The following is a 72089-nucleotide window of genomic DNA, read 5'->3' on the forward strand; positions in this document are numbered from 1 at the left end:
CTCCTGAACCGAATCTCAAAAGGAACACAAATCATCCTCCTGAGCTAATTATAGTTGATCCTTCAGAACCAGTTCGAACTAGGCGACAAATCCTGGAGGAATATTTTAATTCCGCTTTTATATCCCAGATTGAGCCGAAAAGAGTGGATGAAGCATTGTCAGATCCAGATTGGATCTTAGGAATGCAAGAAGAGTTAAACCAGTTTGAGAGTAATAAGGTCTGGTACCTAGTCCCTAGACCGAAAGATCAACCAGTCATAGGAACAAGATGAGTATTTAGAAATAAACTCAATGAAGACGGTTTGGTCACGAGGAACAAAGCAAAATTAGTGGCACAAGGATACAAACAGGAAGAAGGCATTGATTTTAAAGAATCATTTGCCCCTGTAGCTAGGATTGAAGCCATTAGGATTTTTCTAGCCTTTATTGCCTTCAAAAATTTTAAAGTTTTTCAAATGGATGTTAAAAGTGCATTTTTGAATGGTGACCTACGTGAGGAAGTATATGTTGAATAGCCACCCGGTTTAAAAAATGCTGATCTGCCCAACCATGTATACCGCTTAAACAAAGCTTTATACGGTTTAAAGCAAGCTCATAGAGCCTGGTATGATACACTAACCGCATTTCTGTTAAAACATGATTTCACCATAGATTCGGTGGACAAAACACTATTTAAATTTGAGAAAAAGGAACACATTCTACTTGTTCAAATATATGTAGATGATATCATCTTCGGTTCAACCGATCCTAAGCTATGTGATAAATTCTCAACCCAAGTATACTAGGAACTTCTAAAGAAATTTGGGATGGATACATGCTCCTCGGCCGCTACTCCAATGAGCTCATCGGTCAAATTGGACAAGGATGATGACAGCCAAGCAGTAGACCTGACTGCTTACCGAGGAATCATCAGTTCTCTTCTATACCTAACAGCAAGTAGACCAGATATATTATTTGTAGTCGGTGAGATTTGATCCCTGATCACCTGTGTGATAGACATGGGTGTTTACCACTACGCTACATCACCTTTTTGTTATATTTAAACCAATTAATATACTTGATATGACTTAACGACTTATTTTCTAACAATTTCTCCCTTTTTGATTATTTAGAATAAATATTCAAAACTTGTAATCGTTGGCCGGTTTAAAATTAACTTACTTAATTTTTCTAACAATTTCTTCCTTTTTGATTATTTAGAATAAATATTCAAAACTTGTAATCGTTGGTCGGTTTAAAATTAACTTACTTAATTTTTCTAACACTACAAACTCCCACTGAAGTTAGTGATTATTGATCTCTACAACACTCATACGAGCAATATTCTTATGAAAGACACTGAACGATAATCCTTTATCAAGAGGTTCATAACCATAGAGTTTGTACATAAATATTTTATAGAAATTTATCCACTTTGTATCATTTCTTTCATAACAATAAACTTGATGTCAATATCCCCTTATTTGATGTCTAGTAACATGTCGTAAATTCCGCTGTAATAGTGGATGACGTCATAAGTGTGTGTTTGACACTTCTTCAAAAACGACAAAACCAGCTAGCAAAAAATATAACCCGAATTGGATTTCATACTATTTTGGCATTCCGTAAGATCGAAGTTAGAATACTCAATGATCTCAAGACTTTCCGACTTTCTATATGTGAGCATTTAATTCTTAGTTCTTTTCAAATATCTCGTAAGTATTGGCTACTTAATGTCAAGCAAAATTTGTGACAAACAAAATGTCACCCATATATAAAACCATACATAGACGTTTACTCCCATTAAACTTGTGATACACAAATAATCAATTAAATTCACCTCAAAACTAAAAGAGAGAATTGTTATTTTGTGAAATTTATGGTATCACTAACGAGATGCTTCTTTAAGTCTATAGATGAATTTCTTTAATCTGCAAACCATATTAATTTGGTCTCTTTACACAAAGTTTTCTCATTGCACCAAATTGTTTTCAATGTCTCTATTGAAAAACCCCTTAACATCTATTATGGTGAAGCTCTATATCAAAATATGCAACGAGTGCCATAAATTGTCCTTAAAGAGTAATTCAATTAAACTAGATTGTCATAAAGACACTTGATTTTGAGGTTGTTGAGTTTGTACTTAATGAATTTGATCAATATTATCTTGTTACTCTGGATTTTTTAACATTATCATAATATCAAAAAAATCCTTATCAATGTCAAAAACACTTGAGATATAAATCAAATATTCCACAATAGGAATTATTGACCTAAATCATTTTTAAAGACAAAATTATTTCTCCCTCAAACTCAATATCCTCGAAAACAATATTGCAGTCTCGTCTAAAAAAACTATCTTTAACTTGACATAATAAAAAATTATAGCCCTTAATCGCTTAGAATATTTAATAAAATAATTGCTCACATTTATAAACTTAAGTAACAATTAAATTCAAATAATGATTTATCCCATCTCAAAATATTTAATGCAACATTAATATCAAGTCTTTGGACAGTAATATTAATTGCTAATAGTATTTTGGTGTAGTGATCAAACATTAATAATAAGACATGTCAAATAATCAATCTATCTTTGGATGGATTAATTATTCACATGAATCAGACTTTATAATTATTACTATTTATCATCATAAGTATTAATGCAATTCTGTCAATTAATTATCAGTTTTTGGGCCAAATAATATAATCACATGAATTACACAATACTACCATTCAAAATTGTCTTGAATTAATTTCAATAAACATTGTCACTTTGGTGATTATTTGTATCAATCAATACATTCCAAATAATGAACAATAATATCATTATTTTAAATTTAAATGTCATATTATTGTATATAACCCAAATCAATAGTATATAATTTTCCAAAAAACATGTAATTTATTTTACTATAAAAAATAAAATTATACCGTAGGCCAAATCTTACTTGATTTTTAAATTTATAATGTCTCATATTAATCAAATTAAATAATAAATCTTCAAGATTTATTGGACTAAATTTCAAATATTCCTTATGACCTAAAATTCAATATTTATTAATAATCATTAACCTTAATCTTTTAATCTTAAAACTAAAAGAAAGGATATAATTAAAATTTATATATATACTTAACTTTAAATATTATTCCTTAATTTTCTTTGATTTATAATATATATTATATATTATTTAATACCTTAACAACAAATATACTAAATGATATTTAATTAACCGTCAATTTATAAACAGAGAATTCCTTTTTAACGAGAAAATTTAAACGAGAACCTAACCATCCATAAATCTAGTAAACATTATTAAATAATATTGTAAATATTTATATTATTTACTTAATTATTCCATATTATCAAAAATAAATATATTCATATATTCCGATTAAATATTTCATGATAGATTCAAATTTCATGATAGATTCAAATATTCCTTAAACTATCGTCAATCTTTCAACTTCATAAAACTTAATTTTAATTCAGAATATATGAATCTTGAAAGATAAATATATATATCTTTCCGATTAAAATTTTCAAATCTAATATATATATATATATATATATATAATTTTCATGATTGACAAAACCAATATATATTTCTAATATTATGGTTTTTGAAATTATCAAAAACAATATATATAATCCGATCATTTGAAAAGAATTTTATGACATAATTCAAATATCTCTTCGCATTAATGTTCATATCATTTGAAAAGAATCTAAATATCCCTAGATCTAGGAACTTAAAGAAACTAGAGAATCTAAATATTCATAAATTATGATAAATCTTTATATCTGTATGCCAAATTTATTTGAAATTATAACAAATTAATATATATATTCCAAATAACATGCTTTTAATATGAATTGCATGCATATAAATTGCATGCATATATATCTACACCGATATAATTAAATTAGGATGGCTCTGATACCAATTGTTAAAATTATCTTAATTAGATCCTAATTTAATGTGTGAGAAATTAAAATCTGAATGCATGGGAAGCGTACCTTAATTAATTGCATGAATCTTCTCTTTCCTTGTAATAAAAAAAGTTTTTAATCTCTCTTTCTTTAGACTTTCTTTATGTGGAATGGTTCTTCTTCCATTTGATGAGTAAGTCAATAGTTTTCTCTCTCTGTTGACGGGAACGCAAAGAAGAATTGACATTACATCAAATGGGGACCATTACCGTTATATATAACCAATAATAAGTTAGTTATTATGGTTTGACAATTTCTAATTTAGTCCCTTCATAAAATTAGAAATGCCACTTAGGTATTCTCACTTTATATTCATGACAAATACACCCATAAGCCATAAACTTAATTTCACATTAGATCACATTATTGTGGCTTATATTAAATACACATGCACAATTATTTATTATACAAGTGACCCTAAAAATTCCAACAACTATACCATAAAAAAACAAAATGTAAGTTAAAAAATGAATGAAAGACAATAATTAGTCAAAACACTACTTGTTATTTGTGAGCAATTATCACTTCTAGAAACAACCTCCTTATAATCAGATAAATCAAATTTATATCTCGATATATTAAGAATCTCCGAAACCGACTTCATAATTGTCCCGTAGCCAAACAAAATTTTAAAAGGGTTTGTTACAGGTTTGTACTGGGCTTTTGACTTGACAACTCAGAAATTTTGAAATATGTACACGTTACCCTCCTTTAATAAGTTCCAATGTCTTAGAACAAATTGGCGATCTATGCTCACGTGAATAACCGCACCCTACAAATTGCATGTTAGTTTGTAATAATAAGATACACATTATAATAACATATATTAATATATAACAAAATACTAAACACACTTACATCCTTGTCTACTAATAGAAAATCAATATTTAATAATTCATAATTTTTTTTAATATTTATTGCATCCCACATATACATAACTGCAAGTTTGTAATCTAGAATTGTAATAAATGTTTATGTGTCCATATAATTATATGATAACTTAAAATAAAGTAACTTTAAAAATATTTATATTTAAATATAGAAGGAATAATAATAAAAAAATATTAATATAATATAAATATATTAAACATGATAATAAAGAAAAATATTATATAATAATGTGAATAATAAATAAATTAATTAATTAAACGTTATAATAATATTAATTAAAAAATTACTTAATTAATTAAAAATTGGTGAACGAGGTGCTAAAGAAATTAATTTTCTTTGAATGTGTTGTATTGTTATGATTTAAAGGAGGATTCAAGTTTATTGTGAATTATTAAAAAAATCTTAACTTGTGTATCATTTAGAAGTATTTAAAATATCATGTATTAGAGTCATCATCTTCCATCCACCCTAAAAAAGAATTGATTTGAATACGGACAATACAGAGACCATCTCCCCTCAACTAATAAAATCATATGCATTTAAAAAAATTAAATACATTTAACTTATCCATGAAAATATTTGGAGAATAGAAAAAAAAATGTATACTCAAAATATAGAGATCATCTCCTTTCGATTATTAAAATTATATGCATTTAAAAATAATTAAATACATTTAACGAAAATTATTTTTATTTTATTAAATCATAAAATATAGTCATTACTTCTTCTTTGATCTCTAAAGAATTAAAAAAAAAAAAAGTGGATGAAATACACATAAAAAATATTATTATATACGATAACTTCAAATAAAATAACTTTAAAAATATTTATATCTAAATATGAATATAGATAGAATAATAATAATAAAAATTATTAATATAATATGAATATATTAAATATGAGAATCAAGACAAAGATGATAAAATAATGTGAATAATAAATTAATTAATTAAACGTTGTAAGATATAATAATATTTTAAAATAAAATTAGAGAATAGAAAAGAAAATCTTATACTCATAATATAGAGATCATCTTCTTCTAACTAAAAAAATCATATGCATTTGAAAAAAAAAATTAACTTAGAAGATTTTTTCTATTTTTTTTAAGTCATAAAATTTAATCATTACTCCTACTTCAATCATAATCAGATTCAAAAGAAAATCGATAAAATGCGTAAAATATTGTTGCAGCTGTCTGAACGATCAAATTCCTGAGAAGAAAAGAAAAACAGTAAACAATAACATAATTCAAATTCAATTATTGAAAGCATGATATTGATATAGAAATTGAGAAAATTACAATCGAGATCGAGAGTTAATACAGAGATAGCACGCTTAGAGCTAGAAGCCGCAAAAGGAGACCGAGACCGATCAATTTTGGGTTGTAGCAACTGGGCGGTGACTCGTGTAAAATGCTCTGGAAATGCATAATATCACACTCTTATTTTTTCAATTGGACCTTGTTGATCTAAGATTATTTATAGAAAAAATATTAGGGTAGAGAAGAAGATAAAAAATTGGTTTAATTGCAGCTATATGATAAGTTGATGTTCATGTTTTCATAATTAATATTTAATGCTAAATTCAATTCATGTAGATAATTTTTTAGATATGATTCATTAAGTTTATTTTATTTGAAGTGATGTTCTTGTTTTCATAAATAACCTTTAATGTTAAACACATAGATAATTTTTTAGATGAGAATATGAACTCTTGATGTTTTTTTGATAAATTTAATTAATATAGATAAGTTTTTAGAAGAGAATTAATTAGATTTATTTTATTTATGTTAATTTTATAATTAATATTTAATGAATACCTCAAAATTATAGATAAATTTTTAATATGAGTTTTATTGAAATAATAATTAATAAAGTTTGTTTTATTTGAAGGGTTAAAATATTTAATAAAAAAATATTAATATAAATATTAAATATGTGATTTTTAAGAAATTTTTTTAATATTTAATGTACTCAATTAATATAAATAATTTTTTTAGTTTAGAATTGATAATATATATATATATATATATATATATATATATATATATAAGAATGAGAGGAGGAGAGAGGGGAGCCCAAGGGTCACAGGCGGGGAAGGTAGTTGAAAAGTCACTGTCTATTATGCAGTGGAGTCGGGTGGATGAACGCTTCTCTGGAGGATCAAATGATGATGGGGAAGGCTGGTTCCTCGTTGGTAGAGGAGGTCGAGTGGTTCGGCTGGTCGATGGTCGCCCGCATGTGTCGGTGGGAGTCTATTCAACGCTGGATGATGGCAGGCAGGTGGGGGAAGACAACGGGTTTCGCCGACGATCAGTCTTCAAGAGGATCCCCATGTATCCGCTAAGGTTGAATCGTGATGCCAAGCTCGGGAAATCACATTTAACAGGCGTAAATGCTGTCGAAAGCAAGCAGCGAGTGGAAATCAGTATGCATTCAGTTTCTCTGTCCAAGGGCAGTGGCAGAAGTGGTCCGTTGGTAAGTGGTTCGCCGGTCGGGGGGGGGAGTGACAAATGTAGGTCGTCGATGGGGGATGCACCAGTCATAGGGGGGAAATCAGCCAATCAGGAGGCTAGTTCTCCTTCTTATGCAGACAAGGTGAAAAACGTAAGACGTGCGTGTTGGTCGGATTGGTCCAAGATGGTGATTATAGGTACAAAATCTTTCGAGTTTGTTACGTTGATGGATAAATTGAATGTGCTGGCAATCTTTGAGATCAAGAATTCTAAACAGATGAGGATCGAGGTGGGATTGGGTATCTTAAAGATTTTAAGGCATTATTTGTCATCATCGTAATGGACGAGGAAGTGCCTCGAATCCGGCCCATTAGGAGGAAAATTTTGGTCCGGGTTTAACTCACGGGGAAGGTATATTACTTTATGGATTGATTGTCGAACGCTGTTTATTATGCCTCATGCTAAGAATTTAATTCCATTAGTTGAAGAAGGAATTCGAAGACTTGAAAATGATATTAATAATGACAGTATTAAAAACACTACGTTTAATAATTTAGCTGATCAATAACCTAAAGCTGAGCATGAGTGGAATCACTCAGAAAGGCTAACCATGCAAAATGAAAAATCAAATGACACTTGGATTCGGTTATTTGGGTTACCCTCGGTCTGTTGGAGCTCTGAGTGTCTGAGAAATGCTGGTGAAGCGCTAGGTGGTTATAGGGAGATAGATGAAAATACTAGACTGAAATGCGAGGTCGGATGGGCAAGGATTTGTGTTAGTCCAACGGAACGAATGCCGAGTTCTATTACCCTTAAACATGGTATGGTGGTGTATAAGGTTGTGGTGTGGCCCGAATGGCCTCTTATTACGTCAACAATGTCGACTTCCAACTTATGCACGGACCATGTGGAGAAAGAAGTGTCTTCCCTTAATCCTCCTTATAGGGACTTTGAAGAGAACAATAGTTTGGGCTCACCGGTACAACCAATTAGTGTGGATAAGTGTTTGGATGAAGTGAACAATATTGGTGAGGTTATAGTAGATGTGGTTGATATTAACCAAGAAAATGAATCTATATAGTCAACAAGTATAGTTGATCCTCTCGAGATGACGTTTTTTGTTGAACCGAGTAACGTATTGGAGAAGGACGAACGTGATTGCGAGAACGAGGTTCGGTCACCGAGTTTGACTGTTGAGTTGATACCCGAAACATCACCTCCATCTTATAATTCGGAATCTAAGTTATGTGTGACATCTGAAGAGTCTCCCCTAATCAATATTCCGATTAATATGCCTCATGTAGCTATGTACGAAACTTCAAGGGAATTTCTCACCCATCCTATCCTAGGGTGTGGGGCTAATCGTGAGCCAAGTGATGCGGAAAATGGTGAGTTAAGGTCACACATGGAAAGCGTGGCTCAAATAAACCCCATCAGATTTGTGTATCCTAGTTATGCGAGTGATTCACCTATCAAGGTGCATGAGTTATCGGAGGAAGAGACTGTTGAGTCAGATGTTGAATATGACGCTAATGAGGAGTTATGTGTGAATTTTTCCACTCATAACATGACGTTGAACAAAAACAAATCTCCTGATAGAGAGATTTTAACTAAAGAGTCTAAAGTGTGGCCCGATATTCGCGAAATCCCCACAATGACACTTATTAAGAAGTGTCAGCTGAAAAAGATTAGTGATTTACCCCTGGATTTCTATCTTCAAGAAAACGTATCTCGAAGCTGAATCAGATATACTCCGGGTAAGTATGTTTTGATGATTGGTAAAATTTTAGCTTGGAATGTTTGTGGGATTAATGATAGAGAGAAGCGTTGTATTCTGAAATCGTTTGTGGGTTCTACTAGAAGTGGTATTTATTGTTTTTGTGAGACAAAGATTCGACAGATGAATCAATGGATTGTTAGAGAGCTGTGTAATTGGCGATTGTGTGGATGGGTGGCACTTGACTCTATTGGGGCGTCAGGTGGGATTCTAATTGCTTGGAATGATGATGAATTCGAGAAGATGGATGTTGATATTGGAAGATTCTCAATTAGTGTGCAGTTTAGAAATTAGTGAGATAAGTTTCGTTGGGTGTTGTCTGCAGTTTACAGTTTATAGGCCAGTGAGCCAAGATCTAAAAGCGGAGTTTTTTAACGAGTTGTCAAAAGTGTCTAGTTTATGGGATTTGCCGATCATATTTGTTGGAGATATGAATCAGGTGAGGGATCCTTCTGAAAGAAAGGGTGCTAGAAGATTGACTAGCCAAATGTCAAAGTTTTCTAATATATCGAGGACCTGGAGCTTGTAGATCTGCCCCTTGAAGGAGGTCGATTTACATTCAGAAGAGGCAATGGTAGTGGTGGGTTGTCTTAGTCTCGCATCGACAGGTTTTTGGTTAGTGAGTCGATCTTTTGAGGGGTGGCTAATATTTTTCAAAAGGTTCTTCCGTGGAGTTGTTCGGACCATCGACCTATTCTATTAGAGCGTAAGGTTGTGCAGTTGTCTTGCCGCCATTTCAGGTTCGAGAATAAGTGGTTGAGTAGAGTCGAATTTTTGCATCGAGTGCAAGAATGGTGGAGGACTCAAACTCCTTTGGGTTCTGCTTCATCGAAACTGTTTATGAATTTGAAGAATTTATGCAAGCAAATAAAAAGTTGGTATATGGGTGAACGTGCTACTTTTTGTGCAAAGTTCGATGAATTATGTAAGAAGATTAATATTATCGATGAAGTGGAAGAGGTTCGTGAGCTTTTGGCTGAAGAGGTTAGCTCTCGTATTTTCCTAGTTTCTAATCTTCTGGAATTGTGTAAAGAAGAAGAGACTGGGGCCAGACAACGGAGCAGGGCTACTTGGCTAAGATATGGGGATAAAAACACAAAGTTCTTTCATTGTGTCTCGAATGCGCAAACTAGGAATAATGTTATTAATTCTATTTCGGTGGAGGGTGTTGTACATGATGGTGAGCCCGCGATTTCAAATAGCATTGTTGCATTCTATAAAGAATTATTCAAAGAATCACATATGACTAGACCGAAGTTGGATGGAGTGAATTTTAATACTATTAATGCGGAGCAAAAAAACTCATTGGAAGCTCGTTTCACGGAGGAAGAAGTGGAGGCAACAATTATGGGTTGTGGCAGCGATAAGGCACTAGGAAGTGACGGTTTTACTTTGGCATTCTTCAAAAAAGCTTGGCTTTTTCTCAAGGTTGATATCATGGCAGCGATCGAGCATTTTTATCAATTTTCTTCATTCGATAAGAGTTGGAATTAATCCCTAATCTGCCTGATTCGCAAAACTCTCGGGACTATCAATGTGAAAAAATTTAGACCTATTAGTCTTGTTTCCTCTTTCTACAAGATTGTGTCTAAGTGTTTGGCTAACATATTACGCGGGGTTCTTGAGTCAGTGATCTCAGCTAATCAGATGACTTTTATTAAAGGTCGTCAAATTTTTGATGCGCCTCTCATTGCAAATGAATGCATTAATTCGGCAAATTTCAAGAGATATAAGTGTGCTTTCGTGAAACTTGATATTGAAAAAGCATACGATCATGTGAATTGGGAGTTTTGATATGATATAATGGGTAGAATGGGTATGGAGGAGAAGTGGATCGATTAGATCAAATTATGTGTCTCGACAGCCAAATTCTCTATAATTGTGAATGGAAGTCCAAAAGGATTTTTTGAAAGCTCAAGGGGGATTAGGCAGGGTGATCCTTTGTCCCCATTCCTGTTCGTCATTGTTATGGAAGTTTTTTCAAGAATGATGGTTTTCGTTGAGAATGCTAACTTCATTAGAGGCGTGGATTGTGGGGTGAGGAGGTCTCCGTTTGTTATTTCTCACTTGCTTTTCGCGGATGATACCTTATGCATGATTTAAGCTACCCGCCGAAACTTTAAGCATCTCCGCGACATTCTCTAGTTGTTTGGAGCTTGTTCTGAATTACGGGTTAATCTTAGTAAGTCTGAGATTTTTTTCTCAAACTCAGTCTCCAACTGTAAGAAAATGACTCTTGCGAGTATATTGGGCTTCGAAGTGGGGTATTTTCCTTCAACTTATCTTGGGATGTCTTTAGGTGCTAAAGCCCGCTCCAAAGCTTCCTGGGATTCGACAATTCCGAAAATGGAAAGAAAGTTACCAATATGGAAGAGCAAGATGATTTCAAAAGGTGGACGTCTTATTCTCATCAAAAGTGCTCTAGCATATATGCCCAGTTACATGATGTCCTTATTCCTTATGCCTAAAAGTGTGGCTGTGAAGATGGAAAAAATTATTTGTAAATTTCTTTAGGGATCCTCTAAGTCATCCTTCTGTCATTTGGATAGGTGGGATAAAGTGAAGAAGTATAAAGATCAAGGGGGTTTGGGTATCTGTGACTTAATTTCGTTTAACAAAGCTCTTTTATCAAAATGGTGTAGCAGATATTCCTCAGAGCCTACCTCTTTGTGGGCTACTATGATCAAGTGCAGTTATGGGAATAATTGGTCTAGTTGGTTCACCAAACCTATTAACCGTGTTGTGGGATGCGGTATTTGGAGTGGCATCTCGGTGATATGGAAGACTTTTCATGAACAATGCAGATTTTCGGTAGGCGATGGCTCTTCAATTAGTTTTTGGGATGACGTTTGGTGTAGTGCTAAAAGCCTCTGCTCTTTGTTTCCAACTCTTGCCTCAATCGTTATTTGTAGAGATGCTATAGTTAAGGACATGTTTGATATGAGCTCTAATGGTTTTTCTATGAGAATCGAGTATAGGAGAAGACTTAATGTTGATGAGTTAGCTTTACATGATAAAGTGTTGAACTTGGTGGGGCGCAAAGAGGTGAATCCGTCTTCGCATGATGTTATGCGTTGGCAAGATATTGATACCTTTAAGGTTAGTTATTGCTACTCCTTAATTTCTGAGAATGCACCTTACAATTTTATTTGGGAGAAGTTATGGGAGTCTAAACTCCCATCGAAGATCTCTTTCTTTGGATGGAGTGTCATGCACAGAGGGATTTTACGGATGATAGATGCATAAAAAAAGGGTGTATTATGGCGAGTCGTTGTCGAATGTGTCATAAAGAGGTGGAGTCAGCGCCTCACTTGCTCTTACATTGTGATGGAGTGCTGGCGATTTGGAGTCTTTTATGGAATATGACTGATATTTAGTGGGTTATGCCAAAATCTATTGTTAGTTGTTGGGAAGTTTGGATAGAGACGGTGAGTTCGGTTGGGCTGACTCGTTGGACCACTATCCCACTTATCTTTTGGTGGACCATTTGGCTTGAAAGGAACCGGAGAACGTTTAGTAATCGTAGCAGACCAATGCGTCTAATTCATAATTCTATTATTATGACAATCGGGGAGGTTTCTTTGGGAAAACCAGTTGATGCGGTCGGGGAACTCATTTATCTTATTGAAGATCTCCGTACTCGTTAAAGTTTGTTCTTTTGTCATACCCTTTGGTCATTTGTGAACATATTTATGTCACGTTGTTTGTTTATTTTTATTTTTGTTTTTTATCTTTTTTTCTTTTCTTGTTATGTTTTTGTTGGTGTGATTAAACGACTCTCATTTATATAATTTGCATGGACCTTTTTAAAATATATATATATATATAATTTGTTTTGTTTATACCCCCATAATAATAATAATAATAATAAAAGAGTTAACTTTTAATCTGATAAATTCATTTGTTGAAACTATTATTAAAATTGCTAAATTTAGGTAGATAACTAAAAATATGCATGGAGTTTGTTGAATCTGCCAAACATATGTTTGTTACATTCTCTCATTCTCTTCCTTCCTTCTTCAAATCCTTCCTCTTCTCATTCTTTCCTTTCTCCATTTTCGTTGATCCACACCAAATTTCATTCTCAGCTAAACCTAGATAGTAATAGATAGAAAATGATGGTGGTGGGATTGTTATATATCTGATAAAAACTATTAGTCGTGATGAGTAAAATGTTCAGTTCAATTCATTCGTCGTTGTCGTCTTCATCATCGTCGTCATCAGCATCGAGCTCTTACGATCTCGATGTCATGGGCGTATTTATTAATTGCGAATTTCGATCCCATCATCCATGTCTGAGATTGATCTTCGTTCCTCGCGCTGTTTCAATGGACACTCTTATGTATCAACAACATCACTGCGGATTTATTTGATTCGATTGTCCGTCCCACTTTTTCTTCTTAATCTTCTGAATTTTGTTTGTAAATATTATTGGTTTGATTATATCGCGGAATGAAATCTGGTTCCATTCTTGGATCTTCAACTTCCCGGGGGAGTTTTAGATTTTATGGGGAGAATAATGGCGTGACTGCTGAAAAATCTAATTCTGAAGCTGATGATTATGTGGAGAAGGATCCAAAGGGTCGATATGTTCGGGTAATAATCTCAATCTTTGATTCTCCTAATGCTTAAATGTATGCCCATTTTTGTAATGAATTTGATTTAGATGATTTTCATAAAAACAAAAACAAGGATATCATTGCATTGGGAGTAAAGGGTTGTTTCTGAATTTGAATACATACGAGAAACCAACCATAGTTTTGCGTTTATCACATCGTGACATTGCAACTTTTTTCACATATGTTTTCGATCTTTTCAATATTATCTTTGAAATGAAACTAATGACATGTTAATTTGTCCATGTTAACAGTTCAATGAGATATTGGGCAAAGGTGCATTCAAGACTGTGTATGCTTTCTAAAACATTAAATTTATTTGATTAACTTCAAAATCTTCACTACATTATTGTCTTTCTTTTTTTTCAATTTGTTTTTGGTGGTTTTCTGTTGAGAACAGCTACAAAGCATTCGACGAAGTTGACGGAATTGAAGTAGCATGGAACAGAGTTAGGATTGACGATGTTCTTCAATCGCCTCAAGATTTAGAAAAGTTGTATTCTGAAGTACATCTTCTTAAATTTTTGAAGCATGAAAATATCATCAAGTTCATTGATTCATGGATTGATGATAAGAAGAAGACAATCAACATGATTACTGAGCTCTTCACATCTGGAAGTCTAAGACAGTAAATATCTAATCATTCCTTCCATTTTATTATTATGGAATTATTGTTAGTTGAATTTTTCTTTATATTCAATTAGATATCGTCGGAAACACAAAAATGTCGATTTAAAAGCTTTGAAAAATTGGGCGAAACAAGTTCTTCGAGGTTTAGACTATCTTCATAGTCATGACCCACCAATTATACACAGAGACCTGAAATGCGACAATATTTTTGTTAATGGTAATCATGGCGAAGTTAAAATTGGAGATCTTGGATTGGCTACGGTTATGCAGCAACGAGCGGCTAAGAGTGTCATTGGTAAGTACTAAGTATTGGATTGGATTTCCACCTTTTAATCGCAAACATATAGATGGTTTTTTTTGTTTGTTTGTTAGGAACTCCTGAATTTATGGCACCGGAATTGTACGAGGAAGAGTACAATGAACTCGTAGACATATATTCATTTGGGATGTGTATGTTGGAGATGGTAACGTTTGAATATCCTTATAGCGAGTGCAAAAACCCGGCTCAAATCTACAAGAAAGTTACTTCGGTAAGATGGTAACATTTGAACTCTAAGATATGTTTTCACATGGACTTCATTTGGATCTATTGTTTTGAACTCATAACGAACAGGGCATCAAACCGGCTGCTCTTGGTGGGGTGAGTGATCCTGAAATGAAGAATTTCATAGAGATGTGCATTGGTCCGGTTTCTCAAAGATTGCATGCTAAGGAGCTTCTTAAAGATCCATTTCTTGGAAACGACGCTAATGATCTACGACATCAACCCGACCAACAATCAATTTCAGTTAGTTTGCCATCGAGTTGTGGGCCATTTTCCATGGATATAGATCCTGAGTATAACCATTACTTAAGTTTGGATTCCAACAATGAAAGCCCTGACCTTCAGGTTCTTGAATTCCAAAGGATGCATATGAGTAATGAGTTTCGGTTGAAGGGAACAATGAACGACAACAATTCGATATCATTAACTTTGCGAATTGCTGATTCGGATGGTAAGTAAGGCAATTTTGGTTATTTCATCTTAAATAATTTAAAAAGAACCTACCACAATCTCCAACAATTATGAGTTCATGAGACTCGAAAACTTTAATCTCTTTAGACAAAATTATTTTCACCTGAGCTCCATAGTTGGTTCACAAACAATGTTATTTAAAAAAAAAAAACTATTGTTATCCAAATAATCCGAAATTGAACAAGACCTGACGTGTAATCGATTCGGATAAACACATAGTGAATTATTATTATTTTGTATGATTGCAGGCCGTGTTCGCAACATACACTTCATGTTCTACCTTGACTGCGACACTGCAATGGCAGTTGCGGCCGAGATGGTTGAACACCTCGAGTTGGCCGATCAAGACGTGTTGTTCATTGCTGAGTTCATCGATTACTTGATAATGAAGCTTCTTCCCGGTCCTAAAGACTACAAGTTAGGTAGAGGGACAATAACCGATAGACATGATTATACCTCCGCCTCCGCTGCAAGTTCTTGGCATACGGTTCAAAATGGACCAATGCTCTCAACTTTCGAGCAACATGACTATATCTACAATACTCTACCTTCTCTTCCTCCTACTCCACCTCCTCATGCTTTAGGCGACGACGAATCTGAAGCGTCGATAGGATCACAACCGATCACGTCAGCAGAAGCTGTTGCTGACACGGACAAGATTTACAAAATGGACGAATACGATGATGTTTATAGAATTGAGGGAGACACAACGAGTTTAATGGGCTGTTTGTTCGAGTCGGATTTGAAGGATGAGATATTTTATGCGGGAAAAGGTTCGGAAATGATGTCTTATGTCGAGATGCTTCCTCCGAAAGTGATGAGTGATGGGAGTAGTTGTTCATCGTCGGAGAAGGATCATGATATCGAGCTGAAGGTTGAGCTTGATGCTATTGAAGGGCAGTATCAAGAATGGTTTCAAGAGTTGTTGAGGATGAGAAATAATGCAATGGAAGATACAAGGAAGAGATGGTTGATGAATAAGAAGAAGTTGGATGTTCAATGAATTATGTTTATTGTTTTGAAATTGTTGCTTTCATTTCTGTTGAAGAATTCTATTGAGATTATTTCAAGTGGTTTTTATCTTTCTTTCTATCTATAAAATTCTGCTTCTCTTTGATATTTCAAAAAATGTATCTTTCTTTTTAACTTCTCATAAAATTGTCACAATTAGTTTAACTTTTGTCTTTTACCCATCCTTTTTCTTTCTTTTACAAACATTAAAATTGTAATGGTTAAAGTATAAGAAAAAACACAACTTAAAATAACTAAGACCTTGATTGATGTTTGAGTCTGTTTTTCTTCTCATATTTGATTTCTTTTAAAAATCATTCAATTAATCACTTGAATAGGGTAGCTCAATTGATAATAATTATTCTTAAAGATAATGGTTTCAATTCTTAAAATAAAATGACCCTATAAAAATCCTATTAGCCCAAGCCCCAACATGAAACAAGGTGTTGAACTTGTTTGATGTCAGTTTTTAAGGTCATTTTTTACTTTATCCAGTTTTTTAGAAATTTTTTTACCACATCACTATGATTTTAATAATATTAAACCAATTAAAAACTTAAATAACCTACTTTATCTAATAATTTTTTATTTGTTTTTATTTTTACAAAATCCCAAAAAATCCTCTCAAAAAACCATCATATTGTTTCAATATAAAAAAGTGAAGGAGCACCTGGATTAAATTGCGGCAATGACTGACTTGATGGGCTATTCTTAAGCCTCCTGATCATCAAAATAATAAATAAATAATAATAATAATCAATTTTCACTTAAAATGCTTTAAATTGAATTGAAAATAATGACTTTAAAGTGTTAAAAGTTAACATTCCACAACAATATAACAATATGAAAAATAAAATAAAAAATGAACTTTTCATTATGTAAGTTTCCTGGAAACTGTCATAACGTGCAAAACAGAGTTTGTGATGTGGTTCCTTTCATTTCATATTCCCAATTCGTAATTCCTAAGCCAAATGGAATCCAACCTTTCTTTTTTAAGTAAACTCTTCCCCCAACTAAACTCTTCTTATTTATTGCCCATAAAATTAATCTTCATATGTGTTCTGCTACTACTACTACTATTACAATTCTAAGTAATAATCTCCCCCAAAAAAGATGAACAAAACCGACACGAATAATGAGGTTTGGGAGTTCGAGGATCTGTTACCTGTGATGGCGGAGAAGTTAGATTCTCGCACTTTCATATCCGAGCTCTGCTCGGGTTTTAAGCTACTGGCTGACCCATTAACAGGATTGATCACATCCGATAGCCTAAGTAAGAATTCGGCAATCCTGGGATTTGATTGGATGACAAGAGAAGATGCAGAAGCCATGGTGAAAGAAGGAGATCTTAAAGGCAACGGTTTTCTCAACGAGACTGAGTTTTGTATTCTCATGATAAGGCTTAGTCCTGGAATAATGGAAGATGCAGAAACATTGCTAGAGAAAGCCCTGCATCAAGAGTTAGCTAATTCTTCTACTTAATAATAATACAGATGAAGAAAATTATCTTACTTTGTTTCCATGTGTTTCTTTTGCTTGATAATGTCACTCTTTTGTCCCTGCAAAAATATTAATACACATTTTCTGCACTATTACATAAAAGCACAAGATAAAATAATCCTGGGGGATTAGTACAAGTTTCCCAATCTGATGTCCTCATAAAGACTTATCATTAGTTATGGGATTTAAAGAAATGGACATTACTAAAATACATTATTTTTTTTCATATTAAATACAATGGATATTTCAATCTGATTTTTCAAGAAACAAGCTTGAACACTACATTCAACAACATTCAATTTTATATCCTTTATAGATGGTTATTAGCAGCTAGCTCTATTTATAAACATATAGAGCCAACTGTTCATAATAACTGACTAGCTCAAGGTACAAATATGATAAAAAAGTTGAAGGTTTCACCAAAAGGGTGGGGGAAGTGAAAAAGATAACTCATATTTATTTATTTTTCACAACTCAATTGAATTTCTGACATATACAACAGAAAAAGAATTACTAGTAAACATACCTTAAACCATGATGGTTGTAACTTGTAGGGCATAAGTGTCCTACCTACTAAACAATTTGTGTATTCTCAGAAATATGAGGATTGTTGATGAATAACACCAAGATGAGCAAGTATCTTCGCAGCCAGTGGTCGAGTATTATTATCGCCCCTTTGAGTCAAATCGACCAAAAGAGTCTGAGCCGGTCCTCCATATCTCTGCTTAAATTCTATTAGCCGAAAGATCCTCTCAAGAGAAATCAATACTTTTTCTTGCAACACTGAGGAATTTCTACCAAGCAGGTCTATAATTGGACGTATAGCATTTGCTTCTGCCAGAATCTTGCAACCGTTTTGCAGTTTTTCGCCTTCGATCAAAGTCAAGAGTGCATCCAAAGCAGCTTCCGAGGCTCCAAGATTCCTTCCTTCCATAACTCTAGCAAGTGGTCCGACTGCACCCGTTTTCACTAAACAAAACGATTCTTCTTCTGTACAAATTCCTCTATGAACTGGGCATCCCTGTTCTGGAGGAGAAGAGCAGCAGAATAGACGAGCGAATCCATTAGAATTATGAACATGTTTACTCACTGCAGTTGAATTTCTAGAGAAACCAGCCAGACAACTTGCTGCTCGTTCTTTTGTCAGATCGGTTCCAGACTCTAGAAGTTTTACCAACAACCGAATGACGCCAGTTTCAGCCGCTATCTTCTGCAATGGCTGATTAGTTGAATTGGAGAAATGGCGTAAAGCTCCGACAGCATTCTCTTTCAATTGTTCCTTGTGGTTACCATTGTGACGGTTACCATCAGAAAGATATTTCACTATGCGTGAAAGAGTTCCCAAATTCACCATACACTCGGCGATATGAGGTCGTTCAGGGAGGTTAGAGATGATACCCATTGCAGAAACAATTTCCTCTTCATCATCAGAACTACTGATAATCGTTAGTATCGTCTTGATTGAATTCTCATCCATATGTTCCAGGGCATTAACTTTATTATTGTCAGTCAAGCAAGAGAGAAGTTTAATAGCACTTGCCCGTACCATGCGGTTGTCATTCTCACACAATGGTAGCAATTCTGGCATGCACTGCAATTCAAAGGAGTCTAGAATAAATTTCTATCTCAGCACATAGAAATGGAAATAGTGGCTTCATTGAAAATGCTTTTGTATCTGAATCTGATTGAGAAAAATCCTGAATTTGTGGATAATGATATCTATGTATGTTTTGTATGAAAAAGTGAAGTTGGCTGGAATCTCGTCAACAATTCAACTGTTTAATTACCATGAAATTTGTACTTTGTATATTTCTCAAAGACAATTTTTTGAAACTTCACTAAGCCCAACACATCGCCTTGTCCAAAAATGGAGTTCTATAGTCGGCACTTTTATTTAGGCATGTCTGGATTTGGCACCCAAAGGAGGAACTAGATAAAATAGAGTTTTCAAATACAGCCAATGACAAGGCCTTGATGACGTGGGTTATTTCAATTTTTGTTTTTAAATGATCCATGCAAATTAAATAAATATCGTTTAAACACAATGACAAAACATATATAAAAATCATAGTTCAAAATTAAAATGAACTCTACAAATGGGTTATTTCAAATTAACTTAAAATAACACACTATCCAATAAAAAATCTACCCATCATTTAAATCATCAACTAAAACACTAAAATACCCAATTAAAAGAAAAAAAATAGTTATATATTTATTCCTTTAATGTCTTTTTTACCCAAATGATCGCAAATACATAATTTTAACCACTTAAAAAATAACCTACCTCAAACAAAGTTATTAGAAAATAACCACTTAGTTATTCAAATAATCCTAGATTAAACCATGCCCAAGAATTGAAGTCTAAGCTGTGAGTCTGTCCTTCCACATCTAAAGTTTGAGTTCTTTTCTGAGATGGCTATTGTTGCTAGTATATGGGATTCTTATTGTGTTCGGGGGTGACATTAATGATGTTAGATCCCCTTCCGAAAGAAAATGTGTAAGAAGACTCACGAAGGTCATGTGTGAGTTTTCTAAGACCATTGAGAGTCTCGAGCTAGTTGATTTACCAATAAAAAGATGTCAATACATTTTTAGGAGGGGTGACAGTCACGGTGGGTTCGTTCAGTCTTGTTTGGACAGATTTCTAGTAAGTGATTCAATCTTTCGTGGGATAGCTAATGTCTTCAAGAAGATTCTTCCACGGAGCTGCTCTGATCATCGACCTGGCTTGAGTGGTTTTGAGGGATTTTCGTCCCTTTAGGTTCGACAATAAATGGTTTATTAGAGCTAAAATCTGGTGAGAGAACCAAGTGACATATGAGTCACATTCTTCTAAAATTTTTGTTAATTTTAGAAATCTTCGGAAGCTGCTTAAAGTTGGTTTGTGGGGACCATGTTTTCTTTTATTCTAAGGCCAATGTTCTATGTTATAAGATCACTAAAATAGATGGGACTGAAGAGGTGGTGAGTTGTTGGATTTTGATATTGGCTCTCAAATTAATTTGATTAGTGAGTTGTTCTCTCTATGTAGATAGAAGGATAAGAAAATAATTTTTTCATTGTTTCGAATTCTCGAGTTAGGAATAATGCGATTAATTCTATTTCGGTTATTGGCGTTGTTAATGAGAGTGAGTCATCTATTTCTGCTACTATTTCTACTAGCATTATTCAATTTTATAAAAAATTGTTTCTCGAAACCAAAGTTAGACAGAATAAGCTTTATGGCTATTAGTTATGATCAGAAGGGTTTTCTTGAGGCACGTTTTATAGTGGAGATATGGAAAACGATAGTGACAAGGCTTCGGGTAATGATGATTTCACCTTGCTTTTCTTCAAAAATGTGTGGACTTTTCTTAAGGATAATGGTATGGCGGTTATTGAACACTTTTATCGTTTCTTCTATTTTGACAAAAGTTAAAAATCTTGATTGTTCTAATATGCAAGACTTTAGGACTATAGACCTAAAGAATTTTAGACATATCAGATTAATCACGACTTTTTATAAGATTATTTCGAAATATTTTGCAAACATGTTGCTGTGCTGTTGGAATTGGTTATATCTGTCAACCAAGTGAAGATTATTAAGGGTGACAAATCTTTGATGCGGCGTTGGTGGCCAATGAGTGCATTGATTCAGCTAACTTCAATGGTGGTCAATACATTTTCGTCGAGTTTGATATTGAAAAAGTCAATGATCATGTTAACTAGGATTTTCTCTTCGGTATCATGGTCAGAATGGGAATAGGTGATAAGTGGATCAAGTGAATAAAACTTTGCATTACCACAGTTAAATCTTATATCATCATGAATGGTAGTCTCACGACTTTTTCAAGAGTTGAGTAGATTAGGCAGGGAGATCCGTTATCCCCTTTTTGTTTGTCATTGTCATGAAAACTCTTCCTAGGAAGATTTTCTTCGCTGAAAATAACGGACTTATCCATTTGTTTGATTGCGGATTGAGGAATGTTCCGTTTTTAATTTCTCACTTGCTTTTTGTTGATGATACTTTTGTATGATTTAGGCTACTCCTAGAAACTTACAAAATCTTCGAGATATTTTGTGGTTATTTGGCGCTTGCTCAAGGCTTCATGTTAATCGTGTCAAATCTGAAATCTTCTTCACTAATCCTGTCTCAGCTAGGAGAAAATCTCGTTTGGCAAGTATTTTGAGTTTTGGCATTTGATGCCCACGTACCTTGGTCTTTCACTATGTGCGAAAGCTCGTTCTAAAGTCTTTTGAGATCCGATTATCTCTAAATGGAAAGAAAACTTTCTATCTAGAAGAACAAGGTAATCTCTAAGAGGGGTCATATGGTCCTCATCAAGATCGCGTTGGCCTCTATGCCTACTTACATGATAACACTTTTTATTAATCCTAAAAGCGTAACAATGAAAATGAAGAGTCTGATGTGTAAATTTTTATGGGGTTTACAAAAATTGAAACCACTCGGTGGGATGTAGAATCTGGAGTGACACATCAATCATGTGAAAAAGTTACCGTGAACATTTTTCATTTACCGTGGACGATGATTCATCAATTCGTTTTTCGGAGAATGCATGGTGTAGGAGTAAGTGTTTTGTGATTACATCCTTGTGCTTGCCTTTATTGTTATTTGTAGAGATGCCACGTTCAAGGACATGTACGACAATCGCTTTCAAAGTTTTGTTCATTGTATCAGATATAAAATAAGGTTATCATTTGAAGAAAGTTCTTCCCACAATAGTTTGTTATCCTCAGTGGCCAACAGAAGTGTCTCCGTTGAACCAAGATGCAATGCGATAGAAGGATATTGATAAATTTAATGTGGTACATTGTTATTCTCTTTTCGATAGACATTACAAAAAATGGACTGTTTTGCAACAATCTCTTTCCAATTGAAACAGCACTTGGCAACTAATTTAGTAACTTAGCAACTAGAATTGTTCCGACTGTGATTTGTTGGGAGAAATTATGGGAGTTTAGGGTTCCCACTAAGATCTATTTTTCGGGTGGAGTGCAATACACGGTGGGATTCTAACTGATGATAGATGCATGCGCAAGAGACTTATCTTGGTTAGTCGATGTCGTTTGTATCTCAAAAAAGTGGAGACAACCCCTTATCTTCTTTTACATTGAAATGATGTTGTTGTTGGTATTTGGAATCTTCTCTAGAGCATAATTGGTATCCATTGGATTATGTCAGAGACTACTGGTGCGTGTTGGGAAACATGGATTGAGGTGGCTAGATTTGCGGGTCTAAGACAATGGGGCTAAAATTGTATGACTTATAATCAAGACATCACTAATACGAGACGAATGGTTAGGTTGAGTTGACTGGAGCGGTTGAAGTTGAGTAGTTACAAGGAATAGCAATTGATAGATGAGTAATTTAGTTTGATAGGATGAAATTTGATGAAGTTTTATTTCCCTCCTTAAGTTCTCTCTTCTCAATTAATTCTCACCCTATCCCAGCTAAAGTTGTTTTCTCATCTAATCTCAATTCTATGAAATGTATTATGTTCTCATCTATTCTATATTGCATTGTACCCCGCATAGTATCATGCATTCATATTTTTGATATATATATATATATTTAAACAAGTCTTAAATGAGAAATACATACCTGAGCTAACTTGTTCTTGATTGTGGAAGCTGAGGGGGAACAACACATTGCTTGAAACGCCTGAAGAACACTTTGTTGTATACTAGGTGCTCTGGTGTTAACCATAGAGAATAGTCTATATAGATCTTCGTCTGATTCCAATAGTGTCACTTCTGTATCATTTGTGTCTGACAACTCGGTTGCTCGAGCTAGGTTTACAATTGTGGTTGCCACATCTTCACGTAACTCCAAAGGCGATGAAGGAAGGAAGAGAAGGTCAAGCAATGGACGTACAACACCTTCCTGAATCATCTGTAGCCCATTCCTTGGTAAGCTTGAGAGATTCTGTATAGCTTTTGCAGCAGCTTTTTTCATTGCAGAATTGTCTTGCAAGATCAAGTTAAGCAGTGAAGTCAATACACCACGCCCAAATAGTGAAGATCTATTAAATTCAGTCAACTCCATTTCTGCTAAAGTCATCACCATTGTCTGCCTCACAACTTCTGGTCCTGCAAACAGTGAACACATAAATATCCACAGAGCAATAACTGACTTTTCTCATAAAAAAGTACTAAAGGGAACATTATTTTGGAAAGGTTAGTTTCTTTTATCCACATTTAAGCGAAGGTTGCATATCCGTAGTGAAAACATCTCAACAAAAATATTATAATACAATAGTTAAAACAAAGCTGTCAACACCAAATGAAAAGGCTTAAAACAAAAGGACAGACCACAACTAAAACTCAAAGTTCTAAATTAAGAGCTGAGGTCAACTTGGAGCTCAATTTCCATTATGGAGGTATCCCGAACATGGGTAGACCTGACTTCCTTTTCCCCAAATAAAAGTGCAGTACTATATTATTCTACATAGCCTCCTATTCTTGTTTTTTCTTCTGACATTTTATGCTTGCATTTGTGTGTTCTAATATACTTGTTAAATGGGATATTGTCATACTCAAAACATTATGTTATTAATACAATATTTTTGATAAAATGGAAATGAGAAAATAAGAAGAGCAGTATATCAACAGATTCAACTGTTATTTTATTCCTTCATTAAGGCCGGTCTTTCCATAACGAAAAAAATCATAATTCAATTCATGCATTGTTCCCTGGACTCTCCTATCATAAACAGACAACCACTCGTTCATCTCAGATAATAGAATTCATACAATGCTTTGGCATTTGACACAGTACTATGAAATGCTATCAAATGGAGCAAGCCATTTGGCCAGAGCTAATAGAATTTAACCGTACAACTGCCTATGTGAATCTAAAGAACACAATCAGCTCTGAGATGTTTTTGTGAAAAAGATGTTGCAAGCTTCTTTACTCATTACAAAGAATAAAATAAAAATCAGAATGAATTCAATGAGTAAAATAATTAGAATGAATTAGATTAGTATAATACCAGAAGAAAGGCACAGAAGCAAAGGTTCAAAATAGTTTGACCTTGCCATAAGGATTATATTCTGGTCCGAGAATGATAGTTTGTGCAGAAGTTTCCTTGCATCTTCAGAAGCTTGGGAGTCGTTGTTGCTTGACAAGGTGACCAAAAGAAGTATACAACCCTGAGCTTTCCCAATTTGCACGAGAATCAACTCATTTTTAGAAAGTTCCAACAACAGTTCAACTGCTACCTTGGCATCCCTAATGCTACGTCCAAGAAAGAGAACGATTGATTCAATTGCATTATTAACTTCTGCAATTCTTTCCTGCAACAAATTTAAACATTCACAAATCTACTTTTTGCCACATATACCTTATGATTTAACATTTATGCTTTTCTATGGCTAAAATTACCTTAGCATCATCGTTATTCTTTGCAAGTATGCATAAGATGACAAGAGCTTGATGCCGAATCTCTCGGCTTTGACTTTTATCAGTCAGAAGTCCAATAAGGATTGGTATGTAATTTTCCAATAATACCCATTCTTGGTGTATATCTCTGTTACAGATTTTTTGTAGCTCATCCAAGCAACTAGCCACTTCTTCCCCTTGTGATGAGAGCTTTGATTTCATAGAAGCAAGCTTGATCATTGTGTTTCTGTCTTTCCATTCCTCGATTGACTGTCGTAAGGTTTTATTAGGCCGTATAATTGATGTGTCTACAGGTGTAGATGTCAACGGGCACAAGTTGTTCCCTTCTGCATACCACTTTTCTATAGCACTTCTCTCAAATGTGTGACCTAAAGAAGTCTCCACCGGGTCCAACATAACATCCTCTGTAATTGGGCAATAAAATGACCGGAGAGGTTCCAATGGTTGAATTCCTAAAGAATCCCGCTTTGTCTGATACTTGATTTCTCTTTCATTAGGAGATGAAGTAACATCAGCTCGCTCTAGAAATGCGATTATTTGATCCATATGTATGGCTTCAGCATGGTCCTTCTTGAGGCGTACAATTTCAATTTCTTTCTTGCATTCTTCAAATTCTTTCCTCAATGACGATGGCTCTTTTGAGATCCCAACAGTATCTGCAATCTTGAGCAATAAATTATTTACATAGGAGGAATCAAAATTCCTCTCATGTATTCCCAATTCTATTTTCTGCAGAATCTCCTCTTCAACTATAGCTGCCTTGATTTCTGTGTCCCGCATACTGTCCATAAGACCTTTGATCTCAGCAATCCTATTCAAAGAAAGATCCAACGAGCTTAGAGGAATGAGACTCAATGCCCTACTTATCTCTCTTGTTATTCTCTCCAATCGCTTTGCAATGGAACGACAATTCACAAGCAAATAAACCCGATTCTTCTGACCACATTCCTCTACCAATTCTTTCGCCATTTTAACTTCGTGACGAAGAATCTCAACAACATTGTTTAAGCTTGTGACTTCAATTTCCTTATGCATGAACTCTTTTAGGAGAGACACAATCCTTTCCAAATATTTAGCTAGCTCTGCAAAACTCTTTTTTTCAATGAAGACATTTTTAGCACCGATTGTTATCTCAATAAGGGCTTCAATGATCGGAGACAGGATTACTGCAGCTGTTTCAATAGCAGGATCGATAATCACATCCAACACCATCTCTTTAACTGTGCAAGGACTCTATGAAGTAGTCTGCGCATTTCCTATCACCATTCCACCAGCCAAAATTCACTCAACCAGGACCTCCCTTCTTCCTCTCAGACAGATCATGGAATCTTTTTACACCATCATTTGCAGAAAAAAAAAACTAAATCAGTTCTAATCCATATACAAAAACCTAAATCGTTTGTTTTCCTCAACCTCAATCCGATATTACTTCTATTTGAGAGCTGAAAAAGAGCAAGTCTCCGGAAGTCAACCGTTTCAATCAGATTGAATTTAAACCAAATTCCTGTAGCAATCAGCCTGCAGCGTAACATAATTCTTAAGAGATTAACTAGTATATTAACTACAAATTGGATCAGTGGAATTGCAGTAGCAATTCTTTGAAAGCTAAAAATCGGAATCAGAAATGCTCAAAGAAGAAAATGAATAAAAAAATTGTTGAAAAGAATACGAACTTCCGCTAGTATTAAAAGCTTGTTGACGGAGACACAAACTGACCTGACAGAGATTTGAGTTGGCGAATTACCAAGTGGACGAGTGATGAAGGAGGCAAGAGAGAGAACGTGAAAGAGCCAGCCAATTCATCGTGAATCTGAGTGATATCGATATGCTGCGTTGAACTTCCAGGAAGATGTGGAGAAAGTTGCAGAGAAAATGAATCCATGGAACCGGCTCTGCTTGCCTGGAAGCAAGCGGGGGTGCCGGCAACCACTAAACTATTTCTTAGCGTTGACGAGTTTAGATCACAAGTCCACTCCGTTCTCTATAGAGTATAGAGTATAGACTACTTGGTAGTTGGCACCATATACAAATTAAAATAAATTATATAAGTTTGGGTTGAAGTCTAGGATTCGATTGACCAGTTAAATTGAGTCATAAGTATTTATCTCGGTTATTTTTGGTGGACCATTTGGGAAATTTGACTGAATAACCTTAAAGATTGTCTTATTTACTTTCGTGGTCAGCGCATAAATTTTAATGCGTTGGTGACGCTTTTTATTTTTTTGGACGAAAATACCCTCGTTGCGAGACACAACCGGATGGCATGTGAAAAATTCACAAATGTCCGGTGAAAAGTCCACAATCGCGAGACGCAACCGGCTTTCGTGAGACGTCAAAAAAATAATAATAATTGCGTCTCGTGAATGCCGGTTGCGTCTCGCGATTGTAAACTTTTCACAATGCACTCAGTTACGTCTCGCAACAAGAACATTTTCGTTAAAAAAATAAAATGTATCACAAGAACATTTAATTTCATGCGTCAGTCAAAAAGTCAAATAAAGTATTATGGTCATTCTCTTAAATTTCCCATCATTTGACTCTAAATGAATTAAATAACCTTTATATATTTATTTCACCCATATTCCCCCGACCTCTATTGCTACAATGGAAAGTCTCAAAAAAAAAAAATTGGATGATGTGGTGATAGTTGAACTCATTAAGCTTTTTTAGAATATCCAATATAGTTGATATTAAATTTTATATGACATTAACATTTTTCAAAAATAAAATTCATTTTCTTTCTTAACTAGATTTTTTTTTCCCTACACTACTAATTAATTTTCATAATTTTTATAAACTAAATCATGTTTGATTCTATTTTATCAAATAAACTAGCAGTAATGTCGTGTACATATGGGTAAGAATATAAATAAAATATTATTTATGTATAAATATTTTGGAGAAAAATATTATTATTTAAATTTAATTAATTTTATTTTTATAAAAAAATAATTTTAATTGAAATTTAATATTAATATATTTTTTAAATATATTAAATATCTAAGGTTATAAAAAATTATTTCTATGAGTTTGAAATTTAATTTTATTAATTTAAAAAATACTTACTTATATATAAACGTTTCAAACATTAAATTTTGAATCAAATTATATAAAATTCTATTTTGATCTAATATTATTTATTATTTTTTTTCTTATTAATAAATAAAAAATACTAAAAAATACCTAACCAATATACTTGCATTATATATTATATATATATATATATATATAATTAAATAAATTAAAATATGTAATAATTGGTATTTTTCTATGTAAATTATAAATATATAATATTTTAATTATAAATATATAATATTTTAATAATAATATATAAGACTCAATTACATCTCTCAATTATTTTAAAACTTAATATATTTAGTTAAATATATTTTTTATTTAAATATATTTTTTATTTACATATATTTTTAATTTATTTTAAAGTTAATTTTATTGGTTAATTTATTTTAAAGTCAATTATTTACATATATATAATGCAATTATATTGGTTAGGTATTTTTTAGTATTTTATATAAAAACTAGCGAGTACCAAATAATAATTAATCTTTTATCAAAAATTCATTTAAAATAATTAATTATATTTAATTATTGTGCTAATTAATCAAATTAATTAAGGGTTAAGGTCAAAATAAAAAAAAAATTATTTTGGGATAAATTTTATACTTATTTTATCTTACATTAATTTTAGAAAAATTTAAAGGGACAAAAATAAATAATTATTTATTTAACCCTAAAAATAAAAAATAAAATAAAATAATAAATTGATAAAATATTTATCATATTTATTTTCATATTTTATGTATTTTAAAAATCAAAATTAAGGCCAAAAGGGTGAAAGAAAAATCAATTTCAAACAAACCCTTAAGGTTTAAAATAAAAATAAATATATAATCGGGTGTAGCCGAAATTTTGTTAAATAATTATAGCTGAAACCGCGTCCATTGGATGGACACTGGAATCGCATCAGGGAGCTTTGTGTAGCCTATTATAGCCGAGGAGAAGCACGTGCGCACCCAACCAAGACACTAACAAACTACCCAGACGTAACGGTGTTTGACGGAACGCCCTAAAGCGCATGAAACAACGTCGTTTCATGCGTCACCTTCGTCTCTAACTCGTCGCCGAAGGGATAAGCATCAAAGACCCGCCTTTGATTTCTCCTTTTTGGAACTTCCTCCACAGTCAACCATTTCGACTAATTTAAAGCCTGAAATAATCACCCTACCATGATGATCATTTCTCCCTATCAAAATAGGGATGATTCATCCATATTCGACAAGTTGACTAAAAAATAGTCAAAACACCATTAATGACTTTTGACTTATTTAGGTCACTTGAAGTCTCTACCAACTTAGGGCAGCTATAAATAGACCCTTGAGTCCTTCCCAATCCAAGGGAAAAAAGTCCCCTCCTTCAAATCCAAAAAAATCAAAAATCCGCCAACTAAGTTTGAAGTTATAAAACTTAGATCTGAGCATCCCAAAAGCTTCCCTAAGGATCAAGGAGTGTTCTACAATCCTTAATAAGGATCCAATCATCCTCTAATATATATTTACAGTTTGAATTTGAAATTTTTATATTTCAAATTGCATAAACTTGTATGTTTATTGTTTATGGTATTTGTTAGGATCTAGGTCGCCGCTGGTGGACCGGGGGTTGGACCGGTTAGCGGTTCTCACTCGTAGGGTGGTGGTTAATCCGGTTAGAGATTAACACCGGGGTTTCAATACTACACAACCTGTCACAAATCCTTGAACTAGGTTCAAGCGCGGAAGAGATTTGCTTTCAGGTTGAAGCGGCACGCTTGTATGATAGGCACGGTCGGTTTCGGATGATGGAGATTTGAAGAATGGTGAGTCGGTTTCGGTAATCTGGAAGTTCGGTATGGTTAGTATAAAGTCGGTTTGGAGCGGTGTAGTTAAGTCAGTCGGTTAGATGATGAAGCCGGCAGAAAGTAAATAACAAGACAGATTTTATGGATGTTCGGAGATAAAACTCCTACGTCACCCCTTCCTCTCGAAGCCGCGAGAAGGATATTCACTAAGGAATACAAGTACAATCCGATCGAGACTTATTTCCTGCTCGATAATACTCTTACAATTCACACCGAAATTGTAACACACACTTAGAATTTAGCACTTAGGCTTTCTTAGAATAACACAACTTTATCACTTGTAGTAAATGCTCTCAACGCTTCACTTATCTAGCTTGATGTCTCTTAATGTCCCTTAATGTCCCTTAATTTACTCTTCTGCAACTGCCTCCTTTTATAGGTGAAATATGCCAACGGTCATATTTCACTTCCTTGAATCTGATTGGCTGAGCAGAGGTGCAGTGATTCAGTGTTTCAGACCTGCGGTCGTTTCCTCAGACCTGATGGTCAAGCTCAGACCTGACATTATGTCTCAGACCTGCCGGTCTGTTCTTCCGGTTTGTAAGACAGACCTGCCGGGTTTGTCTTTTACTTGATATAGGCACTGTCTGTTTGGACAGTTGTCTGTACTTTGAAGATTTCCTTTCTGGCTTATCCCAAAGTAGAAGGATCCGGTAGTACTGTTTTCTGCAGCCTACAGTCTTTCCTCAGACTTGCATGGATATGGAAGTATTCAGTCTGCTCCTTTGGTATCATTCTCAACAGATACCCAAATTGTCTTCTTGTACTGGTCGGCCGCTTGACTTGGCCGAATGTCTTTTGGTAGTGATGTAACCGGACTTCTTCCGGTTATTCTTGTCTTGTGGATGATCGGCTGTTTGATGATTCCGGTTTTGAGCTTTGGCCGATCCTCTTTGTGCGGTCACGCTCCGAATGCTTTTGATCGGTTTGGTAGCTTGACCGGTTAGGTTTCTTTAGTCGGTTTTCTTGTTCATCCGGTCCGGTTCCTTGTTCCTGCATGGAAAGTTTGTTTAAGTTAGGTATGTTTGAACCAGTCTGATTTTATCTATCAATTTCTCCCTTTTTGATTATTTTATTTAAAATTATCAAAATCATGTAAGTTTGCAACCGTAGGCCGGTTGTTTTGTTTGGCCGGATTTTTTTTTTGACTTGGGAGAATTTTTCGAAAAGTGTTTGAGAGAAAATTTTGAGAAAAGTTTTGGAAGAGTCTTTATCTTTTATCTAACAATTTCTCCCTTTTTGATTATTTTATTTAAAATTATCAAAACTTAGTAGAAATTGCAAAATAAGGCCGGATTCAAAAATAACTTTATATAGATATAGATAGATGACCGGAAAAGACAAAATATATAGAAATACTAAGGCCAATAAGAAGGATAGTCCCTATTCAGAGTCCGTGAAGTCATAGGCGCTCTTCTTTTTCTTTGGTTGCTGTTGCCCGGTCGGTTCGGAAGATCGTCGCCTTTTAGACCGGGACCGCAGTTGTTCTTCGACTTCGTCCTCGACTTGGTCGGTTTGCTGCGATGTACTCGGAATGACCGGTTCAGAGATTTCTTTGAGCATCTCGGCTATCTGAACTTTCTTAGGGGCCTCCCTCTGTCTCTTTTTCGGTGCTGAGGCGGAGGCGGCCGCCTTCTTCTTCTTCTCGTTTTCCTTTGCATAGGCTTTCAGCCTCCGTTCCTCCCTTTCAAACCGTTCAGCATCCTCTGCAGCTCGAGCGGCTACTTTATCAGCAAACCCTGGGAACAGGGCCTCTCCTCTTTGAATTCGGTCAGTTGAGACGATCGCGGTGCCTTTTTAGCTTTGCTAACTTCGGCGTCCAGCGCATCCTGGACCCTCTTAGCCACTTGAGCATCAGCCGCTATAGCCGCGGCCTCCGCGTTCTCCTTAGCCTTTAGAATTTCGGCCATCTGTTCGGTAAGTGCCTTTACTTCGGCCACGAGACTCTCGTTTGTCTTTTCGAGTTCGGAGACCCGGCTAAGTGTCGTGTTGACCTGTTCGAGGTCTTTCTTCAAATCGGTGGTCACATCCTCCAGAGTTGCGGTTCGCTGAGCACATTTTTCGCGCTCACTCTCTTCTTCCCACAGACCGATGCCGAGTTCTGAGAGTCGTTCTTGATGTTTTTCCAGAAGCAGCTTTGTCACGTCAGTGAACTTTATGGCCGAATCAATTATGATGTTTGATCTATCCTTGAATGGTTGAAGCTTGGACACGTCGTGTTCTTGTATGCGGTCATCTATCCGTTCCGATATAGATGCTTCAAGCTTCTGAAGACGGTCCTCAACCCATTCTTTAGCAGCCCATTCTTTAGGAGGGTCTGAAGCGGTGACTTCCGGTGGTGGGGGAGGTGATTGCTCGGTGGGATCTGGATCGGCTCTGTCATTGGATTCTATCGGTTCCGCATGCTCTTTTGGAAGTTCTAATGTTGCCGCATCCTCCAAGATCGGTTCCACATCCTCTAAGATCGGTGCCGTTTCCTCTATTGGTGCCGTTTCCTCCATTGGAGGTGTTGGACAGTTAACTGGAAACTTATCGATGACGGGAGCTGTATAGACAGGTACTTGCATTCGGCTGCATATCGTTTCCAGCCGCTCGATTTCTTGAAGTATTTCCCTTTTGCCTTTTTCAAGCCGTGTTAACACCCGCGGCGCTACGGTGTCCACCGATCCCGTCTCGATGTGCTCTTCCTTAATTCTCCGGATGCGCTTTCTTAGTTTCCGAAGTTGGATCCTCGGTAACAGGAGACAGGTTCGGCGTTCTACCTCTTGAATTGTGTTGGATTTTGTGAGGCTCATCATCAGGTCCTCTACTTTCTCCAATCTGTCGATACATTCCTTTTCTGTGAAGCCCGGTAGGATTTCTTTATATGTTGTACTGAACCGGTGTTCATGCCACTCCAAGTATAGCTCTACAACGTCCTCGCCTCGCTTTTCAATGCCCTGAAAGATTTTCTGGGCTAATCTATCGGCCTCGGCCTCCTCCCTCTCCGTGTTATAGCCTTCATCATTGGCTTCTTTATCAACCCCTTCTTCACCCTCGGTGGTCTCAGGGTTGTTGTTTTGTTCGGCATCGTTTGGACTCCGAGCCGAATGATCGTCATCATTGAGCGTTCTATCATCGGTCCTCTCCGTGTCGGTTTCCGCAGAAGCCCACTCCTCATCTTCTGTTTGTTGTGGTGGATCTTCGAAGGTTATCTTTTCTTTGCCTTTTCCTCCGGTCTTAGCTTTGGCCGGGGCATCTTTCTTTGCGGCTTTCTTCTTTCGGCCACCTGTGGAGCTGGGGGCCGGCTGTTTCCTTTTAAGGAATTGCTTTGATCTGATGAGGCAGCGTTTTGCTACCGCAACGCCGGGACCAATGTTGAGATTCAAGTGAAGGAAGATCTTACTGAGGGGCACGGCGTATCCCCACGACCGGGTTGAGTCCGGTTTCACCATATCCATGAGGTTGCTGAACACCGATCTTGCCCAGTTGACCTCTTTACCCTCCATCAGACCGATGAGCATCTTGATTTTGTCCCTGGTGAGGTTGTTGAGGTTTCCTCCCCTTGCCAGGATCGCCCTTGTGAAAATGTCACATATCGGGATATACTCCGGCCTTAGCATTTGCTTGCTCCCGGATGTTTTGACCGGCTCTTTAGATGCCGATAGAATGTAGCAAGCCGATTCAAGGGTGTCCTGGTCTATTTCTGTTGTTGCATCCTGGCCGGAAGTTGGAAGACGCAGGCTTTCGGCCACCAATCCTTCTGTGAGCTCTATTCGGGAACCGCATACAGTCGCGATGATCTTGTCGTAGGCGATAGTTGCGGTTCTGAAGAACTCTTCGACCGCATCTTTGTAAATGACGTGAGGACCGCCTAGGAAATATTCCAGACCGGTTTTAATCAGCCGGTCAATAACTGCTTTCGCCTCGGTCGTACCATTCAGCCGGATTTCCTCGAAATCCACCTGAGAGTAGAGTTTGAACAACGCCGAATCTCGACCCATGTTAAAGAGTTTGAGAAAGTGAGAGAGATAGCCGCTTCAGATAGCCGCTTCAAAAGAGTTAGAAAGCTTAAAGAGAGAAAGTGGTTTTGCGTGAGAATGAAATAAAATGACCGAAGGTCCCTTTTATAGATGCGGTTTGGAAACCCAACCGTCCCATCAATAATGGGCGGGAATTTTCCTTCCAAAATGAAGAGGTGCCAAACTATGGGCGGTAAAGCAAAAACGGGGGGCGGCAATTTTGGGCGGGAGATTTCCCTCCAAAATCCTTTGCTTATGTCATGGATGACGCATTCTTTTCTTTGAAGCCGAATGATTGATCAGAGTGTTAACAGTTTTAATTAGATTTTATAAGACCGGATAAGAACGCGGTTATAGGTTGAAGATGTGAACCGGTTACTTAGATAAATTTTCAAAGAATTAAGAAGACACGGTCATTTAAAAGGAAACGATATTAAAATTCAAGAGATAGCAGAGAACGGAAACCGATTATAAGATTCGGTACAGAGATAGGCATACAGAAACAATGTAAAGTATAGCCTATTCAAAAGACATTCTCCAGAGTCGTTCTCTTGCCGAATCACTGTTGAGGATGTTTGAAGAGGAAGCCGGTGTGCCCGGTCCGAACTCTGGTCGGTACCCAAGAATCAGCTTGCTGATATGCGGTGCATACCCGAGACCTTTCTTGGTCAGCACCATATTCTTTAAGTTTTCCCATATGACCGATGACCAGTTTATGGCCGATTTGCAAAGAATGTTGGTCATGATGTTATAGGTATTCCTGGAATACCGTTGATTAGGTGATTGACACAGAATTGACCGGGTCACGATTTCGAGCAGTAGCTGACCGTGACTAGCAAGTTGGGTTTTTGGCCCAAAGTTTTCCACCGGAAAAGGGTTGGCCGACAGGTATTGCGCGGTTTCAAATCCCGCAAGGTCCTGAATAGTCGGAAAGTCAGAGAAACCTTCAGTGGGTAGACCGAATAGTGAGGCAAATTCAACCTCGTCGATCCAGAACGTGTGGTTTCTGACAGTCGAGACGATATACTTCTCCCTGATGCAGGCGCTTCGAAAGAAGGCCTTGACATCGTCTATAAGAATAGGACCGGCCTCTTCAAGAAACGGTTGAAGACCGGTTTCAGCAAGAGAGTCATACATGAATTTCTGCTTAGTAGTGCAATCCCTTATGTCCGTGCAAGAATTGAAATCGATGCAAAGAAAATTTCCCAGAGTTCTGCTCGGCATGATTTCGGTATTTGAGAGAGAGACGGGATTCAAGGATATCAGATGTGATCTTGTGCTTTCGGATGTGATGAAATGGGTAGAGTATGGCTCCTTATATAGGATCGGTTTTGGAGGGAAAATCTGAGCATTGATGGTCAGTTTCGTTTTATTAGGGAAGAGAATCTTTACCTTTTCAGGGCGCATGGGGAAGCGGCAAATTGCAAGGCCCTAGGTAAGTGTTAGTTGGGAACTGACCAGATTAGTTAGATATTGAATATTCAGTTGGTTGGGTATTATCTCATTAATTAGGAATGCACTTAAACATAACGGAGATTAATTTGATTGAAACTGAAGATAACAGAAACAATACCGAAAATGGCCTAAAGAGCGACGAAGAAAGCATGAAATCAAGAGAGACATAAACAAAGCCGAAAGAAACATAGGTAAAGCCGAAATGATCAAACTTGAGTTGGACAAGAATACACCCGGTGCATGAAGCAAAACGACCGGGTGTAGGAAGGAGTAACTTAGCGGGCGCGGGGATTGAATTCTTGAGGGAGGTTGAAGTTCCTCCTCCTCCATTCTCTCTCAAACCGATCGTAGAATGAATCGGTTACTTCTTTGGTGAGCACCTGAGCTTGGTTCAAACCTTCGTCGGGACAGGTTGGGACTCCAAGCTCCACCAGAAGGCTGCTGATTTGGGGAATAAGGCCGACCGACCGGATGTTGACCATCTAGATGAGGGTGTCGAATAGCACCCGGGACCAGTTGACCGACGTTCTGGTGATGATGGCCGCCATCACGTTGAAAGTTGCCGCGCAATAGGTGTTGGTGACATCTCTTCCAAAGATGCCCCTTCCTATTACATCGTTGAGGAGCTGATACTCAGCCCTCAAGAGAGACTTAGAGCCATGATCATCAACAGGCTCATCCGACCGGGCAAGGGAGAGGGAGACCTCAACCTTAATATCGGCCGGAGGGTTGAGGTCTGTAATCCCTTGCTTGGGCAGACCGAAGCACCGAGCGAAGTCCTGCTCGGTGAAATCGAAGATTATACCCCCAACCTTTGATTGGATGTGGGTATCAAAGTGGGGTGTCCCCCGGAATACCCTGGCATTGTAGTAAAATTCCAAGACGGATTCAGGGTAGATAGTTTGCTTGTCATCCAGAAAATACTGGAGGCCAGTATCTTCCAGTTGCTTGATCATCCGATATACCTCATAATGATCGGTATCGGAGCAAGATTCAAAATCGACTTGGAGAATGTTTGGGAAGTGAGACATGTTTGGGTTGCCTTAGTGAGAAGATGTTCTTGTGACTTGTGAGTGTTGTGGTGAACGTTTGCTTCACTTAAATACTAGATTAGGGACTATCCTATTGTCCAGGCATTAAATGGGATGATGTCTAATATCTGCAGGATAAGAGCTTTTGCACGAAATAGGCAAGTTTGCAGTCTAGGTGTCGGTCATAGGCCTGAACCGTGAAAGATATCAAAAGATCTTCACGTCCTTTTAGGCGCGACCATGTTACTTTGATAGGGTAATGCTGCAGAGCAGATATCTTTAACCCCTGATAACTATTCCTCTTCTGTTTGAAATTCAAATAATCTAGGGTAACCTGCTTCCGAACCGGTCAGGTATCAGTTGTTCATCCCGATGCGGTTATTTGGTGCATGCACCAAGTAACCGGTCGGTTTACTCTATCTGATAGACTGGGCGGTTCTTCCACAAACACCCCGAAGATTCGAAGTTCAACATCTTAGGAAGAATTACCGGTTTGTCTGTCTGAACCGATTTCCCTTTAAGTATCCTTTGGAAGGATTTGACTAATGTCGGTTAAGCCGAGAGTAAGTCTGAATTGAGAAAACTTAGCTTCCTGCAGCGGCTTCGTGAAGATATCGGCTACTTGTTGATCGGTCGATACGTATTCCAGCCGGATATGCTTCAGCGTGACATGCTCTCGGATGAAGTGATGCCTGATGTCGATGTGCTTGGTTCTGGAGTGGAGAACCGGGTTGTAGGTGATCGCAATGGCACTTGTGTTGTCACAGAAGATCGGTGACTCTTCGGCTATGACACCGAAGTCCTTCAGCTGTTGTTGGATCTAGAGGAGTTGAGAGCAGCAGCTTCCGGCCGCCAAGTATTCAGCCTCCGCGGTTGATGTAGCCACCGATGTCTGCTTCTTGCTGTGCCATGACACCAGTCGGTCACCTAGGAACTGACATGTTCCACTGGTGCTTTTCCTGTCGATCTTGCACCCTGCATAATCTGCGTCTGAGTAGCTTGTTAGATTAAAGGATGAGTCCTTTGGGTACCACAGACCGACATCAGGAGTGCCTTTCAGATACTTCAGTATCCTTTTTGCGGCTGTGTAGTGGGATTGCTTTGGATTTGCTTGGAATCTCCCACACACACCAACTGCAAACAGGATGTCCGGTCTACTCGCTGTCAGGTACAGTAGGGAACCGATCATGCCTCGGTATGCAATTTGGTCTACTGATTGACCCTCATCGTCCCTGTCCAGTTTAATTAATGAGCTCATTGGAGTAGCCGCCGAGGAGCAGGTGTCCATCCCGAATTTCTTCAGTAGCTCCTTGGTGTATTTAGGTTGACTGATGAATGTTCCTTCCTTGAGTTGTTTAACCTGAAGACCTAGGAAGAAACTTAATTCTCCCATCATACTCATTTCAAACTTGTCAGTCATCATTTTTGAGAACTTGTCACAAAGCTTCGGATCGGTGGAACCGAAAATAATATCATCTACATAAATTTGAACAAGTAGGATATGTTCCTTCTTTTCAAATTTGAACAATGTCTTATCCACTGAACCAATGGTGAAATCATGCTCTAATAGAAATGCGGTTAGCGTATCATACCAGGCTCTAGGTGCTTGCTTTAGACCGTATAAAGCTTTATTCAGGCGGTATACATGGTTTGGAAATGCAGCGTTTTTGAAGCCGGGTGGTTGTTCAACGTACACTTCTTCACGTAGATCACCGTTCAGAAATGCACTTTTAACATCCATTTGAAAAACTTTAGTCTTTGAAAGCCGCAAAAGCTAGAAAAATCCTAATGACTTCTATCCTGGCTACAGGAGCAAACGATTCTTCAAAATCAATGCCTTCTTCCTGTTTGTAGCCTTGAGCCACTAATCTGGCTTTGTTCCTCGTGACCAAACCGTCTTCATTGAGTTTGTTTCTGAATACCCATCTTGTTCCTATGACCGATTGATCTTTCGGTCTGGGAACTAAGTACCAGACTTTACTACTCTCAAACTGGTTTAGTTCTTCTTGCATTCCCAAGATCCAATCCGGATCTGACAATGCTTCATCTATTCTTTTCGGTTCAATCTGGGATATGAAAGCAGAGTTAAAATATCCTTCCAGAAGTTGACTCCTAGTTCGAACAGGTTCTGAAGGGTCACCTATAATTTGCTCAGGAGGATGTTTACTGTTTCTTCTGAGGTTCAGTTCAGGAGTGTCTACCAAGTTACCGTTTGTTTGATCAAGGCTAGACTTGTCGGTAGGCTGAACGAGATTGTCAGACCGACCGATTCCCTCGGATTGGACCGAAGTGTCAGCTTCCTGTTGTGGAACAGCTTGATTCGGCTGGGTATCAATGTTACCCATTAGGTCATGGACAAACCGCCTGAAGACCGGAGTCTCATCTTCACTATCAGAATGGATATCATTATTTTCCAATCTGTTGTGTAGATCAAAACATGAAGCAGTATTGCTTTCAACCGATTCATCGAAAACAACGTGGATTGTTTCCTCCATGGTTGCAGTTCTATTATTATATACTCTATATGCTTTACTTACTGCCGAGTACCCTAACATGATGCCGGTATCGGTTTTTGCATCAAAAGCGGTGAGTTGGGTTTTACCATTTATATGAATATAACATTTACAACCGAAAATCCTGAGGTACTTGAGTTTAGGAACTCTGTTAAAATAGACCTCATACGGTGTTTTGTTGTGAAATCTGTTTATTAAAGACCGGTTTTGTGTATAGCATGCAGTGTTGATAGCCTCAGCCCAAAATTTCTGAGCAATGCCGGAGTCGGCTATCATGGACCGTGCGGCTTCCTTGAGAGTCCGGTTTCTTCTCTCGGCCAGGCCATTTTGTTGAGGAGTCCTAGCACTAGACAACTCGTGTCTAATGCCGGATTCATCAAGATATGCAGTTAATGTACTATTGGTAAATTCAGTACCTCTATCACTTCGAATGCTATTAATACTAGTTGATTTTTCATTTTGCAAACGCTTAAGAAGTGTGATCAGGTTTGATACAGTTTCACGTTTAGATGGTAGAAATATTACCCATGTATATCTAGAATAATCATCAATAACTACCATGGTATAGAGCATACCTCCTAGGCTAATGACCTGAATCGGTCCAAATAAATCCATGTGAAGAAGATCTAGGCATCGGCTAGATTGAATATTTCCTTTACTCTTAAAAGATGACCTAGTTTGTTTACCCATTTGGCATGCTGAACAGACCTTATCCTGGTTAAATACTATATCAGGAATACCTTCAACTAGCTTTTTACCGCGAATGTAGTTTAAGGTTTTCATGTTTAGATGGTTTAGTCTCTTATGCCACAGCCAGGTTTGATCAGTCTTAGCTATCATGCATATAGGATATTCTACTCTGGTTTTCCAGTCTACCTTGTAAATGTTACCTATCCTATTTTCGGTTAGTAGTACGATGCCTTGAGAATTCTTAACTAAGCATGCATGTTTAAGAAATTCTACCGTGTATCCAGCATCACACATCTGACTAATGCTAAGTAGGTTAAAACTTAGGTTTTCAACTAAAAGTACATTATCAATAGTTAGATTACCATGGACAATCTTACCCTTGCCCACAGTTTTACCTTTTGAGCTGTCACCGAAGGTGATTAGAGCACCGGTTGCTGATCTGATATCGGTTAACAAATTGCTGTTTCCGGTCATGTGCCTGGAGCAACCGCTGTCCAAGAACCATTCGGAGTTTCCTAGCCGTTTCTTTGGATCCTGCAAAATGTACATATTTACAACTGTTTGGTACCCACATTTACTTGGGTCCACATGCGATTAGTCCCTTAGGTATCCAAACTTTGATGAACCAGACGGTCTTCTTTGCTAGGGTTTTAACTGTCCTTTTGGCACTCGGTCTCGTGTATTTCGGTTTTCCTTCAAATGTCCTAAATGGTGGTGGTCTTTGGTTCGGTGATCTATGGTTTGACCTACGCGGTTCAGGGAAGTTTTTCTTATATCTGAGGATTTCGGCTTTTCTTTTCTCAAGGTCAAGCCATGAATCGGTTGGGCCAACATAATCGTATTTTAGCTTCTCTTCCCTATAATATGTGGTTTCCTCTTCTTCAGCTGTCCAGGTGCTCTTAAGAAATTTTATAAAAGGAAGGTTTCCTTTTGTGAGCCTTGCTTTCTCTATGGGTTTTCGGTCTTTAGAGCTATTCCCTGTGTATCCAAGGCCACGCTTACAACGAGGATGCCTGTAGTGTTTATTCATATTCTTTACTATATCGCTAGATCTCTTATAGGCGGCCATCGTATATTGAAATCGGGCATTCTCTTCCTCGGTTAGTTCTCTAGTAGGTTCACTAGATTGTTCGCTCTTAGGATCTAGCTCGGTTTCTAGAGTAGGAGTATCATCAGGTTGTATGGCTTCCGGTTCGGTTATGATAAGTACCTCTGGTTCTGTCGGAGTGGGTATTATGGGATCGGTTCTAATGTTGAGGTGCTTAGGTAGCATGGTCAGTAGGTTCTTATATTCTTCTACCATGTCATTCAATGCTTCATATAACTCGTCTTTAGTAAATTCATCATAGGGAGAATCAAATACCTGTTCCTCATTTGCCATGAGGCACATGAGCTCATCATCGCTGTCACTGCGAGCCCACAAACTTCCACCATCGTCGGCTATTAATGCTTTTGGTACCTCACTTCCTTCACCGGTTTGTTGGTAATTGTTTCTGTCATTTTGATAGTCCGGTTTCTGGGTGTCTCTTCTTGGTTTCCTGCATTCCCACTTAAAGTGTCCCAAACAGTTACAGTTGTAGCATCTTACATTGGATTTGTCACCATAGTAGTTGTTCGTTGGTTGGCTTCTTTTCATGAACCTCCCAAATTTCTGTGCGAGCATAGCCATGGCGTCCTCAGTAAACTGTTCGGCTGTTCTGATAGGTACGAGTGCAGGAGCCGGTATCGGTGCCGGTGCGGGTACAGGAGCAGGTACAGCCGGTTCTGTAGATGTGATTAGTGCTCTGGTTGATGTTGAGGCCGAGACTTCCTCTTCGGTTCTAGATTTCATTTCGAACTCATATGCCTTGAGATCTTCGAATACATCGTATAGTTTCATCTTACGTAGGCTCTTTGACTCCCTCATTACCATTGTCTTTATATCCCAGGCACTTGGAAGAGATCTCAAAGCCTTCATAACTACCTCTTTGTTCTCATACTTCTTGCCCAGAGTTGCTAGTTCATCTAACACACCAGTGAACCGGTCACTGTATTCCTTCATAGATTCTCCTGGTTTCATTTTGATGCTTTCGAACTTCTGTGTGGCCATCATTATTTTGTTCTCCCTTGTTCTTTCATTTCCTTCAAAGATCTGGATAACCGTGTTCCATGTCTCCTTCGCGGTTTTGCAATCTCTGATCTTGCAATATGTGTTTCTGTCCACGCTATTGGAGATCCGGTTTCTTGCATGGTTGTCCAGATTGTTCCTTCTTCTATCTTCAGCCGTCCATTCTTTTCTATCTTTATCAATGAATATCGGTCCTTCGGTTAGAATGGATTCCATTTCATCATCTAAGGTGACTAAGTGCAGGTGCATGCGTGTCTTCCAGTTGGCAAAGTCATCACCTTCTAGCATTGGAGGCCTATCCTGATACATGCTTGCTTGAGTATTGAAACTAACTGCTCTGATACCAATTGTTAGGATCTAGGTCGCCGCTGGTGGACCGGGGGTTGGACCGGTTAGCGGTTCTCACTCGTAGAGTGGTGGTTAATCCGGTTAGAGATTAACACCGGGGTTTCAATACTACACAACCTGTCACAAATCCTTGAACTAGGTTCAAGCGCGGAAGAGATTTGCTTTCAGGTTGAAGCGGCACGCTTGTATGATAGGCATGGTCGGTTTCGGATGATGGAGATTTGAAGAATGGTGAGTCGGTTTCGGTAATCTGGAAGTTCGGTATGGTTAGTATAAAGTCGGTTTGGAGCGGTGTAGTTAAGTCAGTCGGTTAGATGATGAAGCCGGCAGAAAGTAAATAACAAGACAGATTTTATGGATGTTCGGAGATAAAACTCCTACGTCACCCCTTCCTCTCGAAGCCGCGAGAAGGATATTCACTAAGGAATACAAGTACAATCCGATCGAGACTTATTTCCTGCTCGATAATACTCTTACAATTCACACCGAAATTGTAACACACACTTAGAATTTAGCACTTAGGCTTTCTTAGAATAACACAACTTTATCATTTGTAGTAAATGCTCTCAACGCTTCACTTATCTAGCTTGATGTCTCTTAATGTCCCTTAATGTCCCTTAATTTACTCTTCTGCAACTGCCTCCTTTTATAGGTTAAATATGCCAACGGTCATATTTCACTTCCTTGAATCTGATTGGCTGAGCAGAGGTGCAGTGATTCAGTGTTTCAGACCTGCGGTCGTTTCCTCAGACCTGATGGTCAAGCTCAGACCTGACATTATGTCTCAGACCTGCCGGTCTGTTCTTCCGGTTTGTAAGACAGACCTGCCGGGTTTGTCTTTTACTTGATATAGGCACTGTCTGTTTGGACAGTTGTCTGTACTTTGAAGATTTCCTTTCTGGCTTATCCCGAAGTAGAAGGATCCGGTAGTACTGTTTTCTGCAGTCTACAGTCTTTCCTCAGACTTGCATGGATATGGAAGTATTCAGTCTGCTCCTTTGGTATCATTCTCAACAGATACCCAAATTGTCTTCTTGTACTGGTCGGCCGCTTGACTTGGCCGAATGTCTTTTGGTAGTGATGTAACCGGACTTCTTCCGGTTATTCTTGTCTTGTGGATGATTGGCTGTTTGATGATTCCGGTTTTGAGCTTTGGCCGATCCTCTTTGTGCGGTCACGCTCCGAATGCTTTTGATCGGTTTGGTAGCTTGACCGGTTAGGTTTCTTTAGTCGGTTTTCTTGTTCATCCGGTCCGGTTCCTTGTTCCTGCATGGAAAGTTTGTTTAAGTTAGGTATGTTTGAACCGGTCTGAATTTATCTATTAGTATTTTATGGTTGAGTAATGATCCTAGGATCATTTAGAAACTATGTAGATAAGATAGAACCGATCAATCGATCATAATAACAAAACCCAAATTTGAATTTTCAAAATAAAAAAATGAGTTTGTTGTTCTTGGGTTAATTTTATTGAATCACAGCCCAAAAAGCTTCCCAACATGATTGTAATGATGTTAGGCACATGTTTGAATTATGTTTGATCAAACTCAAAAAAAAAATTAAAAAAATTGAAAATATTAAGTTCTTGTATAAATTCAAACAAACAGTTAGTGTTCTTGTTTTGGTACCAATCAAGTATATGTAGTATAAAGAAGCTATTGGATAGTTTTTTACACTTCAAAATATCTTTAAAACCATAAACCCAATTTTTGATCACAAACTGTTTTGAATAAATTGATCATCATCTAGGTTGATTCATACATTGAGATGATGATCAACATGTTTCTAGGAGCTTTGTAAAAGCCAACCCAAACACTTGGATCAAAAAATCAGAGCTAAAAAATTGAATTTATAAAATTGAACATTTGTGTTCTTGAGGACCATGGCTTCTTAGCCTAAGAGCATTTGTAGCAGAATCCTTAAAATGTGTTCTATCTCTATTATGAAGATAAATAATATAAAAGTTGTAAAAAAATGCTTTATCAAATTCCCTATCCTTATAATTTTTTAGGGATGATGAATAGTGAATCTTTATATTTAGGGATTACTGTAGCATCCCTAAATAATAAAATAATATATTTTCTCTTTCATGAATATTTAAATATATATGAATAAGTAATTAAGTGGTTGAGGTGGTTGAAAAGTTGGTTGTTTTAATGAATATTTAAATGCTATATGGATAAGGATAAGGAAGCTGATGTAAAATAAAAATTACAAAATATTACAAAATAAAAATTAAACCTATTAATTATTATATAATTGTATTGATATTTTAAAATTATTACTTTGTTAGGATCGGGTACAACAGTAGAGACAAGGTCTGACTATGTCGAACGTTTACACACACTTTGTTTGATATTAACTCTGTTAGAAGTTAATATCGATTTCTATTCTACGCAGGCCTTCACAAACTTTTGAACAAAGTTTAAGTGCGGAAAAGTTTGTTTAGACTTGAAGCAGCAAATGAAGAGGATTGAAGGGAAGGAACACACAACACTATACAGTTTATGGATGTTCGGAGTAAAAGCTCCTACGTCACCCCTATTTCTCGACCTTGAGAAGGATATTCACTAGAAGATTTTATTTAAATACAACACTTGTACAAACCCAGTCGAACAACCAGGACTTAGTTACTGCCTGTTTTCGAACTCCTAGCACACTCACTCTATTAAACAGAAACAAATTCTATCAACTTACAATGCTAACCCACTCACATAGAATAGGCAGTATGTAATACAATCTTAACACTTTAGTAAAATTGAATAACAATGTAAAAGAAGTTGTTCGTTTAGAGAGGCGTGAAAGCTTGTATTTTTGTGACTCGTATGTAGACTTGTCCTCTGTCTTCTTCTTAAATAGTCAAGCTACAACGGTTACATAACGAATATATTTGCTTCATAGGACGTCAATCCTTATTTGATTAGTTGAGATCCATGAGAGTACATCGGAGATGATTCACTTTGATTTTTTCTGTACTTGGATGATAGTAAGCCAAAATATTCATTAATGGGATTGTAATATACGAGGAACATATAACTTAGAACGTTTGACTTGACTTGGTTTATAGTAGCGTTGAATAAATCTAATTTTGTTGACATCACAACGAAAGTTTATTCGGGAAATAAGATTGATCAGGTACATTAAGGTGCTTATCCAGAAAGCTAAACTTGGAAGCGTCTTGTATCACCGAAATAGTAAACTACCGGGTACACTTAACATAAGGTTGGATTGAAGAATTATCGGTTACGTTTAGCATAATGCCGAATTGATAAAATACTGGTTACGTTTATCCAAAGACCGATTTGGATAAACTACCGGAAGCTCACGAAATACCGGGCACGCTCTTTAAAATACCAGAGTATAGAAAACCAGACGCACTCCATAAAATACCGATTTGATATAATATCGGATGCTTCTTAATATAAAGTCGAACTCACAAAACTACCGGAAGCATATAATACCGGATACATGTTTGTAAAAAACCGATTTCACAAACTATCAGATACGTGTTTGTAAAATACAAATTTTACAAACTACCGGATACGTGTTTGCAAAATACTGAATTTATAAACTACCAAATACGTGTTTGTAAAATACCGATTTTACAAACTATCGGTTATGTGTTTGTAAAATGCCGATTTTACAAACTACCGGTTACATGTTTGTAAAATACCAATTTTATGAACTAGCGGTTACGTGCTTTTTTATAAAATGCCGAAGAACATAAAATATTGAACGCGTGTGTATTTTAAACCGAACTTGTATAAAATATTGTATGCTTGCAAACTACCGGATACGTTCAATATAATACCGAAGTTCTAAATAACCGGATACGTGCTTCCAATATAATACTGAAGATAAAATACCGGAGAAGAGATAAAACCGAAATTGCTTTTTTGCATAATACCGGACTTGATCACAAACCAATTTTGATCAACTGTCAGACAACTTTTCTTTCCGATTTTCTTCAATCTGCACAAGATCAATTTTAACATAATTCGTTCTTATTTAAATTAAATATTCAAAACTTGGTAATTTTATAATTGTTGACTAATTATCCTAAGTTAATTAGCTATTTTAATTTAATAATTTCCCACTCTTTGATTGTATAGAATAAATTATGAAAGATAGTGATTTATGTATTTTTAGCATACTTTTATATATATATATATATATATATATATATATATATATATATATATATATATATATATATATAGTAATGATAGGGAACGCGAATTGGGGCCGAAAGTCCAGCAAAAACAAAATATTCACTTAAAACACGGAATATTCTCTCACCTTTTATTAATTAATTTTTCTTTCTGTCTCTATTACGAATTAATTAATTTATATTTGTTTCTCTCTCACTAATCAATTAATTTATCTCTTTCATCTCTAATTAATTTATTTAAACCATAAACTCTAAATCCTAAATTCTAAACCCTAAATCCTAAACCCTAATTAATGTCTCTTATTTTTATTTAGTTAATTATGAATTTATCAAAGAAATGAGTGAAAAAAATTAATTAATTAGAAAATAATTAATCGTGAGAATAGAAATATTAGATAAAACTAAAAAAATATTAATAAGTCAATAGAAAAAAAATAATAAGAAAAAGAAAAAAGAGGGCATAAAGAATAAATAAAAAGAGAGTTTAGGATTTATTATTTATTTATTTATTTATATATATATATAAATTCATAAAATATAATAAATATTTATAATTTTAATTTTAATTTATATTATTATTATTATTATTGTAATTGTAATTTTTTATACAAAATATTATGTTATTATTGTTAAATAAAAATATAATTAATATAATTATTTTTTTTTAAAAATAATTAAATTAGTTTTGAAAAAATAACAATAAATAATAAAATAATAAAAGTTAAAATAATAAAAAAGTTCAATATAAAAGATAAAACTAATTTTAAAAGGTTGAAAAACAAAAATAATAATAAATATTTAACCAGCAGTTTACCTTTAAAATTAAATTAATAATTATGAAATAATAAAAGGAGAAAATAAAACATTATATATTTTAGAAATCCTATGCTCTTAGAAGGGAAATTTGACGAAATGACCCTAAAGGTGCCTTTATTTGCATCCGAGGTCACATGATAATTTTTATTGCTCTGGTGACCACTTTATTTTTTTGGACGAAAATACCCTTATCGCGTAACGCGAAGGAATTCGCGTTTCGCGAAAAGAATTTTTTATATATAAATATTCAAACTTTTTCATTTCGGTATTTTCTTTCTCTCTCTTCTCTCTCTACTCATCGTTCTCTCTTAGACGGCGACGACGGCTACGGTGGAACCCTAAACAAACATATCATACAGATCGATACCAAAATCCACATTCTAATATCATGTATTCATCATACAGATCACTTTATGTTCTTATTTCCATTATCTTCATCTTCAAACCCTAAATATGTTCTATTGGTTCATATTGTTCATATTGGTTGTTCATAATGTCGATGATGATATTTACAGATAATCTTATTTTTTGATTCTAAGGTGAATGTTTTTTTATTTCATTTCTCGTATGCTCTGATTCAGTTCTATTTCGCGAAAGACCTTCCCGTTACGCGAAGGCCTTTTCGTTATTCGGTACCACCTGAACTTTTTTGTACCTACCAAACTGTATATTAATAATATTTCCTCTGCTTCAGCTCTCTCTTCTACTTCTTCCTTTTTTTTTGGCAGGTGACGGTTATTGTTTTCATCCGTTCATATACATATATACTATATATATCCATGCACATGTGTTTTTGATAATATTTAAGCTTCCTTTGTAATCTGATTCTCAACTTATACGTACAGTTGAAGCAGCATTACAAATAAATAAAATATGGAAGGTGGAGTTGATTTAATGGAGGCTCTGAAGAATGAGTCTGTTGATTTGGTACGTATAATCATCGTCTTGTTAGTACATATGTTTGTCTTTGGACTTGGAATGATTAGAAGCTTATGACATTTGGTTTCAATTGCATGAGAATATTTCAATTGAGGAGGTTTTTCAGAACTTGAAATGTACAAAAGAGGGATTATCAATCGAGGCTGCAGAACAGAGGCTTTTGACAACTAGAGAATTTTAGTTAAATTTTTTATTGTCTCTTGTATACTTTGAATTTTTGCAAACATGACATATATAGTACAATTAATGATTTGTCAAGGTAAATTTATTTATTGCATGACACTCAGGATGTGATTTTTATGGGCATGATATATTATATCTTTGTTGTAGATTCTTCGTAATGGAAAATGGCAAGAGGAAGATACATTAGTTCTTGTTCCAGGTGACATAATTAGTATTAAACTTGGGGATATCATCCCTGCTGATGCTAGACTCCTCGAAGGGGATCCTTTGAAATTTGACCAGGTGATGTTTTATTGCATTTATAATAATTATCTAGTATATATGGAACTTGTTGTCTTCTTCTTATCATTATTATTATTATTATTATTATTATATTCACGTTTGCTCAATTATTTGGTTGCTCCAGTCTACTTTAACTGGTGAGTGTCTTCCTGTTATAAAATCTGCTGGAGATGGAATTTACTTTGGTTCTACTTGCAAGCAAGAAGAAATCGAAGCTGTTGTAATTGCCACAAGTGTGCATACCTTCTTTAGTAAAGTTGTTCATCTAGTAGACAGTACAAAAAAAGTTGACCATTTTCAAAAGGTATGTCAGTTTAGTATTTGTCACCTTTAAATGTATTCATTCATTCATAATTAATCTCATTTCTGTTACACAGGTCTTGACTGTCATAGGGAATTTCTGCATATGTTATATTGTAGTGGGGATGTTGATCGAGATTATTGTGATGTACCCTATTCAGCGTCGATCCTATGGTACTGGAATTGATAATCTTCTAGTACTACTTATAGGTGGAATTCCCATTGCAATGCCCACTGTCCTATCTGTGAAAGTGCCAATCGGTTCACATCGTTTATCTCGGCAAGTTTGTGAACAATCATATCATATCAGTTTTCATAAATATATCCTTGTATTATTAAATCAATTGAATGATTTCAGGAGGCAATCACAAAAAAAAAGACAGCAATAGAAGAGATGGTAGGCATGGATGTTCTTTGTAGTGATAAAATTGGAACTTTGACACTGAACAAGTTAACAGTGGACATAAACCTTATTGAGGTAATTTATTGTTGGACATGATTTCCTCGTTTTGAGTTTCTTCATAAAAATGTTGCATATGATTGTTAGGGGATCAGATGGTTTTCTTTGCGCTGAATATGATTGTGTTGTTTGAAGTGATTTTAACATTCAGGTCGTTTCTAGTCGCCAAGGACCGAAGATATAAATGATGCCCGCAATGAATTGTACACTTTTTTTATCTGTATTTCTTTTGTATAAGTTGTATCAAATATTAATAGTAGACTTAATGTATAGCCAAGTTTTGGATTTGGAAGTTCAAGGTTTTCTTTTCTCTTGTCTAATAAAAGTTCATATTGTTGAATGATAATTATTCAGAATTCGTTGTCTTTTGATGAAGATTCTGAACAAACGTGTTTCAACTTTTACAAATCGATCCTAATTGGTATCAAAGAGACTCGCCACCGATTAAGAATAAATTACCCATTAACAACCACAAGTTCTTATATTCAGAACATTAACATCCAATAATTTTTTCAGTTGAATGATGAATAATATTACTTGAATAATTATTTTAATAAGATATAAGAAACACCACAATTTTGCTATTTTTGTAACATATCAAACACTTTCACATTTCTACAAATACTAATATTTAATTAGATTTTCGTTCTAAATTTTTTTTTAAGATTTCAAATGCATGCCTATGTTGAGTAACACAAATAAGATCCTAATCATATTTCAACCATTTATGCCCAAAAGCTAAATTGTCACTCATATTGCAACCAAATTAACATGTAATATAGTTATAGAAATTTATTAACATCCCAAAGAAACACAAAATAGTATACAAAACAGGTAATACAAGTGAATCAAAATAGACAGACACTAACTTTGTCAAGGCAAGGAATAATGCTAAAAGTACTCATTTTCTGCATAAATAATATAACAATATTAAGAAACTAGAAAAACTAGGTTCCTGAAACAAAGAGACCGAGCCAGTCAAAACTCACCATAAAATTCACAAAGATAAAAGATATTGAAGAAAAAAACAAGTTAAAGGTTTCCCATAACGACCATTTTTCAAAAACAGTCTTTTTTTTCAAATTATCCTTTGGAAGATTAGGTGATTGCTATAACCAATTAACTATTGGACAAGATTATCTCTTCTTCTTTCCACCTTTCCCAGATTTGGAAGGTGTTGCGCTTGAGGTTGATGTTGATGGCTCCTATTTCTTAGTCCTCCATGGGTGTCTACGCACCAAATCTGCCACATGGATCATCATTTCTTTTCCTGAAAGTTATCGTCAATAAATCTTATCATTAATCAGACATTGAATTACAAAATCACTTTTACATCTATACAAATAGAAATATCAATGAAACCATCATAAGCGAGTTATTAGCTGGTGTGAATGATGGGCCACAATAATTTTTTTTGTTTTCCTAAATGGTCAAACAGGCCCCATTTGGCTTATGGATCCGTTTCAGAGAGAAATGTTTGAAAACTAAAATTAGTCAAAGATAGATTCATAAAATTAGATTCATATATAAACAATAAGTGTTTTTAAATGGGGCATTAGCCTAATAGTATATAAACTGCGTCAACTTTTGAAATAAGTTCAATTTTGTTAAATAAGAAAAAAATAACATAAATGTGACAAAGGCAGTAAAAATCAAGGCAAATCAAAGAGAAAAAATGGGCATATTTGTAAACTGTGTATGTTATTGAATGTTAAAACCGATAAATCGACTGATCTTATAACTGATTAAACCGAACCAATGTTCACATACCAACCAACTGTTGAAGCTTTTGGAAAACCGACACCAACGGTTTCTAATTGTAAGTTTGGCATGAAATGAGACTGTGATTGAGACAAAATAAGAGTTTTCAAATAGGCTAATATTAAGAGAAGAACGTGTCAATTTATTTTTTTTGTTCTTGACTGAATGTCACCACAACTTTAGACAATGAATGTTCTTTTCAATTGTTACTACAAACAAAAATAATAATAATTTGTTTTCTTCAATTGATAAAAACATGAGGAACGTTGCACTACACAAGTCATTCCTAATTCATAGTTTAAATCTCTAAGTTAGCAAGAACGCCACCAGCTTCTAGTGACCTCAATCTATAAAATCCTTCTTAGGATGCAGCCAACTTCAAAGAAACTCATAAATTAAATGCTAGTGTGAAGCGACAGAGAGATGACTAAATTAATTAATTTCATGTTCTAGGTTTTAAATAATGCTATAATTTTAACTAAAGCAGCATTATAGCTACTTCATGTTCTAAATAGAAAACATGAATGAATGAATGATACTATTTGAAGTGAAAAGGGAAGTCCTTCGCGTAACATGAAGTCCTTCGCATAACAGGAAGTCCTTCGCGTAACGAAAAGCCCTTCGCGTAACGCGAAGGGAAGTTCCATCGAGAAACAGAAACGAATCAGAGCATTATGGTGGTGTAAATAAACAACAAACGTACCAGTTGCCACATTGCTCGTGCTAATGGTCGTCGCCGCCGTCGAAGATCGTCGTCGCCGCCGTCGAAGATCGTCGTCGCCGCCGTTTAGGGTTAGAGAGAAGGAGATGAAGAGAAATGAACAAAATATGCCGAAGTTATATTAAATAGTAAGGGTATTCTAGACTTTTCACATTTTTTTACTTCGCGTTACGCGATAAGGGTATTTTCGTCCAAAAAAATAAAGTGGTCACCAGATTAGGGTCATTTCGTCAAATTTCTCCTTATTGCCTCTCACAGGAAAGAAGGATAAAACAGTCCTTAAACAAAGTTTAAATAAAAAATACCAAAGTGTCCTTTAATTAATAAAACTATTTTTAAAAGTTACTAAAAACAAGATTATTATGTTGCAATTTGATGAAGCCATCAAGCAAATAGATTGTTTTAAGGTCAAGTATTGTTTATGTATAAATAAAGCAATAAATAAGCTAATCTCATGTCCATAAAAATAAATTATAATATATAAATATATATTAAACAAACATAAAAAAGTCATTATAAAAAAAATAAAAAAGCTTAAGTTTAAAATAAAAATTAAATTATTGATTCATTTTCTTTAACTTTTGAAATTTAGCACAACTAAGGATTAATGAAGGGGTCGAAACTGATTATTTAGTATCATACTGATATTACAATGATATATGTATCATACTCTCTCAAATGTTATTAGAATGATATTTGTTTCCTTACCTCGATCAACTTATTCACACAAATATCATTTTCGGTCTAAATATAATTTAGATTTCAAAAATTGTGGAGCGATTTATAATTGACATTGGTTGCAAATCCCAAATTTATGTTTTAATGAGAATTGAATTTATATTATTTTTAATTTAGCTACCCATGTATTGTAATATTAAAGATTTTTCAATGAGATACATTCTAACTCTTTTAAAGAGTTTTCAACACATTTATTATATTATTATTGATATTTTTTCTTTAAAATGTTATAAGATTTCTTTCCTATTATATCATCCTTATATTTGTTTGAGCTAGTTTGTTTATACTAACCAAAATTTTATTTTTATAACAAAAGAATAAAGTTAGCACAATCTCATATTTTAATTTATGCGTGTATTTAATTTGAGACCTTTAATATTTTTAGAGAATATTATCTCTACTTAAACTAATAGTGAATTAACACGCTACATAAAGAATGAATAAAAGAACCAAAGGCATGTCCAATTCCGGCAAGATATAATATTGTAAACACTAAAATTCTACACACTCAATTTATTAATTTTAAAATAATTATTTTGAATAAATAAATTTAAAAATAATTAAAACCAATATCAATACTTAATTAAACAATTAATTGGATTAATTATTATAATAATCAAATCATAATTAATAAAAGATAATAGAAAAGAAAAATAAATAAAATAATTCGGAATAAATGTTATACTCATTTTGTCTCAAATTAATTTTAGAAAAATTAAAATGGGTTAACATAAATAATTTAGGATAAATGTTGTATCTATTTTATCCAAATAAATTATTTATTAAGCTCAAAAAATATATAAATAAATAAAATAAATTGGTAAAATATATGTCATATTTATTAAAAATATTTTATATATTTTTAAGATTAAAAATAAAGTCAAAAGGTAAAAGAAAAATCACGTGTGGCCGAAATTCCGAAAAATTACTGAAGTAGAAACCACAGCCTTCGGATAGATGTTGAATCCTTATCCAATGCTCAGGAATGCACCACGTCGCCCGCTACAACAGAAGAAGACGCGTGCGCGAAATAGCGAATCACCAAACGACTGCTCCAACGCCGTCTCCTCCAATGCGAACGGAACGCCCGAGCATTGACGAAACACCGAGCAAACGCGCGCGCCCAAAAATGACGTCGTTTTGACCCTCCTTTGACGCTCAACTGCGGAAGCTCGAAACGACGTTGTTTCACCCTACGTCTTCGTCTTCCTCACGACGTTGGATGGATAAACATCTGTAGCCATCTTTGATTTTTCAAAGATGGAATTTCGTCGTTTCTTGGTCATTTGACTTCATTCAAAAAATGAAATGATCACCCTACTCTAGTGATCATTTCCTCTAAGCCTACGATCATCATCATAACCTACACCAACGATTGGTCGGAAAACAGCCAAAACACCATTATGGTTGTTTAAATCAATGAAGCCAACATACTTCTCAAATCGACCTTGAAAGACTATAAATACCCTCCCTTGATCAATCCGAAGGCAAGAGATCCACAAATTTGTAGAAATCCACCATTAAAGCTTTAAACTTCTGGGTTTTATAAAAATTCTATGTAAGGCCTTAAAGCTTGGATCTAGGCATCCCCAAAGCTCCCACAAGAGATAACGAGTGTTCTTTAACTCTTAATAAACTTCCAATCATCCTTTAATTCAATTTTCCAATTTAAATTAAAATTTTACATTTCAGTTTTCACTGTCTTGTTGTTTGATTTTTTGATTGGAAAATGATCACATGATCATTTACAAGTTTTCTATGGAAGTCAAACCCGAACAATTGATCTAAAACATAAAACTCCAAATTTGAATTTGGAAAATATTAAAATCGGGTTTTCTATTACTCAAGAACATAAACCTAGAAAACTTCCCAACATGTTTCTAATGATGCTGGGAACCTATTTGGACCAGTTGCAATCTATCTTGATTATGTCTGATCCAAATCAAAATTTTCATAAAAATGAAAATTTTAAGTTCTTGAATTGGTCAAAACGAAATGTCAATGTTCGTATTTTAGTTCCAATCAATCATATGAAACATAAAGAAGCTATTGTCAAGCTTTTTACACTTCATTAAAACCTAAAAACCAAAAAACCCTATTTTTACATAAAAAAAATTTTGGTTGAATGGAACACCATCCCGGTCGAATGATACATCGGGATGATGTTCATAATGATCATGGGAGATTTCTGAAGCTTCTCATGCCCTCAGATCAAAGGATCTGAGCCTTAATTAAAATTACAAAACTTGCAGTTTTGATGTTCTTCAAGACCGAGGAACCTATCCAAAGTTCGATCAGGACTGAGAGATTCGACTGAGGATCTTCGATCAAGGCCAAGAGATTCGATTGAGGATTTTCGACATCCGACCAAGGATTTTCGAACCTAGGACCGAGGAGGTCCAACCGAGAATTTTTAACATCCAGTCAAGGATTCTAGCCTCAAGACTAGGAGGCTTTCGCATCCGACCGAGGATTCTAGCCTTAGGACTAGGAGGCTTCTGCACCCGACCGAGAATCTCAAACCATTACCAAGGAGGTATCGACCTCAGGGCCGAGGGTTTTAGCTCTGAACAATAAAATCGCACCCAAGACCGAGGACACCGGTCCTATGGTCTGTTTGGTTGCACTTTTAATTTCCAAAATTATTTTTAATGTTGGTATCCCAAACCATTTTATAAAAATTCCAAAAAAATAGAAAATGATTTCAAAATATTTTTAGAATATTTTCTAAAAAAATATTTTGATAAGGGCTCATTTGAAATTTATTTTTAAACTCTAATACCTTTAAAACTAATATTCTTCAAATACACTCCTCTCTAATTAACGTCATCAGCAACATGTACCAACATTTAAATATTGTTATTATAATTTTAAATACACGAAAACATGTGCATGTGTATGACTGGTAAAATAATTGGTTAAAATAAAAGTTATACAATCAATTTTTAATTAATTTAAATAAGAGATTTCTATAATCAAATTTTTATTTGATTATTTTAAATTTGATCAAAAATTAATTATTATTATAATTAATTTCAAACTGTAAGGATTTGTTTTATTCTTCTAAAATAATATTTTTTTAAAACATATTTCTGTCAAGTAAACCGGTGTTGAAATTTCTCGAATCTTGAGTTTTTCCGGGACAAAAGTTTTCCAAGGTTACAGATATGAAAAAGAAGAAAGAGGAACATAAATAATTTGAAAACGGACATTTCAAGCATTGCCAACTACTGATAAAATTGCATTTACCTCCTAATTGGACGTGACTTCTTATATAGACAAGAATAACTTCTTATTAAGTTTCGGGTTATTTGCCTCTAGAACAAAAGTAATAGTTTGCTAGCTAGATTGATCGGTAAATTAGAGGTCTTTCCTCTTGCGAATCAGGCACATACCTCAAATAGACCATTGAGTGGATCCCTGATTCTGGTTTAGCATGATCTCTTTGGGTACATCTTTGGGAACACCTAGACATCCATCAGTCCATCAGTCAGAAATGAATATTTTGATAAAAATAAATCTTATAAAGTAGTCAATTTGATATTAAGGGTAGTTAGGTTGATAATCCACAACAAATGTCACTATGAGTTTTATTTTATCTCCATTTTTAGAAAGTCAATCCCACCTAATATATATTTCAATGCAAGAGTTTCTCCTTTCATATCACTCGTTATTTATGTATGCCCTTGGCATAACCTAATTTATCTTCATGACTTGACAAATCATGTCAAATGGTGGATATATTCTTTGGATATATGATAAAATAGATTCTTTGGTAGGCTAGCCATAGCCATGAAAACAAAAGGAGATTCATTTTTATATGCTATGCTTTAATTTTCAATCTATTTCCATTTCAATAATACACAATATTCTGGAAGGCATCCTTTAAGACATTTTAATTCCTCCCATATAATTAATTTCAATTTTTCATACATAATCTTTCTCTCAAGTATCATAGCTATCTTCTTGTCTTAATCTAATTGACCACTTGTAACAAATTATCTTGAATTAACTTAGTTAAATTTGTGTAAAATGATAAAATTTTAAGAGTTAAAATAAATATTTTTTAAATGATATCTTACATTCACGCCTCAAAATACCCTGTAACTGGATGTGTCGTCTTCTTTGTAAGGTTGTCTTTCCGCCTTTTTACTAATTTGATGTATTATTGTCTTTCAATGTACATTTTTCTAGTCATTTCTCTATTTTCAATGTATTTGATTTTATCATTCATATTTTTTTGAAGAGTTCAAATTGTATGACGTTGTAACATTGCAATAATCAATTTTCCAATCTTAGACATATTCGCAAGTCATGCCTCAAGCCCTCATCTTCCTCTTTCGATACTCTAGTACATCATAGTAGGAGTAAGGCACAAACTCTATGTCCATTAACCATTTTTGGTCTTTTCTTTTTCTCTTTTATCTCAAAATCTTTACAATAAAATCTTCGAGCGACTAGATCAAAACCTAATTTGATGGCGTAACATTAGTCTTTGTATCGGCATGGTTCACCCCACATGAGAAAGTGGGATTGTAATTTCCGAACATGAAGACTCAAATTCATACCCTTGAGAAAATGAGTTTTTGCACTCTATCAATGAGCTTCGAGACTCCACTATGTATTTAAAAAAATTAGTTATCAATTATCTTATTTTATAAAAATACTAATGAGATTTTGTCTAAATTTTAATAAAATAGTAGAAAACATCGTGCCATAGTATTTGATAAAAAAAATGATCAAAAGTTATAATATTTTTTAAAACAATTATCCATAAAATAATAGTATTAAAATAAGACTAAAAAACACGTCACAAACTGAATCATAAATTCATAAGATATTCTTATATATCAAATTTAAAAATATTACAACCATAATTGTGATTATAAAATATTTATATTCAAATATGCAGTTCAAATTCAACATAACAGTTGGTCCCAGGCTTTTAGAGCCCCTCCTCTTGTTTCTCACAAAACATATATTTTAAAATTAAATAAATTAGTTTTATATTTATCATAAATAAAGAAAATTACATTTGATTCAATTAAAATTATTTAAATAAATCAATAATCTTCTCATCTATTTTCTTATCTAGTCAAGTTAATTCATTCACTAAATTAAATCTTAAAATATTCTATAATTAAAAAAAACATATATTATATTTTTTTTTATAGACCATAAGAATTTATGTAATGAGTTCCTGAACTTACACCAAAAAATTTACAAATAAATATATATAATATTCATGTGTTTTAAAATATATTTTTTTAACTAAATATTTTTATTTAAATAATTTCTTAATTATTTATAATTAAAATAAAAAATTAAATTTAACGTTTTAAGTTTGAATGGACACGATTCGATTGTAATGTTATTTTTTCTCGATTTATATATATTATTTTTAAAAATTGAATTCGAAATTAATAAAAAAAAAAAACTGTCAGCCACATATAAATGGTACAATGTGTAGCTGGGTCCAGACTCTAAAATACAGACATGCAGACAGTGTCAATAATATTTATTTATTTATATGCTCGTTGAAAAGGCCTAATTCATTTAATTCGCATTTAAAAATATTTTTCAATACAAAATTATAAGTTAGATCTCAATTTGAATTTGATTTTAACAAAAAAATATATATATTCTTTTTATACAGTATGTTACGTAAGAAAAAATAATTTTGAAAATAAAATTTAGTTGGACATACAATAAAAAAAATTATTATTATTTTAACTTTAAAAATATTAACTCATTAATAAAAAGTACAATTAAGTATACTTCACTATTAATTGTAGGGTGAAGTTTATTAAAGTTTGATAGTATAAAAATTTGTTATAATATAAAATTATGGAATAAATTATTATATATAATTAAAATTAAATATTTTTAATTATTTAACAAATAAGTTGAATAATTTAAAACACCTGATAATAATAAATTGAAGTGATTAAAAATATTTAATAAATTAAATATATTTAAAAGTTTAATAAATAAATTAAAATGAATAAATCGAACCAAACTAAACTTAGTTGACCCTTTCAAGAAATGACAACCCATATATAATCATGTAGAGCCTTTTTAAAAAAAAAAATATAATCATATTCATCACAAATTGCATGATAATAAATGATGACAAATTGCAACTTTATCACAGTTAGGTTGAACTATGGTCCACTCTACCTCAGCAAAAAAATAATAATTATTGTCAATTAGACAATATTTTATAATATATATATTTTTCAATTATGAATGTTTTTTTAAGAGTTATTATTTGAAACTTTGGGCTAGTTTGATATAGTGATATTCTTTTTTAGTTTTTTAGGATTTTATCTCAAAATTTAACTATTTTTTATCCATAAATTAGGGATGACAATGTGACGGTTTGAAACGGGCAATGCATTTATCATCCCAGTCCCGTTTTACTTTGGGAATTTTTTTTTTACTATCATTTTCACCTTATTCAGTTTCGAAGAATTTCCGCGGAACACCGTTTATACCATATTCTCTAAAAAAAATATTTATATAATAAAATTATATAAATAATTTTTTAATATAATATATATTGTAATATTAAAAATTTATATTATTATAAAAAAAAATAAACTTATATATTTTATAAAATATAATGAATAAATAAATATATTAGTAATTTTATATATTTAATTGTGTTTATATTGTTTGAAGTGAGATAGGCGTGAGACACAAATATTATCATCACCTTATTCTCGGTCAACTACTAATCAAACCGGAAAAAAAGCCTTTGCAAATGGAACAATTCTTATGTTTAAATTGTCATCTTTAATTTAAACCATTTAATCACTCTTTTATATATTTGGATACCTAAATTATCTTTTATTTAATTATATGAAATTAATTTATTTTTAAAAAATAAATAATATTTTTTACTTTTACCCATAAAAGTTGATTTATTATAAAATTTAATTAAAATAGTATTTTAGAAAAAGAATCCAGAAGAAAAAAACTCCAATAATCGCTATATCAAACACAAGGATTATCACACTGTTGAAGTCGGATTCATGATCAAAGTTGTCTTAACTTCTTAATTTTTTTAAAATAAAATTATTAATTAAAATGTTAATTCCATGATTAATTAAGTGGGGTCATATTTTTCAATCACCCATTCATTAACAAAAATTTGTAAACAAATAAATAGAAATTATTACTAGCTATTAAGATTTTTTTTTCAAATAAAGATTAATAAAACATTATAAACTAAATTAATGTAACAAATTTAGTCAAACTATATTTTTGAATTTTTTTTACATCTAAAATAATTAATTTTGAATAAAATTAACAATTTTATTTCATATTTTATTTTGAGTAAGCTCATTGCCAATCATATTAAGTTTTTTTTTTTGAAAGTTCTTTCTATTTTGTTAAAAATTGAAACTAATTATATCTGTTAAAAAATATTGACTTAATTTAAAATTTTATTAAAACTTTTTTTGTTATAGATATATAGAATAGAGGTGAAAAATTATCGATATTTTTGGTGTATAAAAAATATCGTACGGCATAATATTGAAATGTCGATTTGTTTGGTATATAAAAAAATGGATAATGTAGGATACTAATATCGAAATAATCGGTACGATAAATGTATGAAATTTTCAAAATTTCGATATATCATATATACCAAAATAATATTTATAAATTAAAAATATATCTATAAAACTTATAAATAATTATGTTTTAATTTTTATTTCAAAAATAAAATTCACGAATACATTATAAACTTTTCAACAAATTTTAAACGGTTATTAACGAATTAACCCATCTTAGAATATTTATTTTTATTTTTGAATAAATCTATATATATAATAATGCTTAATTTTCAAAGTTTCCGAAATGTCGGGTCGAGGGTTGTGATTAATTTGAATATATATATGTGAGAGTATATGTATACTTAAGTCAGATTATATGTTGATCCGCTCATAAACTTAAAACGGTTAAAAATAAAATTAAAAATGTTATATGTATGTTTCGAACTTGCAACCTAAAAATATAAATACAACTTTTTAACCAACTAGGCTAATAAGACTTTATATTTTAAATTTAACACCAAATTTGATTAACGAGGGACATTTTAACAATATAAGTTCAATTTTTAAATTAACTAATATACATATATATAAATATATAATGATGCTTAATTTTCAAAGTGTCTGAATTGCCAGGTCGAGAGTTGTGGTTAATTTGGATATATATGTGAGAGTAAATGAATATTTGAGTCAGATTGTGGGTTGACTCGCTCATAAACTTAAAACGATTAAAAATAAAATTAAAAATGTTATATGTATGTTATATATAATGATTTTTAATATTCAAAGTGTCCAGATTTCCAGGTCGAGAGTTATGGTTAATTTGGATATATATGTGAGAGTAATGGATACTTGGGTCGGATTGTGGGTTGACCCGCCCATAAACTTAAAACGGTAAAAATAAAATTAAAAATGTTATAGGTATGTTTTGAACTTGCAACTTAACAAAATAAATACAACTTTTAACCAATTAGGCTAATAAACTTTATATTTAAAATTCAATACCAAATTTGATGAACGCGGACATTCTTAATAATATAAGTTCAACTTTTTAATTAACTTATCTATATAAAAAAATTTAAAATATGTACTCAATGTGTCTTATATTTAATAAATAAAATTAGGTTAAGAAATATAATTAATTTTATTATATATAATTTTATATATATATATATCATTATTAATGAAAATATTTTTATTTAAAAGTAGGATAAGAGATATAATTATTTTTATTATATTTTTTTGTATCAGAAAATTTAAATAAAATATATAGTTATTCAAAATTTAACTTACGAAATATATATACATACACAAAATTATAAAATTATTTCAATAATCATAAGTGTTCTAGTGGTTTAAGTCTTAACATTTAATACTTAAAACTAGGGTTCGAATCTCTTTAAAAGTAATTATTATACGTGGGTACGCGAACGTATATGAAGTAGAAGAGAATGTCGGCTTGAGTAATGCAAACATTTGTGAGAAAACCTAAGGGTTCGTCAATCGAGGGTGATTCAATTCATAAGTTCATGTCGAAAAGTGTAATCAAATGCTAAGAATGTCGGCTTGAGTAAAGCGTTCGTCAACGGGAGTGATTCAGGGCATAAGATCTTGTTGAATGCTTAAGTATGGCGGAATTACGTATATGAAGTAGAAGAGAGAATGTCGGCTTGAGTAATGCAAACATTTGTGAGAAAACCTAAGGGTTCGTCAATCGATGGTGATTCAATTCATAAGTTCATGTCGAAAAGTGTAATCAAATGCTAAGAATGTCGGCTTGAGTAAAGCGTTCGTCAACGGGAGTGATTCAGGGCATAAGATCTTGTTGAATGCTTAAGTATGGCGGAATTGAGAATGGTTATGGTTAATAATGCATCATTGAAATATAATTTTTGATGATATGGGTGCAAGATATTTGAATAATATTATTTTTATTTAAAATATTTATATATAAATAATATTTTGTTTATATTTATATATAAATATTTTGTTTATGTTTATAATTTAGATAATGTCGGCTTGAGTAACGCAAACATTGGTGAGAAAACCTAAGGGTTCGTCAACGGAGGGTGATTCAAAGCATAAGGTCATGTCGAAAAGTGTAATTGAATGCTAGAAATGTTAGCTTGAGTAAAGCGTTCGTCAATGGGGTGATTCAGGGCATAAGATCTTGTCGAATGCTTAAGTATAGCGGAATTAAGAATGGTTAGGTTAATAATGCATCACTAAAATATTATTTAGATGATATGGGTGCAAGATATTTGAATAATATTATTTTTATTTAAAATATTTGTATATAAATAATTTTTTTATATATTTTTACCCGTGCAAATTATCACGGGCTCGGTCTTTCTACCAACAATCCGTGCGACACTAGTTATGATCTTCGCAATAACGAGTAACTAGTCAGTTTTACTCGAAGCAACACTAGAAATGATACAAGAATTCTAGAGAGAATAAACTCTTACAAAGAATAATATTATATAACTTGAATACTTTGTGATTTATAAAGTAATACCTTTGAGGTATTTATAGGACTCATTATAGCTACCACATTAATGACGCACTAATTTAGGGCATTCCTTCTAATTGTCAATTTGTGTGTCATTAATTTGGAGTATTCCTTCTAAATGTCAATTAGTGACACACTAATGTAGGACATGCCTTTTTAATGTAAATTAATAATGCACTAATTTAGGCCATGCCTTTTAACTACCAATTAATGACACTAATCTAGCACATGTCTTCCAACTAGAATATTCCTTGGATTGGGCGTACTTCGACGATTGGGCCTCCCATTGGACTAGAAATATTGGGCCATCATGACATTCTCCCCCACTCATTTCGGCGACGTCCTCGTCGCGTCATCTTTGTAGGTTTGGATGATGTCTCCACATGCGATAAAAGTTTTGAGCGATATGCTAGCTTTCCAACCCGTTTTTTCTCTAATAAAGGGCCTTCGTATTGCCTCACAAGCCCATTGTGAACTTTGAAAAATCGTCTCCCTTGATGAAGGAGAAGTTTTACTATCACTTGGTTTCCTCCGAACTCTAAGTGTCTTCTCTTCTTGTCCTCTCATTTCTTCATTCTTTTGGCGGCCTTGGCTATTTCACACTTCTCTTTCTTAAAGAGCAACTCCTCCAGTTGTCTATTTAATTCCTACAATTTGGGAGGTTGCATGCGATAAAGAACCGTCGTCGACGGTTTAATACATTTGACTAATTCTTCTCTATGATCCACCTCTCTCTTATGGTGGGATTTCTCTGATAATCCAGCGGGCATTACATCATTACCTTTCTTTAGGACAATTGTAACTTTTGGAGGTATCTTCTATCTGGACACAGTTTTCTCATCTTCTTTCATGGTGACAAAAGATGATGGGTGGGTCTTCTATGCACCTTTTGAGAGTTGCATGGAAGATAGGTGCCTAGTTTCTCTCTTTCCCTCTCTTGTTAAAGGTATTGTGCAAGTATTGCCTTGTTCTAGAATGTACATTGTATTGGTAGAAGGGAGTAGGAAGGAATTTACCTTGTCTAGGAACTCTATGCCGAGAACCATTTTGTAGTTGTCCATGTCAATAATGGAGAAATCCAGAAGGCCAGTCCACTCCCCCAAGTTAATCTTTGCATTACGAGCAACTCCATAAATTGCACTTAGTGCCGAGTTGACTGCTTTAAGCCACCCTTCCTCCTTAGTGTACCTGATCACCAGTCTTCCCGCCTCCTTTACCTCTAGAAAGTTGTTGTTGACTTATGTATCCAACAAAGCTGTAACCATGTGGTTTCTTACTTTTGTTTCCACGAATAGTCATCCTTTCTTCGCAGAATTTGCCTCCTCAAACTTTTCTGTAACAACACTAAGTAGGTTTAACGACCCCAATCGAGCTTCATAATGAAAGAGTTCTTGCTTCTCTATCAATACTGATATTTTGTTCTTCATAAGAAACTCTCTTACTTTGTGCGGCCTTCACAAAAGAAACACTTTATTCGGGGTCTCTCTCCACGTTTCTCGTCATGATCTTATCTATCATTGGGTTTGGTAAACTTAATTAGGTCTTCATTGTTGTAGATATGGTCTCCACTATTTCCCCCTTTTTCATTCCTCTCATAGGTCGACTTTGGTTTCTCTTGCCTTCTCATTTCGACAAGAGATTCAGCCACGGAAATAGCGGTGTTTAGATCTGGGACACCACGCCATTCCAACTCCATCTTTTCCCACATTTGTAGACCATCAGTGAAGGCTAACAAGGCTTCATGTTGGAGTTGATGGTCCTTCTATCAATTGTGGTCTCATATGTGGTATTATATTCTATTTTATTTCTATAAATAGAATTATATAAAGTAGTTAGGGATCTCAAGGAGAGTAGCGATGAACTCCTTGACATATTCTTTGATACTCTCCCTGTGTGAGAGCCGCCACAATTTGGCCCTTGCTTCTCGAATGACATTTTCATGATAGAACAATCTCTTGAGTTCCTCCTTGAATTCATCTCAGGTATTGATAGAACATAAACCTCTTTCTATGTCACTACTTCTTCTCCTCCACCACAACATTGCGGTTTCTTCTAGGTACGTCGTGACAATATCTATTTTTCTTGCCTCTTCTACTAGGTCGAGTGCTTTGAAGTACTAATCCAAACCCCATAAGAAGTTGTCGGTCTCTTTTGCGTTCCTCTTACTTAAATACGCTTTAGGTCTTGGAACATCTATCCTTATCGGATTAGGGACTCCTATAGGTGCACGTCCGCCTTCTTGAGTAATGCCACATCCACTTCAGTAGCTTGTAACTTAAAAGTCATTACCTCGAGTTTCTCGTTCAAGGTACTGATCTCACCAAGGAGGGTCTGCTCCACGATCTGAGTTTGCTCTTGAAATTTGGACAACTCCTCGTTCAAGGCACCTTGCATCCCTTCTCGGAGCTCGTCTCTCTCCTTCTCGAGCTCGGCGATGCATTCCTCTAAGTCCCCGAAGTTATCTTGTCCGTAAGCCACGTTGAGTTCTACTTTCTCCAACCTGGCGATAATGTCAGCGATATCATCTCTTGATCTCCCCCTTTCTTTGGTATTTTTGGATCCTCCCGTTTGAATCTGGCTTGGGTTCTTAAGATCATCTATGCTCTCTTAGGGAAGTTTCTCCACTCCATCCACATTGTTAGTAGTTGCACTTTCCTTTGATCTCTTCGTCATTCTGCTCTAATACCACTTGTCATGGGCTCGGTCTTTCTACCAACGATCCGTGTGACACTAGTTCCGATCTTTACAAGAACAACTAACTAGTCAGCCTTACTCGAAGCAACACACGATGCTTATTAGAAATGATACAAGAATTCTAGAGAGAATAAACTCTTACAAGGAATAATATTATATAACTTGAATACTTTGTGATTTATAAAGTAATACCTTTGAGGTATTTATATGACTCATTATAGCTACCACATTAATTACGCACTAATTTAGGGCATTCCTTCTAATTTCCAATTAGTATGTCACTAATTTGGTGTATTCCTTATAACTGCCAATTAGTGACACACTAATCTAGGACATCTAGGACATGCCTTTTTATGTCAATTAATGATGCACTAATCTAGGTCATGCCTTTTAACTACCAATTAATGACATAAATCTAGCACATGCTTTCCAATTAGAATATTCATTGGGTTGGGCCTACTTCGACGATTGGGCTAGGAATATTGGGGCACCGTGACAAAATGCACGGAATCCATGCTTGTTTAATGTTATAAATCTAAAAATATATATTCATTCTCTATACCCCTATTAAGTACATCTTCAACTAAGTTAAATACGAGAAACGCGCCAATTGACTAAAAGAGATTGGATGATAATTTAATTATAAAAGCTTAATTTTTAAAAATTAAATCAAAGGATAATTTAAGTTTAATATTATTCGGTATTAACGGTATAATACCGAAATTACATTATACCATCGGTATACCGAAATAACAGTATGAATTTTTATATACAAGAACTTTCAACATGGTATACAATATGGATAAAAAAATTACGATATACAATACCAATTCACTCATAATATATAATATAATCTACTAAATTTGTTTCATATACAACCGTGATATAATACTAACTACAATTTTTTTTTCAATCAGGTTGAGTTATCATATCATTTATGAAACAAATAAAAAATAACTTACAACTATTACATTATATATTAACATATAAAAGTTAATGTTATAAATATTAATGTTAGATGAATTATTTTATATTTGTTTTATTTTTATGTTTTTTTGCTAAACTACAAACTAATTTTATTTTAAATAAGGTGGGATGTCAGTTCATATAACCAAACTACAATTAGTCTATAACTGAATTACAAAAATTGTGTAAAACATACTCATTAGAGTTATTGAAAAAAATTATTCCAGAGAAAGAAAAGCTCTGGGAATTTTTGGCGATAATTTTTTAGCGATAATTTTCTAGCGATGGAATCTAAAATATCTTCCCCAAAAACGTGCACATTCTCATATTAAAAAAGAATCGTGTTGTAATCAAGATCGTCGGCACGTTCGGCACAATCAGCACGATCAACATGGTTGGCACGTTCGGCACGTTCGGCACAGTTAGCACGGTCGCGTGATTCAGTTGATTTGGTAGTCAGTTACGGGAAACGTGGTCGGAGTAAGATCGCCGGCACATCTGCCACGTTAGGCACATCGGGGAAAAATCGTTTATGATTTGAATAAGGTCGTTTCAAGATTGTTGCTCTAGCTTTAATCCCCTGTTCTGAATTCTTATTGGAATATGGATAAAAGGAAAAACAACAAGGCGAAAGAAATGCATAACTTTGTTTTTAAAGGAGTCAAATAAACTGAAGAGAAGGAAATGAACAGAGTAGCTGAAAAAGTAATTAACGAAAAAGTGTAGGAAAGCAGCAAAGACCCAATTGCTGCCTAAAATCTTTTGGAAAATAATGCAGTGATCAAGGAGAAGAAAGAAGGAGTTTGGATGATAGGGTATAATCAAACGACCAATTTATTTGGACTAAAAAAATCAAATCACCAAACTCCTGATGCATGCTAAGAAAATAGATATTGTACTTAGTAAGGAGAAAATACAAAGTACAACAATTCAGGTTAGTATTCACTATCTCCAAGACTGAAATTTACTCAAGAAAGATGAATATGAAGTGATAGTAAAATGGCATGTTGCAACAATGAGGGAGTTAATGAAGACTCCTAAATCGAAGAACTATACCATCAGAAGTAATTCTACATGGAAAATAAATGAAGTCTGGAAAAACAACATTGGGAAAAAGGCTAAAGATCATGCATACAAAGGAAAAATCTACTTGGAATGTACAGACAAAAGTGGAGGTACTGGATTCTCCTTTTGAATTTAAATTGTCTATTGTAATAGAAGAAAATTGTATTAGGGGATGGGAAAATGTAATGGTTGGAAACTACACAGGAAAGAATATAGTTTCCTTCATATTCACCAAAGAGACACTTATGAAACAATGGGATGAAAAGGACTGGAGAAAATTTCAGCAAATGTACATGATCTCTACTTTCTGAAATTTAAGAAGGGATCAAATCTAGATGAAATTCTGAAAAATGGGCATATATATATTGGATCCAACTACATGAAATTGGAAAGATGGTTTGGAGATTTAACCCTATTAAGCAAACCTAAGGAAACAGCTCAGATATGGTTCAAACTTTGGAATATCCCTACACACATGTATAATGTATAATCTCTTAGTCATTTTGTAGATTTTTGGGTAGACCATTATATATGGACTCAATTATTGAAGGAGTGGAACATCTTTCCTTTGCTAGAATTAGCATTGAGGTAAATCCTCGAAGCACATTATCAGATAAAATGATAGTGGTTGACAAGAAAGGAAAATCTACTGTCATGGTAATCACTTATGAGTGAAGGTCATACAAGTGTTCATTCGGTAATATTTTACAACATGTCAGTACAAAATGTGCTCAAGTTAAGGAAGAAGAGCAAAGAATACTAAAAGACCATTAAGAAAAAAATGTAGGAAAATAAAATAGAGGAGTCTAACAACAAAGAGAAAAATGTGGAGGAAGAGTAGGAAGTTGAAGCCAATAAGGACTCTAAAAAGGAAGAAAATAATGTGATTGAAGAAAAGAGGGTAAAGAGGACTTTGATTTAGAAGAGGATAAAGGTTGTAATGAAACAAAGATTGAGGAAGAAGAATAAAGTTGATTCTCAAACAAGTCAAGCTGTAGTAGAGGAAGATACTCAAACTAATCAAGTTGAAGCAGAGGATACCATGACTGATGCAGAGGATACCAAAATTGATGCTGAAGGAAACAAATGCAGGAATCGTGAAATCAAGTAAAGGACGACAAAGATAAGAACATTGAAGTCCTGAAAAATAACTCTTTCTATCAGATTAGCACGAGTTTATACACAGAAATATTACACAATGAGAATAAGCAAGCCTCATTATCTTCTTCAATTCAATCTCCTTACATCGCAAGAGGGAGGAGAAGGGGAAGAATGTCTTATGAAGTAAAAGGTTTATATGAAAATAAACACACTGATTGGGATAATTAGGATCTGTTTTTGATTGTATTCTTTTCATTTGTAATCTATGTTGTTTGTTTTTGCGAAAGCTACTAATCAATTTCTTTAGAGTTTTTTGATTATCAAGATTTAATCATAACTAGGGTTTGTCTAGCTTTGATTTTTTACCCTCTCATTTTTTAGTTTTTAATAAAATGGTATTAACCGTTTTCAAAAAAAAATATTTCAAAAGTTTTTATGAATGATAAGTTATACTTCTCATCTAGTGTCATTGTTGCGAAGATATTTTTCATTTATGTTGAAATATTAAAATTTGGATTGATTATCGAGTTGATTAAGAAAGTTATAGAATATAAATCAACCAATAAAAATAATATTATCTTTATATTACATTAATTTACATAATTGATTTAATCAAAAACAAGTCACAAAGCTTTCCTATATTAAACTAGGAAGATCCCCGTGTGATTCACACGGATAAAAATATATTTTTACAACGTCCCGCGTTCATCAAATTTGGTGTTGAATTAAAAATATAAAGTTTTATTAGTCTAGTTGGTTTAGTTGTACTTGTTTTGTTAAGTTGCGAGTTCGAAACATACCTATAGCATTTTTAATTTTATTTTTAACGGTTTTAAGTTTATGGGCGGGTCAAACCAGAATCCGACCTAAGTATCCATTTACTCTCACATATATATATCCAATTTAACCATAGCTCTTGACCTGGCAATTCGGACACTTTCAAAATTAAGCATCATTATATATATATATATAGATTAGTTAGTTAAAAAGTTGAACTTATATTGTTACAACGTCCCGCGTTCATCAAATTTGGTGTTGAATTAAAAATATAAAAGTGTTATTAGTCTAGTTGGTTAAAGAGTTGTATTTGTTTTGTTAGGTTGTGAGTTCGAAACATATCTATATCATTTTTTATTTTAATTTTAACCGTTTTAAGTTTATGGGCGGGTCAACCCAGAATCCGACCCAAGTATCAATTTACTCTCACATATATATCCAAATTAACTATAACTCTCGACCCGGCAATTCAGACACTTTTAAAATTAAGCATCATATTATATATATATATATATATATATATATATATATATATATATATATATATATATATATATATTTGTATTTCAGTCAAGTTTCTTAATCAATTTTGCAAGGCATGAGACTTAAAGAATAGTTTAGTTGATTAGGATTTAGAAAACTCTTGCGGCTTATTAGGATCCCAATCTTTTAAAAATAATGAGTTACTTACAAAATAATTATTATTATTGATAATGATTTTGAAGAAATGAATTTTTTTATAAAAAAAACTTAAAAGATATTTAATAATGAAATAAAAAATAATAATTTAAAATAAAAAATATTTTAATAAATTAATTGAGGAGTAAAATGATATTTGATTAGATTGTATTACATAAATAATTTATAAATAAACTGATAATATTTACACATATATTCTTTTATTAATTAATTTATCAATCAAAATTTTAAAAATTATTATTTTTATTAAATTGATACTTTATAAAAAAAACTACAAAAATAACTTAACTTTTTATAAATTATATTAAACAAAATTATTTAAATATTTCAAATCTAAACTCAATTTTATTTGATTCAATGGACAAACAAAGATTTCATCCAATTAAATTGTTAATTTGAAGATAATGAGAATTGATTTGATGGAGACATTAGAGGTGAATGGAAATATTAATGAACAAAATAAAATAGGAAAATAATATCTTGTGAGATTGCTACATTGCTATATTTTATATGGACGAATTTCTCCATAAGAAAAGGCAATTTAACTTAATCTCTCAAAATTATAATCATTCAAAATCTATATATTTTTAATAAATAAAATTATAAAATGTGGTTGAAATATTATTTGCATTTATTATTTATTTTGGGCTTATTTATGATTTGGTTTGTTGTATGTCTTGTGTTTTGTATTATTTTTGGTGTAATTTTTTATTTATAAGAAATTATTTTTTATTAAATTTATTTGAGAGTTATATATATATATATATATATATATATATATATATATATATATATATATATATAAATATATAAATTAATTTATAAAAAATAAAATACCATTTATAAAATCAAAATTAACTATTGATGATGTAAATATCAAATTTTATAAAATAAAATTCTCATTTAAAAGATTCAAACAAGTTGAGAAAGCTATGCACTTGCATTAGGGTCACTCTATGGTCCCAAAATTGACTAATTAATAATTTAATTAATATATATATATATATATATATATATATTATGATTCAAAAAGTTTTTTTTTCTCAATTATATTAATATTTTTAATATATATCATCAATATTTTATACAGTAGATATTATAATTATATATTTAAATAGTGATTTTCTCAATTATATTAATATTTTTAATATATATTATCAATGTTTTATACCGTAGATATTATAATTATATATTTAATTTAAAAAGAATGATAGAAGAGTGAACGAAGGAGAGAAAAAAAATTCATGTCTTTAAAATGTAAAAAAAAAAATGAAAAAAGAAATAAATTTTAATTTTTTTTAGTTAATTAGATTGGCCCCCACCAAATTCCCTTGAACAATGTCTTTAAAATTCTTTCTCTCTGAATTGTTTTTCTTTAATTTATGTATATATTTTTTTGTTTTGTTAAATTTTATAATTAGTATATATTTTTATTAATTTTATGAGCTCAACTTTTTTTTCTTTTAAGTTGGTCTCCTATTCTTATAGGTTGGGTCAATCTAACAAAATTGAACCAAATAATAAAACTTGAACTTGGTTAAAAAAATCTATATTAAATATTATGAATGACAATTAAAATTATCTTTAACCAAAAATAATAAATAAAATTAAAAAATATTTAACCAAATAATTAACTGTACAAGTTCATGTAAATATAGTTTTCACCTTTTTACATAGAGTATGTGTTATTTAAAAAATATATCACATCTTACTTCATACAAAAAGTTGAAATCAAATCATACTAAAACTAAAATGAAGTTATTTCAATAATTATTGACCTATTTGAAGCTCGAATTTGGATCGTTTTCAAATAATGTTCAAACTATAAATTGTGTCATATGTAGCGACATTTGAAGCTTTTCCCAAATTGACAAACTGTATTATTTTATTTTAACATATCATTTTTGTTTTCTTACTTAATTTGTATTTTTAAAAATTGAATATTATTTTTGAGATTACACATTCTAGTTTGTCAAAATTGGTTTGGGTGACTAAAAAAAGGGAAAATCTAACGA

The 72089-nt window shown here is 33.8% G+C and overlaps 5 protein-coding genes across 6 annotated transcripts; 4 read left to right on the top strand and 1 right to left on the bottom strand.

Moving 5' to 3' along the window:
- The first annotated feature begins 9978 nt into the window (after positions 1–9978).
- LOC124939021 lies at positions 9979–10890 on the top strand. Its single transcript, XM_047479540.1, has 2 exons — positions 9979–10524; positions 10678–10890. Exons 1-2 carry the CDS (start codon positions 9979–9981, stop codon positions 10888–10890), a joined length of 759 nt encoding a protein of 252 aa, XP_047335496.1.
- Positions 10891–13537: 2647 nt separating this feature from the next.
- Positions 13538–16430, top strand: LOC124922686 (serine/threonine-protein kinase WNK8-like). The gene is made up of 7 exons (XM_047463402.1): positions 13538–13692; positions 13967–14004; positions 14113–14340; positions 14417–14637; positions 14715–14872; positions 14956–15337; positions 15606–16430. Exons 1-7 carry the CDS (start codon positions 13549–13551, stop codon positions 16358–16360), a joined length of 1926 nt encoding a protein of 641 aa, XP_047319358.1. The 5' UTR covers positions 13538–13548; the 3' UTR covers positions 16361–16430.
- Positions 16431–17318: 888 nt separating this feature from the next.
- On the top strand, positions 17319–18369 carry LOC124919467 (calcium-binding protein KIC-like). The gene has a single exon (XM_047459709.1). The coding sequence runs from the start codon at positions 17482–17484 to the stop codon at positions 17848–17850; it is 369 nt and encodes a 122-aa protein (XP_047315665.1). The 5' UTR covers positions 17319–17481; the 3' UTR covers positions 17851–18369.
- An 88-nt stretch (positions 18370–18457) lies between these two features.
- On the bottom strand, positions 18458–27254 carry LOC124919466 (U-box domain-containing protein 44-like). 2 transcript variants are annotated; one of them, XM_047459708.1, is made up of 5 exons: positions 27018–27254; positions 25256–26791; positions 24864–25167; positions 23474–23961; positions 18458–19459 (listed from the first exon to the last, which is right to left on the bottom strand). In XM_047459708.1, exons 2-5 carry the CDS (start codon positions 26483–26485, stop codon positions 18461–18463), a joined length of 3021 nt encoding a protein of 1006 aa, XP_047315664.1. In that variant the 5' UTR covers positions 26486–26791; positions 27018–27254; the 3' UTR covers positions 18458–18460. The 2 variants fall into 2 exon arrangements, with proteins under 2 accessions (XP_047315664.1, XP_047315662.1); XM_047459706.1 differs by having other exon boundaries at positions 26990–27254.
- A 20933-nt stretch (positions 27255–48187) lies between these two features.
- Positions 48188–49517, top strand: LOC124939039 (plasma membrane ATPase 1-like). Its single transcript, XM_047479559.1, has 5 exons — positions 48188–48241; positions 48584–48718; positions 48843–49022; positions 49096–49302; positions 49377–49517. Exons 1-5 carry the CDS (start codon positions 48188–48190, stop codon positions 49515–49517), a joined length of 717 nt encoding a protein of 238 aa, XP_047335515.1.
- Positions 49518–72089: the final 22572 nt, after the last annotated feature.

The sequence above is a fragment of the Impatiens glandulifera genome, chromosome 1 (assembly GCF_907164915.1).
Source record: "Impatiens glandulifera chromosome 1, dImpGla2.1, whole genome shotgun sequence".
Lineage (NCBI taxonomy): Eukaryota > Viridiplantae > Streptophyta > Magnoliopsida > Ericales > Balsaminaceae > Impatiens > Impatiens glandulifera.

What these genes read in the sequence shown, in the direction of transcription:
- LOC124922686 (XM_047463402.1), top strand. Translation starts at nt 13,549, where the DNA reads ATGAAATCTGGTTCCATTCTTGGATCTTCAACTTCCCGGGGGAGTTTT. An exon ending in CAAAGGGTCGATATGTTCGG is followed by an intron (nt 13,693 to 13,966) that starts GTAATAATCTCA and finishes CCATGTTAACAG; the next exon opens with TTCAATGAGATATTGGGCAA. An exon ending in AGCGGCTAAGAGTGTCATTG is followed by an intron (nt 14,638 to 14,714) that starts GTAAGTACTAAG and finishes TTTGTTTGTTAG; the next exon opens with GAACTCCTGAATTTATGGCA.
- LOC124919467 (XM_047459709.1), top strand. Translation starts at nt 17,482, where the DNA reads ATGAACAAAACCGACACGAATAATGAGGTTTGGGAGTTCGAGGATCTG.
- LOC124919466 (XM_047459708.1), bottom strand. Translation starts at nt 26,485, where the DNA reads ATGGTGTTGGATGTGATTATCGATCCTGCTATTGAAACAGCTGCAGTA. An exon ending in AGAATAACGATGATGCTAAG is followed by an intron (nt 25,168 to 25,255) that starts GTAATTTTAGCC and finishes AATTTGTTGCAG; the next exon opens with GAAAGAATTGCAGAAGTTAA. An exon ending in GCTTCTGTGCCTTTCTTCTG is followed by an intron (nt 23,962 to 24,863) that starts GTATTATACTAA and finishes CACTGTTTGCAG; the next exon opens with GACCAGAAGTTGTGAGGCAG.
- LOC124939039 (XM_047479559.1), top strand. Translation starts at nt 48,188, where the DNA reads ATGGAAGGTGGAGTTGATTTAATGGAGGCTCTGAAGAATGAGTCTGTT. An exon ending in AAGTTGACCATTTTCAAAAG is followed by an intron (nt 49,023 to 49,095) that starts GTATGTCAGTTT and finishes TCTGTTACACAG; the next exon opens with GTCTTGACTGTCATAGGGAA. An exon ending in CACATCGTTTATCTCGGCAA is followed by an intron (nt 49,303 to 49,376) that starts GTTTGTGAACAA and finishes GAATGATTTCAG; the next exon opens with GAGGCAATCACAAAAAAAAA.
- LOC124939021 (XM_047479540.1), top strand. Translation starts at nt 9,979, where the DNA reads ATGGGTGAACGTGCTACTTTTTGTGCAAAGTTCGATGAATTATGTAAG. An exon ending in AAGCTTGGCTTTTTCTCAAG is followed by an intron (nt 10,525 to 10,677) that starts GTTGATATCATG and finishes TCTTTCTACAAG; the next exon opens with ATTGTGTCTAAGTGTTTGGC.